The sequence below is a fragment of the Panulirus ornatus genome, chromosome 30 (genome assembly GCF_036320965.1).
Source record: "Panulirus ornatus isolate Po-2019 chromosome 30, ASM3632096v1, whole genome shotgun sequence".
NCBI lineage: Eukaryota > Metazoa > Arthropoda > Malacostraca > Decapoda > Palinuridae > Panulirus > Panulirus ornatus.
The window spans coordinates 11,746,303-11,812,500 of NC_092253.1; the positions used below are offsets into that span (position 1 = coordinate 11,746,303).

General features: G+C 40.0%; 2 protein-coding genes across 2 annotated transcripts; one reads left to right on the top strand and one right to left on the bottom strand.

Annotated features, from left to right (window-relative positions):
* Positions 1-15,712: 15,712 nt before the first annotated feature.
* LOC139758273 (glutamate receptor ionotropic, delta-1-like) lies at positions 15,713-35,284 on the top strand. The gene is made up of 10 exons (XM_071679483.1): positions 15,713-15,743; positions 15,911-15,994; positions 17,025-17,140; positions 17,470-17,702; positions 22,826-23,012; positions 26,806-27,042; positions 27,194-27,510; positions 27,603-27,740; positions 28,430-28,616; positions 35,012-35,284. The coding sequence occupies exons 1-10, from the start codon at positions 15,713-15,715 to the stop codon at positions 35,282-35,284; spliced, it is 1,803 nt and encodes a 600-aa protein (XP_071535584.1).
* A 4,883-nt stretch (positions 35,285-40,167) lies between these two features.
* LOC139758415 (ionotropic receptor 21a-like) lies at positions 40,168-53,408 on the bottom strand. Its single transcript, XM_071679797.1, has 5 exons — positions 53,145-53,408; positions 49,368-49,684; positions 49,125-49,262; positions 40,833-41,019; positions 40,168-40,495 (listed from the first exon to the last, which is right to left on the bottom strand). The coding sequence occupies exons 1-5, from the start codon at positions 53,346-53,348 to the stop codon at positions 40,238-40,240; spliced, it is 1,104 nt and encodes a 367-aa protein (XP_071535898.1). The 5' UTR covers positions 53,349-53,408; the 3' UTR covers positions 40,168-40,237.
* Between the last annotated feature and the right edge of the window lie 12,790 nt (positions 53,409-66,198).

The following is a 66,198-nucleotide window of genomic DNA, read 5'->3' on the forward strand; positions in this document are numbered from 1 at the left end:
TGGTTTACCCCAGACGCTTAACATGCCCTGGTTCAATCTATTGACCACGTCGAACCTGGTATACCACATCGTTCCAATTCACTCTATTCCTTGCATGAGTTTCACCCTCCTGCATGTTAAGCCCCGATCACCAAAAATCTTTTTCACTCCATCTTTCCACCTCCAATTTGGTCTCCCACTTCTCGTTCCCTCCACCTCCGACATATATATCCTCTGGTCAAATTTCCTCGCTCATTCTCATCCATGTGAACAAACCGTTTCAAAAAAACCTCTTCTGCTCTCTCAACCACGCTCTTCTTATTTCCACACATCTCTCTTACCCTATTATTACTTACTCAATCAAACAACCTTACACCACATATTGTCCTCAAACATCTCATTTCCAGGACATCCACCCTCCTACGCACAACTCTATCCATAGCCCACGCCTCGCAACCATACAACATTGTTGGAACCACTATTCCTTCAAACATACCCATTTTTGCTTTCCGAGGTAATGTCTCGAATATTCCACACATTCTTCAAGGCTCCCAGGATTTTCGCCCCCTCCCCCACCCTATAATCCACTTCCGCTTCCATGGTTTCCATCCGCTGCCAGATCCACTCCCAGATATCTAAAACACTTTACTTCCTCCAGTTTTTCTCCATTCAAACTTACCTCCCAATTGCTTTGACCCTCAACCCTACCTGTACCTAATACCCATGCTCTATTCATATATACTCTTAACTTTCTTCTTTCACACACTTTACCAAACTCAGTCACCAGCTTCTGCAGTTTCTCACATGAATCATCCACCAGCGCTGTATCATCAGCGAACAACAACTGACTCACTTCCCAAGCTCTCTCATCCCCAACAGACTTCATACTTGCCCCTTTTTCCAAAACTCTTGCATTCACCTCCCTAACAACCCCATCCATAAACAAATTAAACAACCATGGAGACATCACACACCCCTGCCGCAAACCTACATTCACTGAGAACCAATCACTTTCCTCTCTTCCTACACGTACACATGCCTTACATCCTCGATAAAAACTTTTCACTGCTTCTAACAACTTGCCTCCCACACCATATATTCTTAATACCTTCCACAGAGCATCTCTATCAACTCCTGTGCATGTGCCTTCACCAGATCCATAAATGCTACATACAGATCCATTTGCTTTTCTAAGTATTTCTCACATACATTCTTCAAAGCAAAAACCTGATCCACACATCCTCTACCACTTCTGAAACCACACTGCTCTTACCCAATCTGATGCTCTATACACACCTTCACCTTCTCAATCAATACCCTCCCATATAACTTACCAGGAATACTCAACAAACTTATACCTCTGTAATTTGAGCACTCACTCTTATCCCCTTTGCCTTTGTACAATGGCACTATGCACGCATTCCGCCAATCCTCAGGCACCTCACCATGAGTCATACATACATTTAAATAACCTTACCAACCAGTCAATAAAACAGTCACCCCCCTATTCTAATAAATTCCACTGCAATACCATCCAAACCTGCTGCCTTGCCGGCTTTCATCATCCGCAAAGCTTTTACTACCTCTTCTCTGTTTAAAAAATTAAATATTTAAAACAAAAAAATATTAAAAACCAGAATCCATTTTTCCTAACCCTCTCACTTTGCACACCACCTCGACCAAAACACCCTATATCTGCCATTCCTATAATCAAACACATTCAACAAACCTTCAAAATACTCACTACATCTCTTTCTCACATCACCACTACTTGTTATCACCTCCCCATTTGCGCCCTTCACTGAAGTTCCCATTTGCTCCCTTGTCTTACGCACTTTATTTACCTCCTTCCAGAGCATCTTTTTATTCTCCCTAAAATTTAATGATACTCTCTCACCCCAACTCTCATTTGCCCTCTTTTTCACCTCTTGCACCTTTCTCTTGACCTCCTGTCTCTTTCTTTTATACATCTCCCACTCAATTGCATTTTTTCCCTGCAAAAATCGTCCAAATGCTCTCTCTTCTCTTCACTAATAATTCTTACTTCTTCCTCCCACCAACACACTACCTTTCAAATCAACCCACCTCCCACTCTTCTCATGCCACAAGCATCTTTTGCGCAATCCATCACTGATTCCCTAAATACATCCCATTCCTCCCCCACTCCCCTTACTTCCATTGTTTCTCACGCATACTTCCTACGCATTTCCTCGCGTGTCGTAGAAGGCGACTAGAGGGGACGGGAGCGGGGGACAGAAATCCTCCCCTCCTTGTATTTTTTTTTTAACTTTCTAAAATGGGAAACAGAAGAAGGAGTCACGCGGGGAGTGCTCATCCTCCTCGAAGGCTCAGACTGGGGTGTCTAAATGTGTGTGGATGTAACCAAGATGTGAAAAAGGAGAGATGGGTAGTATGTTTGAGGAAAGGAACCTGGGTGCTTTGGCTCTGAGTGAAACGAAGCTCAAGGGTAAAGGGGAAGAGTGGTTTTTGGCAAGTTCTTTGGATTAAAGTCAGGGGTTAGTGAGAGGACAAGAGCAAGGGAAGGAGTAGCAGTACTCCTGAAACAGGAGTTGTGGGAGTATGTGATGGAATGTAAGAAAGTAAATTCTCGATTGATATGGTAAAACTGAAAGTTAATGGAGAGAGATGGGTGATTATTGGTGCATATGCACCTGGGCATGAGAAGAAAGATCATTAGAGGCAAGTGTTTTGGGAGCAGCTGAATGAGTGTGTTAGTGGTTTTGATGCACGAGACCGGTTATAGTGATGGGTGATTTGAATGCAAAGGTGAGTAATGTGGCAGTTGAGGGAATAATTGGTATACATGGGGTGTTCAGTGTTATAAATGGAAATGGTGAAGAGCTTGTAGATTTATGTGCTGAAAAAGGACTGGTGATTGGAATACCAGGTTTAAAAATCGAGATATACATAAGTATACGTCTGTAAGTAGGAGACATGGCCAGAGAGCGTTATTGAATTACGTGTTAATTGACAGGCGCGCGAAAGAGAGACTTTTTGGATGTTGTGTGCTGAGAGGTGCAACTGGAGGGATGTCTGATCATTATCTTGTGGAGGCTAGGTAAAGATTTGTATGGGTTTTCAGAAAAGAAGAGTGAATGTTGGGTGAAGATGGTGGTTGAGAGTAAGTGAGCAGGAAGGAGACTTGTGTGAGGAAGTACCAGGAGAGACTGATTACAGAATGTATATATATATATAATATATATAATATATATATAATATAAATATATATAATATATATATATATATATAATATATAAATATATATATATATATTTTTTTTTTTTTTTCTTTTTTTTTGCTTTGTCGCTGTCTCCCGCATTTGCGAGGTAGCGCAAAGGAAACAGACGAAAGAAATGGCACTACCCACCCCCATACACAATGTACACACACACAATGCCCACACACGCAAATATATATACCTATACATCTCAATGTACACATACATATACACACACAGACACATACATATATACCCATGCACACAATTCACACTGTCTGCCCCTATTCATTCCATCGCCACCTCGCCACACATGGAATACCATCCCCGCTCCCCCCTCATGTTTGCGAGGTAGTCACTAGGAAAAGACAACAAAGGCCCCAATCGTTAACACTCAGTCTCCAGCTGTCACGTAATAATGCCCGAAAGCACAGCTCCCTTTCCACATCCAGGCCACACAGAACATTCCATGGTTTACCCCAGACGCTTGACATGCCCTGGTTCAATCTATTGACCACGTCGAACCTGGTATACCACATCGTTCCAATTCACTCTATTCCTTGCCCCGCCTTTCACCCTCCTGCATGTTCTGTCTCCGATCACTCAAAATCTTTTTCACTCCATCTTTCCACTTCCAATTTGGTATCCCACTTCTCCTCGTTCCCTCCACCTCCGACATATATATCCTCTTGGTTCAAAATTTCCTCGCTCATATCTCCCAATGCGAACAAACCGTTTCAAAAAAACCTCTTCTGCTCTCTCAACCACGCTCTTTTATTTCCACACATCTCTGTTACCCTATTATTACTTACTCAATCAAACACCCTTAACCACATATTGTCCTCAAACATCTCATTTCTAGGACATCCACCCTCCTACGCACAACTCTATCCATAGCCCACGCCTCGCAACCATACAACATTGTTGGAACCACTATTCCTTCAAACATACCCATTTTTGCTTTCCGAGGTAATGTTCTCGACTTCCACACATTCTTCAAGGCTCCCAGGATTTTCGCCCCCTCCCCCACCCTATAATCCACTTCCGCTTCCATGGTTCCATCCGCTGCCAGATCCACTCCCAGATATCTAAAACACTTTACTTCCTCCAGTTTTTCTCCATTCAAACTTACCTCCCAATTGCTTTGACCCTCAACCCTACTGTACCTAATAACCTTGCTCTTATTCATATATACTCTTAACTTTCTTCTTTCACACACTTTACCAAACTCAGTCACCAGCTTCTGCAGTTTCTCACATGAATCATCCACCAGCGCTGTATCATCAGCGAACAACAACTGACTCACTTCCCAAGCTCTCTCATCCCCAACAGACTTCATACTTGCCCCTTTTTCCAAAACTCTTGCATTCACCTCCCTAACAACCCCATCCATAAACAAATTAAACAACCATGGAGACATCACACACCCCTGCCGCAAACCTACATTCACTGAGAACCAATCACTTTCCTCTCTTCCTACACGTACACATGCCTTACATCCTCGATAAAAACTTTTCACTGCTTCTAACAACTTGCCTCCCACACCATATATTCTTAATACCTTCCACAGAGCATCTCTATCAACTCTGTCATGTGCCTTCTCCAGATCCATAAATGCTACATACAGATCCATTTGCTTTTCTAAGTATTTCTCACATACATTCTTCAAAGCAAAAACCTGATCCACACATCCTCTACCACTTCTGAAACCACACTGCTCTTACCCAATCTGATGCTCTGTACACACCTTCACCTTCTCAATCAATACCCTCCCATATAACTTACCAGGAATACTCAACAAACTTATACCTCTGTAATCTGAGCACTCACTCTTATCCCCTTTGCCTTTGTACAATGGCACTATGCACGCATTCCGCCAATCCTCAGGCACCTCACCATGAGTCATACATACATTAAATAACCTTACCAACCAGTCAATAAAACAGTCACCCCCTTTTCTAATAAATTCCACTGCAATACCATCCAAACCTGCTGCCTTGCCGGCTTTCATCATCCGCAAAGCTTTTACTACCTCTTCTCTGTTTACCAAATCATTTTTCCTAACCCTCTCACTTTGCACACCACCTCGACCAAAACACCCTATATCTGCCATTCTATTATCAAACACATTCAACAAACCTTCAAAATACTCACTACATCTCTTTCTCACATCACCACTACTTGTTATCACCTCCCCATTTGCGCCCTTCACTGAAGTTCCCATTTGCTCCCTTGTCTTACGCACTTTATTTACCTCCTTCCAGAGCATCTTTTTATTCTCCCTAAAATTTAATGATACTCTCTCACCCCAACTCTCATTTGCCCTCTTTTTCACCTCTTGCACCTTTCTCTTGACCTCCTGTCTCTTTCTTTTATACATCTCCCACTCAATTGCATTTTTTCCCTGCAAAAATCGTCCAAATGCTTCTCTCTTCTCTTTCACTAATAATCTTACTTCTTCATCCCACCACTCACTACCCTTTCTAATCAACCCACCTCCCACTCTTCTCATGCCACAATCATCTTTTGCGCAATCCATCACTGATTCCCTAAATACATCCCATTCCTCCCCCACTCCCCTTACTTCCATTGTTCTCACGCATACTTCCTACGCATTCCTCGCGTGTCGTAGAAGGCGACTAGAGGGGACGGGAGCGGGGGGACAGAAATCCTCCCCTCCTTGTATTTTTTTTTTAACTTTCTAAAATGGGAAACATAAGAAGGAGTCACGCGGGGAGTGCTCATCCTCCTCGAAGGCTCAGACTGGGGTGTCTAAATGTGTGTGGATGTAACCAAGATGTGAAAAAGGAGAGATGGGTAGTATGTTTGAGGAAAGGAACCTGGGTGCTTTGGCTCTGAGTGAAACGAAGCTCAAGGGTAAAGGGGAAGAGTGGTTTGGGAATGTCTTGGGAGTAAAGTCAGGGGTTAGTGAGAGGACAAGAGCAAGGGAAGGAGTAGCAGTACTCCTGAAACAGGAGTTGTGGGAGTATGTGATGGAATGTAAGAAAGTAAATTCTCGATTGATATGGGTAAAACTGAAAGTTGATGGAGAGAGATGGGTGATTATTGGTGCATATGCACCTGGGCATGAGAAGAAAGATCATTAGAGGCAAGTGTTTTGGGAGCAGCTGAATGAGTGTGTTAGTGGTTTTGATGCACGAGACCGGGTTATAGTGATGGGTGATTTGAATGCAAAGGTGAGTAATGTGGCAGTTGAGGGAATAATTGGTATACATGGGGTGTTCAGTGTTATAAATGGAAATGGTGAAGAGCTTGTAGATTTATGTGCTGAAAAAGGACTGGTGATTGGGAATACCAGGTTTAAAAATCGAGATATACATAAGTATACGTATGTAAGTAGGAGAGATGGCCAGAGAGCGTTATTGGATTACGTGTTAATTGACAGGCGCGCGAAAGAGAGACTTTTGGATGTTAGTGTGCTGAGAGGTGCAACTGGAGGGATGTCTGATCATTATCTTGTGGAGGCTAAGGTGAAGATTTGTATGGGTTTTCAGAAAAGAAGAGTGAATGTTGGGTGAAGAGGGTGGTGAGAGTAAGTGAGCTTGGGAAGGAGACTTGTGTGAGGAAGTACCAGGAGAGACTGAGTACAGAATGGATACATATATATATATATATATATATATATATATATATATATATATATATATATATATATATATATATATATATATATATATATATACATTTTTTTTTTCTTCTTTTTTTTTTGCTTTGTCGCTGTCTCCCGCATTTGCGAGGTAGCGCAAGGAAACAGACGAAAGAAATGGCACTACCCACCCCCATACACAATGTACACACACACACGCCCACACACGCAAATATATATACCTATACATCTCAATGTACACATACATATACACACACAGACACATACATATATACCCATGCACACAATTCACACTGTCTGCCCCTATTCATTCCCATCGCCACCTCGCCACACATGGAATACCATCCCCCTCCCCCCTCATGTGTGCGAGGTAGCACTAGGAAAAGACAACAAAGGCCCCATTCGTTCACACTCAGTATCTAGCTGTCATGCAATAATGCCCGAAAGCACAGCTCCCTTTCCACATCCAGGCCACACAGAACTTTCCATGGTTTACCCCAGACGCTTCACATGCCCTGATTCAATCCAATGACAGCACGTCGACCCTGGTATACCACCTCGATCCAATTCACTCTATTCCTTGCCCGCCTTTCACCCTCCTGCATGTTCTGTCTCCGATCACTCAAAATCTTTTTCACTCCATCTTTCCACCTCCAATTTGGTCTCCCACTTCTCGTTCCCTCCACCTCCGACACATATATCCTATCGGTCAATCTTTCCTCACTCATTCTCTCCATGTGCCTAAACCATTTCAAAACACCCTCCTCTGCTCACTCAACCACGCTCTTCTTATTTCCACACATCTCTCTTACCCTTACATTACTAACTCGATATATCCACTACAAATCCACTACCAGATATCTAAAACACTTCACTTCCTCCAGTTTTTCTCCATTCAAACTTCCATCCCAGTAGTTTTTTCCCTTAACCATGCTCTTCCTAATAACCTTGCTCTTATTCACATTTACTTTCAGCTTTCTTCTTTTCCACACTTTACCAAACTCAGTCACGACCTTACCTAGTTTTTCAAACGAATCAGTCACCAGTTCCCTATCATCAACGAAAAATAACTGACTCACTTCACAAGCTCTCTCATCCACAACACACTGCATACTTGTCCCTCTCTTCAAAACTCTTGCATTCACCTCCCTAACAACCACATCCGTAGACAAATCAAACAACCAATGAAACATTAAGCACCCCTAGCGCAAACCAACATCCACTGAGAGCTAATCACTTTCCTCTCTTCCTACTCGTACATATCCCTTATATCCTTGATAAAAACCTTTCACTGCTTTTAACAACCTTTCTCTCATACCATATATCCTTAATACCTTCCACAGAGTATCTCTATCAATTCCATCACATGCCTTCTCTAGAACCATAAATGCTGTATACAAACTCATTTCCTTTTATAAGTATTTCTCACATACATTCTTCAAAGCAAACTCCTAAAGCAGACATTCTCTACCACTTCTGAAAACGCATTGCTCTTCCCCAATCTGATGCTCTGTACATGCCTTCAACCTCTCAATCAATAACCTCCCATATAATTTCCCAGGAATACTCAACAAACATATTTCTCTGTAATTTGAGCACCTACCTTTATCCCCTTTCTCCTTGTACAATGGAACTCTGCAAGCATTCCGCCAGTCCTCAGGCACCTCCCCATGAGTCAGACATACATCAAATATCCTTACCAATCAGTCAACAACACAGTCACCCACTCTTTTTTAATGAATTCCACTACAACACCATACAAACCCGCTGTCTTGCCAGCTTTCATCTTCCGCAAAGCTTTTACTACCTCTTCTCTGTTTACTAAATCATACTCCCTAACCGTCTCACTTTGCACACCACCTCGACCAAAATACCCTATATCTGCCACTCTATCATCTAACACATTCACAAAACTTCAAAATAGTCACTTTATCTCCTCATATCACTACTACTTGTTATCACCTCCTCATTAGCCCACTTCACCGATGTTCCCATTTCTTCTATTGTCTTACGCACTTTATTTGCCTTCTTCCAAAACATGTTTTCATTTTCCCTAAAATTTAATGATACTGGTGAAGCGATTGTAGATCTATGTGCTGAAAAAGGACTGGTGATTGGGAATGCCTGGTTAAAAAAGAGAGATATAAATAAGCATACGTTTGTAAGTAGGAGAGATGGCCAGAAAGGGCCATTGGATTACGTGTTGATTGATATGCGAGCGAAAGAGAGACTTTTGGATTACAATGTGCTGAGAGGTGCAACTGTAGGGATGTCTGAACATTATCTTGTGAAGGCGAGGGTGTAGATTTGTAGAGGTTTTCAGGAAAGAAGAGAGAATGTCGGGGTGAAGAGAGTGGTCAGAGTAAGTGAGCCTGGGAAGGAGACTTGTGTGAGGAAGTACCAGGAAAGACTGAGTAGAGAATGGAAAAATGTGAGAACAAAGGATACTAGGGGAGTAGAGGAGGAGTGGGATGTACTTCGGGAAGCAGTGATGGCTTTGGCAAAATATGTTTGTGGCATGAGAAGCGTGGGAGGTGGGCAGATTAGAAAGGGTTGTGAGTGGTGGGATGAAGAAGTAAGATTACTAATGAAAGAGAAGAGAGAGGCATTTGGAAGACATTTGCGGGGAAATAATGCAAATGGGTGGGAGAAGTATAAAAGAAAGGGGCAGGAGGTCAAGAGAAAGGTGCAAGAGGCGAAAAAGAGGGCAAACGAGAGTTGGGGTGAGAGGGTATCATTAGATTTTAGGGAGAATAAAAAGGTCTTTTGGAAGGAGGTAAATAAAGTGTGTAAGACAAGTGAACAAATGGGAAAATCAGTGAAGGTGGTTAGTGGAGAGGTGAGAACAAGTAGTGGTGATGTGAGAAGATGGAGTGAGTATTTTGAGGGTTTGTTGAATGTGTTTGATGATAGAGTGGTAAATATAGGATGTTTTGGTCGTGGTGGTGTGCAAAGTGAGAGGGTTAGGGAGAATGATTTGGTAAATAGAGAAGAGGTAGTAAAAGCTTTGCGGAAGATGAAAGCCGGCAAGGCAGCTGTTTTGGATGGTATTGCAGCGGGATTTATTAAAAAAGGGGGTTACTGTGTTAGTGACTGGTTGGTAAGGTTATTTCATTTATGTATGACTCATGGTGAGGTGCCACAGGACTGGCGGAATGCATGCATTGTGTCATTGTACACAGTGAAAGGGGATAAGAGTGAGTGCTCAAATTAAAGAGATATAAGTTTGTTGAGCATTCCTGGGAAATCATATGGGAGGGTTTTCATTGTAAGGTGAAGGCATGTACAGAGCATCAGATTGGGAAAGATCATTGTGGTTTCAGAAGTGGTAGAGGATGTGTGGATCAGGTGTTTGCTTTAAAAAATATATGTGAGAAATACTTAGAAAAACAAAAGGATTTGTATGTAGCATTTATGGATCTGGAGAAGGTAGATGATAGAGCTGATAGAGATGCTCTGTCGAAGATATTAAGAATATATGGTGTGGGAGGTTAGTTGTTAGAAGCAATGAAAAGTTTTTATCGAGGATGTAAGGCATGTGTACGTGTAGGAAGAGAAGAAAGTGATTAATTCTCAGTGAATGTTGATTTGCGGCAGGGGTGCGTGATGTTTCCATGGTTGTTTAATTTGTTAATGGATGGTGTTGTTAGGGTGGTGAATGCAAGAGTTTTGGAAAGAGAGGCAAGTATGTAGTCTGTTGTGGATGAGAGAGCTTGGGAAGTGAGTCAGTTGTTGTTCGCTGATGATACAGCGCTGGTGGCTGATTCGGGTGGGAAACTGCAGAATCTGGTGACTGAGTTTGGTAAAGTGTGTGAAAGAAGAAAGCTGAGAGTAAATGTGAATAACAGCAAGGTTATTAGGCACAGTAGGGTTGAGGAACATGTCAACTGGGAGGTAAGTTTGAATGGAGAAAAACTGGAGGAAGTGAAGTCTTTTAGATATCTGGTAGCGGATTTGGCAGTATATGGAACCATGGAAACGGAAGTGAATCATAGGGTGGGGGAGAGGGCGAGAATTCTGGGAGCATTGAAAAATGTGTGGGAGCCGAGAGCATTATCTTGGAAAGCGAAAATGGGTATGTTTGAATGAATGGCGGTTCCAACAATGTTGTATGGTTGCGAGGCGTGGGCTAGGGATAGAGTTGTGCGCAGGACAATCACATGTTTACCAAATGGCGTCCTAGCTTCGTCTCTTCGATGAATATCAACTGACTGTTGTATTTCTCTCTTGTGTCTCCCCTGATGATGTGATTATTACACGAAAGTGCACTGGGGAACTTTTCGTGTTTCATTTTCCTCGTGGACTCATAGGAATATCTAGATCACGCGGAAAATTGTGATCCTTTCCAATATATATATATATATATATATATATATATATATATATATATATATATATATATATATATATATATATATATATATATATATACTTTTTTCTTTCTTTCCTTCTTTCTTTTTTCATAAATATTCACCATTTCCCGCGTTATCGAGGTAGGTTCATCGCTCCAATCATTCTTGTTTGAAAACTCTACGTCCACACCACATTTCGCCAAGTACCAATCAAAAAATTCAACTCTTCGCTCTGGTTCATCTTTATTGAGGGCTTAGCACAATGTTGGCATGCAACTTTCAATGGCTGTGCTTCAGAAAGCGATGGAAGCTATTTCTTTGAAATGCCTATCTCATGAACTACTTTCCAAACATATTTTCTTGGAGATCGATTGTAAGTTATCATTAAGTTTTCTTCTTTTGTTAGGCTTGTGGACGTCCGAGGTCCTCTGGAAGAATGCTTTTGGACGTTTCGTGTTGTTCCTTCAGCTTCAGACTTATCTCTAATGTCTGAAAGGTTAAGCTGCGTTGATGGATCTTTTTTAAGCTCCATTCCAAAATGTCTTTGCACTTCAGCTATGTTTCGTACTTCCAGTAGCATTCTAAGATGAATTTTCTTTTCTTGAAGCTCTGTCTAGTTTCAGCCATCACTTATGATCGGTTGCACCTAAAAAAGAAGACTGTGTTGTAAAAGTGTGTATATATTTCTTTTAACATATGCGATATCTCAAAATGATTACACATCTGTCGTCTTTAATTTGCATTGTAAACATTGGATATAATTTAATTGACATTGTATTGACAAAAATTCAAAGTATCTATAAAATATTTTGTACGATAACTCTCAAGGTAATTACATATCTGTCTTTCATAATTTGAATTGTAAATCATGAATGTATCTTAAATGACACTATATTAATGAGAATTCAAAGTGTGTGTACATTTTCTGAATGCAAGCAATAGCTCAAAATAACTACACATGTGTCCTTATAAATTATGATTATAGATTTTGAATGTGGTTAAAATGGCATTGTACTAATAAAGATTCAAAATGTGTATGAATTTTTTTTTGAGACATCCTGTAAACATATGTACATATTCATACATCCTCGTCTTCATCCATTCCCGACTCCATCCCACCCAGGAAAAAGTAAAAAGGCATGAAGGAAAAGAAGAAAGGTAGCCTGTACATTTCCCCCCCCCCGTCACACACACACACACACACACACACACACACACACAACCGATCGCCAATCTCCTTGTCAGCGAGGTAGTGACAAAAATAGACGATGAAAGGCCACATTCGTTCACACTTATTCTCTAGCTGTCATATGTGATGCGCCGACACAGCAGTTCCCTATCCAAGATGTGAAGGTAATTTTCATGTTTAGAAATTTGATCTAGCCATGAAAAAGCTCCTTAGTCTCACCCACAGTAACTTCATGATAAGCTTTGAGACTGGAATTGTAAATTCAATCAAAAATCATAAAAAGATTTAGCTTAGATCCGATGATGATATGCGGTTTTTAGGGCCATCTTCTCAAGATTGTGATGTTTTGTGTTGGTAAAACGAATAACATTCATCCAATCATCAAATTGATGTTTTCATGCGTAAGAAATCTGATCATTTACCAATTAAAGACAATGTTGTCCAAACGTTCTGTCTATTTTATCCCTTGTCACCTTCTCTCATCATTGAGATTAAACTCAATATTTGGAAGGACAATGCAAATTATACCAAAAAGCTCGCATAATTTGAGTGCTGGACAATAGATTATCATTTAGTATACTTAAGGAAAGAGGCTAATGAAATAACATAAAAATATTTGAAAATTACTTACATCTCGATGTGATATGAAGGGTTGATGTTCATCGATGATTGCCATTCTGGACAGTAGAGAGGCTACTGCAGTGATCAGACTTTATTCCCGATTTGCATTTAGTTTGTCTTACTATTTTGACTTGATAACGCTCATCGCAGAGAAAGATACCTCACAAAGGTTGGTAGACGCAAAAGGCAGAAGGTTTTCCAAAGCCTTCTTTCTTAGGTCATGGTGCTCCTTCCTTACTCAGCTCCAAAACCATGTGAGGGTTGAAGTTTCAAATATCAGTTTGAGACCACGACCTGAATACACTTCTAACGATGCCTTCTGAAGGCAAATAGGAAGCTTCTTCATATCATTTTCAAATAGGACGAATGGATTTCTAACCCAGTCCAACTGTACAGAGCTCTCATATATGTCAGGAAAGTAAGATTTAAGAGCACAGGTAAGACTGGTCAAATATTCCACAATAACTGGTTTCAATCTTTCTCTCATCATTGTTACTGGAAAATTAGGCATCTGACAGAGAAAAAACACGTAAATTCTCCCCTGAGCATAACTCCTTCCACAATTCTATTTTCTTTTGAAAACCATCAACTTTATCACATAAGTTTAGAATGATTGTATCATTATCCTACAGAGACAAGTTTAACTCATTCATTTTGCTAAATATGTCTGGAAGATATGCCAGTTGTGCAAGCAAAGTAGTGTTTTATAAAAATGTGGCAAAAGGGGGTCCATGTTCTGGTAAAAAGGAGTCTACCTAATCTCGCAACTCGAGCAACCTGACGAGTACCCAACGCACCTCTGTGTGCAGTAATACATCTGTGAGCTCATACACTATGCTTTCGGACACTCTATGAAACAGGCGAGCATTAATTGGCCTTGACTTTATAAAGTCGATTACTTCGACGCCATCATTCAATATCCCATGCAACTCTCAACTCATTTTTTGGGTGCTAATGATTCTCTGTGAATGATGCAATGAGTCCGCTCCACATCAGGATTTTTCTCTTCAACCCATGCAACGAGTCCATTCACTTTCCCCGTCATGAATGCAGCAGCGTCTGTACACAAGATAATTCAAGATTTCTAATTTATCCCTTGTTCAGAGAAGAACTCATTAATGACATTGAAAAAGGTTTCCTTTGTTGTGTGTTCTGATATTTTGCAAAAATACTGACAATGAAAATGGCTGCCCCAGTTGGGTGTCCTAATTTCTTTGCAAAAAAGTACCATGTTCATTTATATCATTTCCATCAGTATATCTTAAAAATGAGACAGGCTGAGCCTGTCCACTGACGTCAGTCGATTTGTCAAGCTGAAGTGAAAAAGACTGGCTTATTTTCAGCCTATTCACAACTTGATCATTTCATTTACCCTTCGAGAAACAGTTTGGTGTGAAAAAGGAGCTGCCTTTTTTTTTTCTATTTGGTCAGCAGCCTTATGTACCTAGTATTTTTTTCAGCATCACACATGCAGCTAGCAATATCAGTTCTTTTGATGCATTAGTTGGCTTTTTAGCTTTAACAACTAATAAAAGTACAACTAAAGATACTCCCAAAACCTTGCTTGATGTTGTAGGGGCTTTCTTAATTGTTGTCTAGAAAAACTTAAATAAAAAGTTTTCTTAAAAAAAAAACTCCAGTTTGCCAAAATGACACTGATGTTTTATGTCAAGGTGACACTGGATGTAAGCTGGTTTCATACTACTGTTGACCAACCTCTCCCCACTATAGAAGCACAAAGCTTTCGAAGGATCAGAATTCGTAGACGTCAATCCCAAAAGCACATAATCTTTCTTACATTGCTGATATTTTGGTAGGTCTGTTTTCTTATTCTTCAAAGCTGCTTGATTTCCTTCACTTGCGTTGCTTCTGAGGCTGCTACAGCCATCACATTTTGACCATCTTTCCAAATTTCTTACTATTAAAGAAATAAGCTTTTCTGTAAGCTCCCATGAGATTTTGGAAATGAGATGTTCACACTTTCACTCCTAAGACGAAACTGAGCAGAAACTGAAACAGAAAATGCTGTAGTAGAGAAAGGATTAGCGAGATGAGTACATGAATCAAAGAAAACTTAAAATGTATTCAAATTATTTTCACAAGTAAAGAATTTGTGGAAAGTGTGACACAACACTGATAAAGTTAGAAATATGTTGTATTCGAGTGTCAATGTAATAAGTACCTTTTAGAGATGAAACATTATCATCAGAGAAAATTTTGAGATATACCAGTGTTGACTGTAGTAAAGAGGATATATCTTTTATCTGTGAATGTCGTAAACGTTATATTACACAGAAAGATACTTAATATATAATTTGATTTTCATAGACCGGTAGTTTCGATCACTTTATTATAACAAATGAGTTCTACTTCGACACTTCTAATATGAAACATCTATCGATCTGTTAATTGATATTAGTATGGCATTAACAAGCCACAGGAGCAACAGGATAATCAGTGATGATTGATATGGTTTCCAGCTAGAAATGCTTCCATCGCTATAAACAACATGGATACATTCTTTTTTCAGGATAACACACTGGGGAAGATGGTGATATTGATGATCCTGCCGGTACTGCTTATTGCTGAATCTTCTATCGCCTCGAAACTCCTTCCGGATGGTCAGTGGTAGTATCTTGTCCAGGGCAAGCACATCACGAGAACTCTAGAATGAGCATCTACTCTTGGTGTTCATTACACTCCCCATGACCTGCGAGGAGCTTTTTTCCTCCAAAGGTAGGTAATTTACCTCTGGGAAGGTCTTCTCCGAATCTACCGCCAGGGCTGTGGGAGGATGTTTCTATCTGGAAGTCTGAAGAAACATCAAGGGTCTGATTCAACCTATGTTATAGTCAATACACCAATGGAACTCTGATAGAAAACGTAATTTTCTTTTTCAATAGTCGATGCAACACCATGGCTTTATGAAAAGCATCTAAGATTATCACAGCAGGATAAGGGCTTTCTGAGAAGCTCACTTCCTACTGGTCAGTATACTCCCACGCTCGATGTCAAAGCTTTCTGACGTTTAATGGACCTCAAGTAGTCTGAAATGCGAGTGTAAGTCGACGGTATTGACAGTGTTGTTAGATATAAGGCATCTATATGCCAGCATCTATATGCCACCCTCAAGAACTCTATATCAACAAGAATAAACACATAAAAGTAACAATCATGAAAGGTAGTCTGTAATCATAATGTTATATGATATCATCCAGTTTGATTCATGAGATATTTCTGTAGAGATTGTTTTAACATTTCATTTTCGCTAAAGTACTCTTTCTCTCTCTTTGCACATTAAGCTATGATTACGCTTCCTCAGGTTGGCGTAACGTCGAGGTGTTTCCGAGCGAGGCGGTGGGCGACGTGTTGAGGGCGATGTCACAGCTTCGCTGCTCTATAATCCTCATCACAGACGGTACCACTCCACCTTACATCGTCTTCAAGGTGAGTTATATACATCACTCATATCATGTTAACGTAGGACATTTACCAATGCGTTGTTACGATATAGTATACATCATTTTCATATCTCCTGAAAGAGTCATGCACTTCACTTTTTACGTCAAGATACACAATGACGTTGTGGTCATATGTTATTAGATACATCTCTATCATAGGGACTCATATCGCTGTAGGCTTTATTTGATCGCAGCTGCTTCGCCGACCGGAACATCATACACAAATCATAATCTCATCCTTTTCTTATATATGCATAAAGTTATGTCTATTGTTAAACAAATTTTTTCAAATATGGTTTTCATATTTATATCAAATGTATTATTTCATTTGTGTCAACTTTGTGTGAACATGAATGTTTTTGCCATTTTGTACAAGAAAAGTTCATTGGAAATATAGTAACTGTAGAACAAAACAGACTATCTTTTTTTTTTCTTACTGAACCATGAAGTGAAAGACAAATGGACACAGCATCGACTCATCCAAGAAAAAATTGCCGAGTGATATGCATGCTGCTGGTTAATTAATATGATTTATTTTCTGTCATTTTCTCCTCAGATAATGGATCAAGTACCGTCACCCTGGGGGCTGGGATGTTTGAGGTAGCAGTGGATGGACTGGACGCTAATGCGACACAGGGACAACCCTCCCAAATGATCAGCCAGGCTCGACGCGTAAGTAAATCGCATGATTTCTAAGGTAGGTAAGTTCCGTGCTTGCTACTACCAAGTCAGGTAAGCCAGCCTCATATTATTACTTAGGACAAGAATATGCTGATGGCCGCAAGGAAATGAAACACGAAGATCTGAGTTCTCTCGTAGTAATTTACATCTTTACGAATGAAGAGATGATAGGAGAAAATTTGGGTAGGTATGTTATAGTTAGATTACGACTAAGGCAGTTACGTCATTCTCAAATTCATCTCTGGGAGGAAAAAGCCATATATGTTACTACTACTGGATGTATTGCCTTTACATTAAATCAAGTATTTTGACATCAACAGCTGCGGCAGGTGTCATGGTGCGTGACGGTGGTGGTGGTGAGCGACGACCCGGCCTTCCTCGCCGCCTTCGCCGAATGGTCCCTCAAGGGTCGCCTCCTGGTGTGGTCGACGAGGCTCCTCGTCGTCACCCGCCTCTCTCTCATGGATATGCAAGAAGCCTTCAGCACACTCTGGACCTTTTCTATGATGAACGCTATGCTTCTAACTTTCGATAATGCTCAAGAAACTACAAGGTATATGCTTGACTTATCCTTCACATAGGCAAATTATATTTTCTTTATCAGAGAATTGGGCCAGGTGAGGGTATTCCCTCAAAGGCCCAGTCCTCTGTTCTTAACGCTACCTCGCTAATGCGGGAAATGGCGAACAGTTTGAAAAAAAAGAAAGAAATATATATATATATATATATATATATATATATATATATATATATATATGTATATATATATATATATATATATATATATATATATATATATATATATATATATATATATATGTATATATATATGTATATATAGAAAACCCTGGAGATAGGGGAGAAAGAATACTTCCCACGGATTCCTCTCGTGTCGTAGAAGGCGACTAGAGGGGACAGGAGTGGGGGCTAGAAACCCTCCCTTCCTTGTATTCTAACTTTCTAAAAGGGGAAACAGAAGGGACCCACGCGGGGTAGTGCTCATCCTCCTCGAAGGCTCAGATTGGGGTGTCTAAATGTGTGTGGATGTAACCAAGATGAGAAAAAAGGAGAGATAGGTAGTATGTTTGACGAAGGGAACCTGAATGTTTTGGCTCTGAGTGAAACGAAGCTCAAGGGAAAAGGGGAAGAGTGGTTTGGGAATGTCTTGGGAGTAAAGTCGGGGATAGTGAGAGGACAAGAGCAAGGGAAGGAGTAGCACTACTCCTAAAACAAGAGTGGCGGGAGTATGTGATAGAGTGTAAGAAAGTAAACTCTAGATTGATATGGGTAAAACTGAAAGGTGATGGAGAGAGATGGGTGATCATTGGTGCATATGCACCTGGGCATGAGAAGAAAGATCATGAGAGGCAAGTGTTTTGGGAGCAGCTGAATGAGTGTGTTAGTGGTTTTGATGCACGAGACCGGGTTATAGTGATGGGTGATTTGAATGCAAAGGAGAGTAATGTGGCAGTTGAGGGAATAATTGGTATACATGGAGTGTTCAGTGTTGTAAATGGAAATGGTGAAGAGCTTGTGGATTTATGTGCTGAAAAATGACTGGTGATTGGGAATACCTGGTTTAAAAAGCGAGATATACATAAGTATGCGTATGTAAGTAGGAGAGGTGGCCAGAGAGCGTTATTGGATTCCGTGTAAATTGATAGGCGCGCGAAAGAGAGACTTTTGGATCTTAATGTTTTGAGAGGTGCAACTGGAGGGATGTCTGATCATTATCTTGTGGAGACGAAGGTGAAGATTTGAAGGGGTTTTCAGAAAAGAAGAGAGAATGTTGGGGTGAAGAGAGTGGTGAGAGTAAGTGAGCTTGGGAAGGAGACTTGTGTGAGGAAGTACCAGGAAAGACTGAGTACAGAATGAAAAAAGGTGAGAATAAAGGAGGTAAGGGGAGTGGGGAGGAATGGGATGTATTTAGGGAAGAAGTGATAGCTTGCGCAAAAGATGCTTGTGGCATGAGAAGAGTGGGAGGTGGGTTGATTAGAAAGGGTAGTGAGTGGTGGGATGAAGAAGTAAGACTATTAGTGAAAGAGAAGACGATTGGACGATTTTTGCTGGGAAAAAATGCAAATGAGTGGGAGATGTATAAAAGAAAGAGAAAGGAGGTCAAGAGAAAGGTGCAAGAGCTGAAAAAGAGGGCAAATGAGAGTTAGAGTCAGAGAGTATCATTAAATTTTAGGGAGAATAAAAAGATGTTTTGGAAGGACGTAAATAAAGTGCGTAAGACAAGGGAGCAAATGGGAACTTCAGTGAAGGGAGCTAATGGGGAGGTGATAACAAGTAGTGGTGATGTGAGAAGGAGATGGAGTGAGTATTTTGAGGGTTTGTTGAATGTGTTTGATGGCAGAGTGGCAGATATAGGGTGTTTTGGTCGAGGTGGTGTGCAAAGTGAGAGGGTTAGGGTAAATGCTTTGGTAAACAGAGAAGAGGCAGTAAAAGCTTTGCGGAAGATGAAAGCCGGCAAGGCAGCGGGTTTGGATGGTATTGCAGTGGAATTTATTGAAAAAGTTGATGACTATATTGTTGACTGGTTGGTAATGTTATTCAATGTATGTATGACGCATGGTGACGTGCGTGAGGATTGGAGGAATGCTTGCATAGTGCCATTGCACAGAGGCAAAGGGGAAAAAAGTGAGTGCATATTCCAGAGGTATAAGTTTGTTGAGTAATCCTGGGAAATTATATAGGTGGGTATTGATTGAGAGGGTGAAGGCATGTACAGAGCATCAGATTGGGGAAGAGCAGTGTGGTTTCAGAAGTGGTAGAGGATGTGTGGATCTGGTGTTTGCTTTGAAGAATGTATGTGAGAAATACTTAGAAAAGCAAATGGATTTGTATGTACCATTTATGGATTTGGAGATGTCATATTATAGATTTGATAGAGATGCTCTGTGGAAGGTATTAAGAATTTATGGTTTGGGGGCAAGCTGTTGGAAGCAGTGAAAATTTTTTGTCGAGGATGTAAGGCATGTGCACGTGTAGGAAGAGAGGAAAACGATTGGTTCTCAGTGAATGTTGGTTTGTGGCAGGAGTGTGTGATGACTCCATGGTTATCTAATTTGTTTATGGATGAGGTTTTTATGGAGGTAAATGCAAGAGTTTTGGAAAGAGGGGCAAGTATGCAGTCTGTTGTGGATGAGTGGGCTTGGGAAGTGAGTCAGTTGTTGTTCGCTGATGATACAGCACTGGTGGCTGATTCTTTTGAGAAACTGCAGAAGCTGGTGACTGAGTTTGGTAAAGTGTGTGAAAGAAGAAAGCTGAGAGTACATGTGAATAAGAACAAGGTTATTAGGTTCAGTAGGTTTGAGGGACAAGTCAATTGAGAGGTGAGTTTGAATGGAGAAAACTGGAGGAAGTGAAGTGTTTTAGATATCTGGGATATTTGACATCGGATAGAACCATGGAAACGGAAGTGAATCATATGGTGGGGGAGGCTACGAAAGTTCTGTGAGCATTGTAGAATGTGTGGAAGTCGAGAACATTATCTCGGAAAGCAAAAATGGGTATGTTTGAAGGAATAGTGGTTCCAACAATGTTGTATGGTTGCGAGGCGTGGGCTATGGATAGAGTTGTGCGTAGGAGGGTGGATATGCTGAAAATGAGATGTTTGAGGACAATATGTGGTGTGAGGTGGTTTGATCGAGTAAGTAATATAAGGGTAAGAGAGATGTGTGGAAATAAAAAGAATGTGGTTGAGAGAGCAGAAGAAGGTGTTTGTAAATGGTTTGGGCACATGGAGAGAATGAGTGAGGAAAGATTGACCAAGAGGATATATGCGTCAGAGGTGGAGGGAACGAGGAGAAGTGGGAGACCAAATTGGAGGTGGAAAGATGGAGTGAAAAAGATTTTGTGTGATCGGGGCCTGAACAGTCAGGAGGGTGAAAGGCATGCAAGGAATAGAGTGAATTGGAACGATGTGGTATACCGGGGTCGACGTGCTGTTAATGGATTGAACCAGGGCGTGTGAAGCGTCTGGGTTAAACCATGGAAAGTTCTGTGGGTCCTGAATGTGGAAATGAGACTGAATATGAACGAATGTGGCCTTTGTTGTCGTTTCCTAGCGCTACCTCGCGCACTTGCCGGGGAGGGGGCTGGTATTTCATGAGTGGTGGGGTGGCGATGGGAATGAATAAAGGTAGACAGTATGAATTATGTACATTTGTATGTATGTATATGTGTGTGTGGGTATATATATGAATACGTTGAGATGTATAGGTATGTATATTTGCGTGTGTGGACGTGTATATATATACATGTGTAAATGGGTGGGTTGGGCCATTTTTTTCATCTGTTTCCTCTCGCTACCTCGCTAACGCGGGAGAGTGACAAAGCAAAATAAATAAATAGTAAATAACAAAGGAGTACAATGAGATTCAAAGAAGAACAGACCAATTGGTACTTTCGAGGCTGTTTTTGTTAGAGGAAGAGGTGAGCCACACGCATATTATTGTAGTAAGAATATAAAGGCATACAAACAACCGCAAACAAATGTTTATGGAGATATCAAGTTATGAAAGTTTTTTAAGCTTTTTCTTAATACAGTGAATTATGAAATCCAGTGAAGTGTATGGAAGGGTAAGTGCAAAACACAGAAGTGGTATGAATAGAAGCGCTGGTCTCGCTTGACGAATCTCCTTAATGTGATAAACGACAAAAGATGTGCTCCTGCATGCGTGGAAGTTTATCTTCATTTGTCAAACTGAGCATGGAGTGAGAATGGATATGCATGATTAGGGGAGTTGTACGTATCTGATACAGTCAATGATACTTTGAATGAATTTAATGATGGCAAACAGAAAATGAGAGACCAGTGGGTTTAATGATTTTGATGTTACTTGATGCTTTTCATTTAGCGTATTCATCACTCATCTATTATCTTACTCCACAGATGCTTGGTGTACTCCCACTTGCCGTATAGTCCTAGTGGAGCCGAAATAGTACGTGTTGCCTTCTGGAGCCAAGACAGAGGTCTCAAGTTCTTTCCTCGTCAGAAGCTTTTCCCAGACAAATTTTCAAAGTATAGCTTACAGTTCATATAATGTTTCTTTAAACCTTCAGATCCTAGTTTTCTCTCATGGAAGAGTGTCCCTGTGTCGGTTCACCAGGGAGTTTAACATATATTTTTCCATATATATCAGAGAGAACAAATAGATGTTACATCTTATATAGAACTATTTGAAATCCATTTTGTCTTTGTACATTGTTTGAAGATAAGAGTAAGTTAACTCTTAGAATCCTGTTAGACTTTTGTTATATAAAATGATAAAGGAATGCATATCTATTGACAACATTATGAAAATCTTCAGTTTGATATTGAGTGGTCGGGGTCGGTAAGGAAGAATCACTATTACATATGGTCTCAAGCATTTCATGAGACTTTAAACTTAGATATTCTAGAAGGAAATTAGGAAAAGTAATCTCTAGGAATATCAATTCATATCTAGGAATCTTGCATGAACTCATCACATTTAACAGAAGTGAGTCCTAACCTTAGTTAAAGGCTGAGCACGAACGTAGTTTTGAATCTAGAAAAAAAGATAAATATTTCTCTTTTCTTCTGATTCCATGTTAAAGGAAATCATACAAAATGTATATCTGTACCAACATGTCCGTCGAGGGCATCAAAAAACAATATAATATTAAGGCTGTGCTTTATTTGCGCAGCTTTTATGGGGCGACGGTGAATGTCACTGGCCTACACTGGCCTCCCTACTTCATGGTAGACCAGGGGAGGACACCTGATAGCGCTAGAGTCAAGGAGTATAAGGGACCTGATGGACTACTGTTGGGAACTATAGCAAACACCCTCAACTTTACGTCTAATTTGCTCCTGGTCAGTAACTGGAAAGAGGTGAGTGATCATAGCAATTGTTCATTGTGCTGGGTATAGTATGGTTTGGAAGACAAAAGATTTTACAACAATAAGGTTATTGTTGGCTAGATAAGCTAGATTATCTAGATAAGATTTATCTATTATTAAGGTGAGCTTAGGACGCTCAGGCTCATCGAAAATCATGAAAACAGGCACACAAACCAAATAATTGAAAAATAAGATACACACACACACACACACACACACACACACAAAGACATCCAGTCACGAGTGTAAAATTATTTCTTCTAATGTATAAAAAGTAGTGAAATGAAATTTGTGTATATACTCTTGTTCATGTTGACTCTGAATCCGAGAAAATGGAGTGAAGGACAATCGAAAGCTTGGAGCTTCTGCGTTTATTTTCCATCGAGTTTATGCATATCAGTGGTTAACTTATATGCGCGATACACGACAATATATATATATATATATATATATATATATATATATATATATATATATATATATATATATATATATATATATATATATATATATATATATATTCCTATGAGTCCACGAGGAAAATAAAACACGAAAAGTTCTCAAGTGCACTTTCGTGTAATAATCACATCATCAGGGAAGACACAAGAGAGAAATATAACAGTCAGTTGATATACATCGAAGAGACGAAGCTAGGACGCCATTCGGTAAACATGTGATTGTCAAAAACATACAACGAGCGTTCATAAACTTAGCATTTTACAAATCTTATCAACAAGAAAGTTATCAAATTTGTACAGAGCATCACTAATATTAAGATTATAATTCTCTTTGTATTTAATAATAGAAGATTCAATGATATTCATCTTGGTAATAGAATTAGAGTTAACAACTGAGATGGCGTTACTCCAGTCAATACAATGATCATAGTTTTTAACATGATTAAACAAGGCATTTGATTCTTGTCCCGTTCTTATACTATATTTATGTTGCTTGAGTCTAACAGAAAGATCCTTACCAGTCTGATCAACATAAAATTTATCACAGTTTCCACAAGGAACTTTATAGATGCAACCAAGAGAATTCCTGCTTAAGATATTCTTTATAGTATTATTGTTGCTAAAGGCAACATTTACATTAAAGGATTTAAGCAACATGGGAAGCAAAGTGAAATTATTATTAAAAGGGAGAACTAAAAGATTCTTGGTGTCAATGGGAGGTTTGGGCTGAATTCTTTAAAATGATTTCTTTGCTAACTTAAGGGATTTATCAATGAAAGATCTAGGGTACTTTAACTTAGATCCAATAGAATATATCTTCTCAAACTCATCATCAATAAACTCTGGAATGCAAATACGTAATGCCCTTAGGAACATAGATTGAAATGATAATTTAACTCTGTCATGTTGAGATGAGTAATAATGGATATATGAGCATACATTGGTGGGTTTTCTGTATATGCTAAACTTAAACTTGTTTCTTTGTCTATGGATCATGCAATCTAAAAATGGTAACATACCATTATTTTCATTTTCTACAGTAAAATGATGGAAGGTACTAAATTGTTAAGTAAGGGGAGAAATATTTGTAAATTTTCATTTGTTAGCCAAACACAAAGAACATCATCTACATACCTAAACCAAATCGCATTAGAAGGTAAGATATCTTTTAATAATTTTGTTTCAAAAAATTTCATATAAAGATTACTTAGTACAGGTGGAAAGAGTGTTACCCATTGCCATACCAAATTTTTGAGCATAATAATCTCCATTAAATTGAAATACACAGTCTTTTATACACAATTTTATCAGTTAAATGAAATTAGACTTTGAAACAGGTAAATGAATATCATCCAAGACATCAGGTAAATACTCTAAAAGGTCATCAACTGGAACTTTAGTGAAAAGTGAAGAAACATCAAAGCTAAGTAGTTTGAAATCAAAATTAACATTGATATTGTTTAGCTTGTTGACTAAATCTACATTATTCATGATATTAGAATTTGATACCTTACCCACTAAAGGGCTTAATAAGGAAACTAACCATTTTGATAATTTATATGTGATGGAGCCTACTGAACTCACTATAGGTCTTGCTGGAAAATTTTGTTTATGTGATTTGATAAGTCCATACACATATGGCAATGAAGGGGACAAAGATGACAAATATTTGATAAGAGAAATGTTACCTTTCAACAACAACTTCATTTCTTTATTGAAGTTAGAATTAACTGATATATATATATTTTGATATATCTATATCAAAATTCATTTCATTCCTTTCGTTGTACATTGTCTCACTAATATCTTTTCAACTCTATTTTTGGAAGATGAGTTAAGACAACTGCATAGCTTTACCTAATACACTGTGCATCTAACTGAATGTTTCCTGTATGATTTTGTCATCTTTAAGTTAAAGCTAGATACAAATTACACCATTTTGGTCATGATATACACAATTCCTCTTTGTCGGGAGGCGAGGCTTGAGTTGTTACATCAGTCACCGGGAGTAGCTTATATGGGAGATCAGATGGGTGAAGAAAGGAATTGGTAAATGGTAAGGTAAGTGATATGGTGTATTCTCCATGCCATTAGTGTTATCCATCTTAGTAGCGTTAACTCTTTCTCTCATGAAATCATTCGAATGACCTAAACGGCGTGGGGTCAGTGCTCTACGTGACATTACAAAGTGTTGGTATACTTTCCTTCTAACAGACTGGCCTTATAGAATGGCAACTTCGCTACAGCTTCTACCACCCTAAGTGCCGCTTCCCCCTACCTGATTCGATGACGGAAGTGCTAATGGTGCTTCTTAGGTTAAAGTAGTTGATGGTTCATTGCCAAAGGATACATCTAGTTTCTATAGAATGAATGTGTCTTCCAGTAGAGAAGCCAGGAAGTAACAGTTGAAGTTCTGGGATCCAAAATATCATACTTTGTTGAAGACCAAACTTTGAGAAAGAATTGCAAGTCCCACATTCAATCATATGCGGTTTTCTTACACCAAGTTCCGACGAGAATACCTCAAAGAAAAGTAGTGAATAGTATACAATAACGGACAGCGAGGAACAATCGAAAATCGGCTCACTTCCAAAAAAAAACCCTAGAAAGTGAAGTCAGCCACGATCTTCTTTGTCTTACATGTCCTCAGGTGAGGCTCCTCGAAGTGACCTTGAAAAGTGATTCGTCGCCAGTCGGACTTTAAGGAGACTGATCGAAACTAACTGGCTTCAAGCTGCCCCAAGTCCATTATCACGATATCAGCGACCTCCCCTCAGTCGGCTACCTCACGTCTGCACGCTGATCTTAAAAGAAGAAAGAGTAGCTTCCGTTTGTTAGGTCTCTGGTTTCAGGTAATCTTTCTGTGTGCTGGCTACAGGTTTTCTCATTACTCATACCCACCTGTCCTTGACATCATCTCTGGTTGGAAAAGCTCCACATAAGCAACTGGAAATAGACCAGTCAGATTATAGCTCGGCAGAAAAGTAGCCCCTGTTCCTCCCTCGAGATAAATCCCTAAACTACCACTTGCCCTGTTACTGCTCAAGTTAACCCTTGACCTGCTCTCTTTGCTCATAATGAGACTATTCAACTGCCTACCGGTGGGGCAGACACCATGCATTACAATTTAACCTGAAAAACTTTAATACAGTTTTCCAGTATTATAGTGACTCCTCATAGTCTGAAATACTATATTTTCCATAAAAATGTGCAAAGTGCTTTTGAAATTACGGTCAAGAATAAGTCTTTGCCAAAAAGAATCGAAATCATACTCTGAATTCAGTTACGCTATAGCCATTAATGTTGAAACAATGTTATTTCTACAGGCAGCAGATCGAGTAGAGGAGAGAAAGTCTTATATGTTGGTTGTATTTCACGTTTTGCTCCACACCCGACTAGAACGATACGACTACTCCTATACCTATACCTTTACATCCTTCGGCTTTGGGTTGGCTAAGCCTGTGCTCAAGCCTCAGTGGCAGAGCCTGTACTACCCTCTGGCTGACGAGGTGTGGGCCTCCACTCTGGCGGCGCTCCTGCTGATGCCTGGCCTCATGTACATGGTAATGATTTTCTAGATGTACATGGTAATGGTTTTCCGTATGTTAGTCTGATTATATTGTACATCATTAACAGATATGTGATTTTGCTTAGTTTTCCTATGTAACATATTTTTGATATATATCTGTAATTAGATTATCTTTCTTTCCTTAGCTGAGTAGAAGTTCTAAATGGAGGCCTCAAGATGCACAAATAGGTAGAGACATTCTAGGGTCGGATACCATTGGTTACAGCCGTGGCAGACGAGGTATCTGGGCGATAATGCAGGATGTCTTTGGTACATTCCTGGGTCAGAATCTCTCCAAATGGCTGCCAAGCAGCAGCTCAAATCGGGTGTTAATGGTGACCTGGATGGTGTTCTCTTTTATCGTGGGGACGGTCTACCGCGGCAACCTCACTGCCGCTCTTACACTGCCCAAGTACCCGCCTCGTCCTGAGACTGTGGAGGAACTCATCAATTACGTCGACAGGTGAGGATCTGTGTGCAAGGAAATGTCGTAATCGTGGCCTATTGTACTGTATATACATCATCATTATGCTACAAGATCCTAACAATTTACAGGGTCACAATGCCACCAGTTGGAAAAGATCTGCAGAAACAGTTTAGAGAGTCAGAATCACTTATACTGGAGAAGTTGGCTAATCTTATGCACAATGGTCCTTCAATCTTGGAAGGCCTCCGGCAAGCGACTAAAACCAAGTGAGTTGTAATATCTAGTCTTGTAGTGTTGGGAGTATTGCATTTGCACAGCAGAAATTCTCTCCAAAAAAAGTCCAAAGAGAAAGATTCAAACAACATTTTAAGATTCTTTTCCTTTAAGTTTTTGCCTCTTTTAAAGTAAAGTTGAAGGGAAAACCAAAATAAAAAGATCATACTACATAGAGATTTTAACTACTAATAATCTTACTTCTTCATCCCAACACTCACTACCCTTTCTAATCTGCCCACCTCTCACGCATCTAATGCCACAAGCATCTTTTGCGCAAGCCAATCACTGCTTCCCTAAAATCATCCCATTCCTCCCCCAGCTCCCCTTACGTCATTTGCTCTAACATTTTTCGATTCTGCACTCAGTCTCTCATGGTACTTCCTCACACAACTCTCCTTCCTAAGCTCGCTTATTATCACCACTCTCTTCACGCCAACATTCTCTCTTCTTTTCTGAAAACCTCTACAAACTTTCACCTTCTCCTCCACAGGATAATGATCAGACATCCCTCCAGCTGCAACTCTTAATAATATAACTTTGCTATATCCTTCCTCAGGTGATTCACTAGGAATACAAAAGCTTATTAAGAATTCTTGTATGATATTATATATTCTCATTCTGCACTGAAATTATCATCATCTTCTGAAGAAATGTATATTTTACCTACAAAATATCTCAGACAGGCTCATTTGGCTGTTCGTCATGTGATCAGTCATTGGATGGCTGACGAATTTACACAAGCAGACGGCAGCAACCCGTTGTATTTCGGACGAGAGACTATCATGCCTGGTGCATCAGCCTGGCCCATACCTCATGATGCTCCCTATAAACCTCAGCTGGACAGCATTATGATGGCTGTGAATGAAGTGAGTTGAAGTCATTTCATAATCTTACATTTTAAGATAATTTCCAATTCTTACAACACATGTAAAGTGAAGCATTTTCCAAGAAACAGCACAACCCTATCAGAATAATGACATGAATATAGGGATAAGTTTCATGATATATTTATAGAGGATAGTATAAAACCTCTGGAGGTGAACCTTTGGAATAGCAAAGTAAATGTACATTAACATAGACCTTTGGTTTTGCAGACAGAGATTCTCATACACACACACACACACACACACACACACACACACACACACACACACACACATACACACACACACACGAATACACACACACTAAATATACATTAACATAGACTTTTGGTTTTGCAGACAGAGATTCTCATACAAACACACACACACACACACACACACACACACACACACACACACACACACACACACACACACATACATACACACATCATAAGACAGCAAATCCAGCCTGGGGTCTGACCTGCATGGCTTCGAATTCCAGGCGCAACAGTGAGCCTGTACTCAACCTAAGTGTACATCCTCTCTTCATGACTGGTCATGACATGATACCTATTAAGTAGGGCTAATAGACAGGACAACACGAGTGTAAAACTCTGGTAAATACTCATGAAACGAATATCTACATAAATGCAAATAAATGAACATTTCTTCTTTCACTTTCTTTACAGAATATTGAAAACATAATAACCCGTCATTATATCACAAGCCTGCACATAGGCCTATTTCCTCACCATGACACAAAAGAACATATTCAAAATTTAAGCAAATGACAACTTTAGATAAGATCTATTATGATCGAGATATACTTAAGAAGTTATTCCTTTTCTAAAACAGTCGTTGGTCTATCAAAAAAAGCGATGAAGCGTACAGCGATACTACACAAATATATATATATATATATATATATATATATATGTATATATATATATATATATATATATATATATATATATATATATATATATATAAATATATATTTTTTTTTTTTTGCTTTGTCGCTGTCTCCCGCGTTTGCGAGGTAGCGCAAGGAAACAGACGAAAGAAATGGCCCAGCCCACCCCCATACACAATGTATACACACACACGTCCACACACGCAAATGTACATACCTACACAGCTTTCCATGGTTCACCCCAGACGCTTCACATGCCCTGATTCAATCCACTGACAGCACGTCAACCCCGGTATACCACATAGATCCAATTCACTCTCTTCCTTGCCCTCCTTTCACCCTCCTGCATGTTCAGGCCCCGATCACACAAAATCTTTTTCACTCCATCTTTCCACCTCCAATTTGGTCTCCCACTTCTCCTCGTTCCCTCCACCTCCGACACATACATCCTCTTGGTCAATCTTTCCTCACTCATTCTCTCCATGTGCCCAAACCATTTCAAAACACCCTCTTCTGCTCTCTCAACCACGCTCTTTTTATTTCCACACAACTCTCTTACCCTTACGTTACTTACTCCATCAAACCACCTCACACCACACATTGTCCTCAAACATCTCATTTCCAGCACATCCACCCTCCTGCGCACAACTCTGTCCATAGCCCACGCCTCGCAACCATACAACATTGTTGGAACCACTATTCCTTCAAACATACCCATTTTTGCTTTCCGAGATAAATTTCTCGACTTCCACAAATTCTTCAAGGCTCCCAGGATTTTCGCCCCCTCCCCCACCCTATGATCTACTTCCGCTTCCATGGTTCCATCCGCTGCCAGATCCACTCCCAGATATCTAAAACACTTTACTTCCTCCAGTTTTTCTCCATTCTAACTTACCTCCCAATTGACTTGACCCTCAACCCTACTGTACCTAATTACCTTGCTCTTATTCACATTTACTCTTAACTTTCTTCTTTCACACACTTTACCAAACTCAGTCACCAGCTTCTGCAGTTTTCCCATGAATCAGCCACCAGCGCTGTATCATCAGCGAACAACAACTGACTCACTTCCCAAGCTCTTTCATCCCCAACAGACTTCATACTTGCCCCTCTTTCCAAAACTCTTGCATCTACCTCCCTAACAACTCCATCCCTAAATAAATTAAACAACCATGGAGACATCACACACCCCTGCCGAAAACCTACATTCACTGAGAACCAATCACTTTCCTCTCTTCCTACACGTACACATGCCTTACATCCTCGATAAAAACTTTTCACTGCTCCTAACAACTTGCCTCCCACACCATATATTCTTGATACCTTCCACAGAGCATCTCTATCAACTCTATCATATGCCTTCTCCAGATCCATAAATGCTACATACTAATCCATTTGCTTTTCTAAGTATTTCTCACATACATTCTTCAAAGCAAACACCTGATCCACACATCCTCTACCACTTCTGAAACCACACTGCTCTTCCCAAATCTGATGCTCTGTACATGCCTTCACCCTCTCAGTCAATACCCTCCCATATAATTTTCCAGGAATACTCAACAAACTTATACCTCTGTAATCTGAGCACTCACTCTTATCCCCCTTGCCTTTGTACAATGGCACTATGCACGCATTCCGCCAATCCTCAGGCACCTCACCATGAGTCATACATACATTAAATAACCTTACCAACCAGTCAATAATACAGTCACCCCCTTTATTAATAAATTCCACTGCAATAAAATCCAAACCTGCTGCCTTGCCGGCTTTCATCTTCCGCAAAGCTTTTACTACCTCTTCTCTGTTTACTAAATCATTTTCCCTAATCCTCTCACTTTGCACACCACCTCGACCAAAACACCCTATATACACCCTATATACCCTACGTATACACACGTACACACATAAAAACATGTATATATATATATATATATATATATATATATATATATATATATATATATATATATATATATATATATATATATATATATATATATATATATATATATATATATATATATATATATATATATATATATATATATATATATATATATATATATATATATATATATATATATATATATATATATATATATATATATATATATATATATATATATATATATATATATATATATATATATATATATATATATATATATATATATATATATATATATATATATATATATATATATATATATATATATATATATATATATATATATATATATATATATATATATATATATATATATATATATATATATATATATATATATATATATATATATATATATATACACACACGTACAGACTTATAAATGTACATACATGTACATAATTCATACTGTCTGTCCTTATCTATTCCCGTCGCCACCCCGCTAGACATGAAATAGGAACTAGTTCCCACCATATATGCGTGAGGTAGCGCTAGGAAAAGACTACAAAGGCAACTTTGGTTCACATTCAGCCTCTAGCTGTCGTGTATAATGCACCGAAACGACAACTCCCTTTCCACATCCAGGTCCCACAGAACTTTCCATGGTTTATCCCAGACACTTCACATGCCCTGGTTGAATCCATTTACAGCACGTCGACCCCGGTATACCATATCGTTCCAATTCACTCTATTCCTTGCACGCCTTTCACCCTCCTGCATGTTCAGGCCCCGATCACTCAAAATCTTTTTCACTCGATCATTCTACCTCCAATTTGGTCTCCCACTTCTCCTTTTTCCCTCCACCCCTGACACATATATCCTCTTTGTCAATCTTTCCTCACTAATTTTCTCCATGTGACCAAACCATTTCAAAACACCCTCTTCTGCTCTCTCAGCCATACTCCTTTTATCATCACACATCTCTCTTACCCTTTCATTACTTACTCGATCAAACCACCTTACACCACATATTGTCCTCAAACATCTCATTTTCCTAGCACATCTACCCTCCTCCGCACAACACTATCTAACGCATCGCAACCATATATCATTGTTGGAACCACTGTTCCTTCAAACATACCCGTTTTTGCTTTTTACGATACATATCCACTTCCATGGTTCCATCCCCTGCGAAGTCCACTCCCAGATATCTATTACACTTCACTTCCTCCAGTTTCTCTCCACTCAAGCTTACCTCCCAATTCACTTGTCCCTGAACCCTACTATACCTAATATCCTTGCTCTTATTCATATTCACTGTCAGCTATCTTCTTTCACACACTTTACCAAACTCAGTCACCATCTTCTGTATTTTCTCACCCGAATCAGCCACCAGCGCTGTATCATCAGCGAACAACAACTGACTCACTTCCCAAGCTCTCTCATCCACGACAGACTTCATACTTGCCCCTCTTGCCAAAACTCTTGCATTCACCTCCCCAACAACCCCATGCAGAAACAAATTAAACAACCATGGTGACACCACGTACTCCTGCCGGAAACTAAAATTCACTGAGAACCAATCACTTTCCTCTCTTCCTACACGTACACATGCCTTACATTCTCGATAAAATCTTTTCACTGTTTCTAATAACTTGCCTCCCACACCATATATTCTTATTAACTCTATCATATGCCTTCTCCAGATCCATAAATGCTACATACAAATCCATTTCCTTTTTTAGTATTTCTCATATATATTTCTCAAAGCAAACACCTGATCCACACATCCTCTACTACTTCTGAAAACACACTGCTCTTCCCCAATCTGGTGCTCTGTACATGCCTTCACCCTCTCAATCAGTACCCTCTCATATAATTTCCCAGGAATACTCAACAAACTCATACCTCTGTAATTTGAGCACTCACTCTTATCCCCTTTGTACAATGGCACTATCCAAGCATTTCGCCAGTCCTCAGGCACCTCACCATGAGTCATACGTACATTAAATACTTTTACCAATCAGTCAACAATACACTCATCTCCTTTTTTAATAAAATCTACTGCAATACCATCCAAACCCGCTGCTTTGCCGGCTTTCATCCCCGCAAAGCTTTTACTTCCTCTTCTCTGTTTACCAAATCATTCTCCCTAACCCTCTCACGTTGCACACCACCTCGACCAAAAAACCCTACATCTGCCACTCTGTCATCAAACACATTCAACAAACCCTCAAAATACTCACTCCATCTCCTTCCCTCATCATCACTGCTTCTTATCTCCTCCCAATTAGCCCCCTTCACTGATATGCCTATTTGTTCCCTTGTCTTACGCACTCTATTTACCTCCTTCTAAACTATCTTTTTATTCTCCCTAAAATTTAATGATACTCTCTTAACCCAACTCTCATTTGCCCTCTTTTTCGCCTCTTGCACCTTTCTCTTGACCTCCTGCCTCTTTCTTTTATACAACTCCCAGTCATTTGCATTATTTCCCTGAAAAAATCGTCCAAATGCCTCTCTCTTCTCTTTCACTAATAATCTTACCTCTTCATCCCACCATTCACTACCCTTTCCAATCTGCCCACCTCCCACGCTTCTCATGCCACAAGCATCTTTGTACAAGCCATCACTGCTTCCCTAAATGCATGCCATTCCTTCCCAACTCATCTTATGCCTTTTCTTCTCACCTTTTTCCTTTTTGTACTCAGTAGCTCCTGGTACTTTCTCACACAAGTCTCCTTCCGAAGCTCACTTACCCTCACCACTCTCTTCATCCCAACATTCTCTCCTCTTTTCTAAAAACCTCTTCAAATATTCACTTTCCCTTCCACAAGGTAATGATGAGACATCCCTCCAGTTGCACCTCTCAGCACATTAACATCCAAAAGTCTTTCTTTCGCGCGCCGATCAATTAAGACGTAATCCAACAACGCTCTCTGGCCATCTCTCCTACTTACATACGTATAATTATGAGTATATCTCTTTTTTTTAAACTAGGTATTCCCAATCACCAGTCCTTTTTCAGCATATAAATCTGCAAGCTCTTCACCATTTCCATTTACAACACTGAACATCCCATGTACACCAATTATTCCCTCAAGTGCCACATTACTCACCTTTGCATTGAAATCTCCCATCACTATAGCCCGGTCTCGTGCATCAAAACTACTAATACACTCACTCAGCTGCTCCCTAAACGCTATATGTATATACATATATATATATATATATATATATATATATATATATATATATATATATATATATATATATATATATATATATATATTTTTTTTTTTTTTTTTATACTTTGTCGCTGTCTCCCGCGTTTGCGAGGTAGCGCAAGGAAACAGACGAAAGAAATGGCCCAACCCCCCCCCCCCACACACATGTACATACACACGTCCACACACGCAAATATACATACCTACACAGCTTTCCATGGTTTACCCCAGACGCTTCACATGCCTTGATTCAATCCACTGACAGCACGTCAACCCCTGTATACCACATCGCTCCAATTCACTCTATTCCTTGCCCTCCTTTCACCCTCCTGCATGTTCATATATAAATGTATTTTGTTAATGTTAGGGTGGGTTATACGACAAGTGGACTGAGGACATTTTGGATCAAACGCGACGAGACAGTCGAATGAAACAAAGGAGACAACATCGTGCCACAATTAAGGCCAACGACGGAGGACAACAGTTTACCACCACCATCAAGGCCCTAACTATCGTCCATATGCAGGGGCTGCTCATGCTTTTCCTCCTGTGCCTAATCATCGCTGGACTAACCTTCACCATAGAGATACTCATACCACAAGGAAGCAGCACAGAGCTGGCCACAATGAACAGGATATAATGTGAAAAATTGGAACTGGAACGACATATGTGAATGATATGTGAAAAAATGTGACAAACATGGTTGAAACTAAGAAGATAATCTCTATGCAAAGGTATTCATATGTAATTCATACTAAGTATTTCTCAAGTGTAGGTTGCACATTGAAGCTCACTGAAATATTTTTCTGGCTGTGTTTATATATAAAACTCATCAAAAAACGGCAAAGATAAAGAAAAATAGTAAGAAGTATAGACCAATTCTATATGTGATTCAGTTTCTGTAATAATATCCTTACCATTATATAAAACAATTTTGTTATCTCTCTTATTTTCCATTTAGGTTTCACTGCCTTGACATTATTGTCTTATACAGACCACTAAGGATAATTCCATGTTTGTGTGTGTGTGTGTGTGTGTGTGTGTAATGTTTGGTGAGCATACCACTTGACTCTCTTTAAAATCCACCCAACAGACTATATATCAGTCTGATACATACACATCATAATGGTAAACGACTTATTTAAAGTGATTGATTCCCCTTGGTTTGTGGTGTGTATCTCTCTTCGTGCATACAAGTACGCTCTCTACGTATGCAGATGTCTTTAACACTTTATTTCATTTATGATGTTCAGGAAGATCACCTGTACTGTATAAATTACAAGAAAAAGAAGAATCAGCTCCAGTCATTTGCAATATGGACCAGTCAGGGAATGTAATATGAGCAAATTCATAAGTGGAGGAAAGTTCTGTTTACTTGATCGCCTCCTCCAAATCTCTCCTAAACCTCGAATCGTCGTATACTGACTGAGAGTCAAACATATCCCGTAGATCATACACTTGTTATGCCTTCTCGAATGCCGACACTCCTCCATCTCCTTAGAGACACTGTAACAGCAAGTTCCTTTAACATTATGCACATAACAGCGCTAAGGATAGACATACTCAGCACCATATCTATTCCTCCTGCCCTGCAAAATAGAATTACATTTCGTTGATTGTTATCAACTCTCATGAAGGTTTCATTGCATCTTTCTCCACTCTTACATTTTCTTCTAAACTCCTTTCTTTTCACACTTGTTTTATCTTGAATGCTTCGGACATAAGTAATTGTGGTGTTAGTCAAATGTGACTTTGTGAAAAGTATAACTAACAAGCAATTTAAAAATATAAGATAACAGATGTAATAGAATGAGAACAGAAGTAGCTGTTGATTATGGTATGCCATCAAAGTGTAGGTTAGTTTTAACAGAACTACGTGAACACTTCTGAATAAAGGCTTTGATATTTCAAGTGAGACCTGCTTTACTAATCCTACTGGGTGCTATACACTCGGGCTAAAGAGAAGAGACATTTCGTGTATCTGTCTAATATTTGTGATGACCTCCGATTTTTATGTCTCTTTCAAAACAAACAAGAATATAAATGGAGCACTTATGAAAAACACATCGTAGTAAGAACCCGAGTCCTTCATCACATTTCACTGGTATAAAACGAGAATGCAAATAATCAGATAACCATCTATAATAAACTTGACCCTGTTAATGCAAAGATATTTATACAGTTTCCTTGTGTGCCTTACATTACCTTATCTCCTCTTGTAACATTGTAATATTGTAACAGGCAGCTCCGTAGAGCCGAGTCACCTTAGTGACAGTTAATCAACGTTCAAATATGGGGAAAAATGTTCTTAGAAAAGACATGAACGGTGGAGGACTGAGCCAATGTTAATGCTTCCCCATATTTTGTGGGTGTATGTGTTAACATATGTATTACAAATAAGAAAAAAGTTCATGAGGATATAATGTAGAAACCAGGGAAGCAAGACAGTGGTCATTGATTCTAATGTGAATAATCAAGGCACTGGAAATCTGGCCTGTCATTATACAATGTTTATGTTGGTTAAGTCTAACAGAAAGATTCTGACCAGTGTGCCCTTTATATGATATATTACAGCTCTTGCAAGGTATTTCACAAACGCGGCTCGCAGTATTTTCTGGCGTGTTTTTGATCAAAATATTCTCAACAGTATTAGATTACGGACGATAAAGGAAGAGGAGGATTAGCTCTCTTAAAACAAAATAACATTAAATTCCAGGAAGTTTTGATACATGGTACCTTCAATTAATAGATAGAATTACTGTTAGAATAAAGTGTATAGTGGCGCTGTTAATCTACAACTCACGAAGGAGATATATCGATCCAGATTGTAGATGTACACTGAAATGAATGAAGGGACGATCTGGATAGAGAGTGAGGTGGTGAGAAACTTTTTCAAAAATGGAAAATCACTGATGATGGTGGACTTCAGTGACAGGAAAACATACTGGGTGAAATTAGGTCTTCATTGGGACAATGCGACCTGGAGATACAAGTCCCTCGAATAAATACAGGTGAAATTCCTGGATCAGCACATCATGGATCATACTAGATCTAGGGGAGCGCATCATGTTAAATGTAGGGGAGTGTATCATGGAGCATATTAGACCTGCAGAAAACCACACCATCACTGCCTGACCTCGTTTTTACACAACACAGACGACGCAGGAGTGGTATCAGAGGACCCCAGCTCGGAGCCCTTTAAGGACAGACAATCAAAGCAGCTCTAGATCACTGATCTAGTTCTTTGAGAGAGTAGATTGGTAGGGGAAATGCTACATCAGGCTACTTCTAAAGAAGGAGGGTCGTTGAAGTAGACAGCGGAATGGGTCAACAGGAAATGCCAAAAAGCGAAAGAACTCAGGATTGTACTATGGAAGAGGTACAAACGTCCCTTTGGTCGAAGAGCATTAGAAAGACACAGGAAAGCAAGAAGTGCGTATTGCAATGCAAAGAGGAAGGAGCAGAAACCTTTTGAAAAGAGTACTGTAGACCAAGGGTAAGACAACCTGAAGGTTTGCCATAAGTTCATTTGGAGTAAGCTATCACTTAACCAACAACTTATAAGGCTAAGGGAATCGAAGGATAGAACTTTTGAAGACGAAGGATATATGTAAGGAGCTGAAATATAGATTGCCTCCACAATGGACGATAAGATTACACCAGTGTTAGAAAAGCGGGGGAAGGGAAAATTTTTGGAAAGTATAGATTTCAACAGAAATTTTACAGTCAACCTTTTAAAATAACTTGGCCCACATACCTGATGAAGTCTCCCACAGGTGCTGATGGTATGCGTGGAGACACTCTCAAGGCCTCTCAAAAAATTGCTCAATAGGACACTAGGGGAAGAGGGAGTTGCAAAGATGTATATATATATATATATATATGTATATATATATATATATATATATATATATATATATATATATATATATATATATATATATATATATATATATATATATATATATATATATATATATATATATATATATATATAAATGTAGAAGAGAAGACGAACTGAAGTACAGGCCTGCCGTTTAATGTATTCAAAGGAGAAACATCTTAACTGGAAGAAGGAACAATTTCACTGGAAAGAGGTCTTGCGTCACGAACCTTTCAGACTTTTATGACTGGCTGGGCTTACTCATGGTCCAAAGAGATCGTTGAGTAGACTGAGTCTTCCTAGACTACCAGAAACCCTTTAACACTACTTCTCTTCAGAGGATGATGAAAAAAGCTAGAGCTGAAGGCAGGAGTCAGAAGCAGTTTCCTTCGCTGGACTGAGAATTACCACTGTAGAAGAAAGCAAAGGACGCAAGTAAAGGGTTCATTCTCAAAATCAGTTAAGGCTTCGAGCGGAGTGCATTACGGCTTGGTCTTAGGGCTCGCTGTCATTCTTGGTTTTTGTAATTGATTTGTCTTAAGGATTAGACTCGTAGCTAAACAAGTTTCTGGTGATTGCTAGGTCATGAGGGAAATACGCAATGAAAACGATTGCATCAGCTCATAGGGATACCTGTACGAGTTCCAAAGTAGGTTTGATAATTCTGACAAGCGGAAGGAAACTTCAGGGATGATTACTCCCCAGCGAGATATCAGTTACAGGATTCGATGTGTCAAAAGACCAAGGGGGCAAGACTTCACCTAATTTGGCACCAGGAAATTATGAAAAGAGTAAACAGACTGCTGGTAGATATCAAGATCGCATACAAGGATATGGGTAAGGAAATGTTTTTGAGCTCTACATAACGCACATTAGACTGAAGCTGGATAATGTCTCTTAGGTCTCGTCACCGAACCTAAAGTATTTCAAAGATTTGACTGAGAAGGCCCAAATAACTGCAACGAAGATGGTACCGGATGAAAGAGACCTGACCAACAATGAAAAGTTAAGGGCTACTCAGCTGTTCACCGTGTGTGAGGAAAGAGATATGGGTGACCTGAGAACAACATTTGAATTCATAAATCAACTGGATGATGTTGACTGTCAAAAGTTCTTCACAAGATGCAATACCAGAGTTACCAGAGGCTGTGGAAGCGGCTGGTCAAGAACAAAGTACAGAAGTACTGGATAATGCAAGGATTGTGGATGTTTATAATGGCCTCAGCAGACAGGCGGTAAATGACGGCGGTTTACAAGGAGTTAACAATCTTTTTAATGGTATAAAGAGTAAGAGAGATGAAGACCTCTGAGTATACAGCTCTGTCCCCGTGATATACAAGCAGGTAGATACACACAGTCACACATCCATATATATAGGAAACTAACATTTACTCACGCTTGTGCACGCACGCGCGCACACACACGCACACAGACACACACAGACACACACGAACACATACACGCACTCCTGGCATAGTTTTTTTGTGTGTGTTTGTACACATATAAGAGTATAGACATGCTACATATAATCAAGATTAAAAGATGAGTACAACACGAGTGCAAAATTTTCTTCTTGTATCACAAATAGAATACATAGATAAGTGAAAAGAACCGGTGTTGGTAAAAGAGCGTTATCAGAGTTATACATTTTATCATCTGGATGGACAGTGTACAAACTGACATTCAGGCAAAAGAAGACTGAGTTAGTTCTCATGGTCTACATTGTTGTATAAATATTTCTGTGGCGAAGGTGAGAGCAGCGAGGACGAGTCCCAGGAGGAGGAGTATGAGTGGTCCCTGCATGTGGACGATGGTGAGGGCCTTGATGCTGCTGGTGCTGGTGCCAGGCTGCGTCCCCTCACTGGCCTGCTCTGACTCCTGTTGTCTCCGCCTCTCTTGCTGCTTCACCCGACCATCTCGTCGAGCTTCATCCACAGTGTCGTCGGTCCACTTGTCGTACAAGCCAGCCTACAGTCAGACATAAATGTCTTGTATACCAAAGATTGCCCAATTTGTATTTGTTCTATCGCCTACCATTATTGGCCAAGATCAGTAAACTTATCAAAAGAACATTGAATGGATAAGCTGATTAAGAATGGGTAGAATCTAAATGGAATCGATGTCACACTTGAAACAACTACTGGAGAAGGAAGACCTGCATTGTCAAAAGGTTCCCTCACAACCACAAAATCAACTGACAGGAACCCTGCGGCACTTGAAAATAAGCCGACACGTACCAACAAAAAAGCTAACGTACATAAAGGCTTAGATTATAGTATTCTCAAGTAGAAGTTCTGGAACTCACCTCATTCACGATCATCATAACTTTGTCAATTTGAAGCTTATACGGAGCATCATGAGGGATGGGCCATGCAGAGAGTCCAGGATCGATACTTTCCCGTCCAAAGTAAAGAGGGTTACTTCCGTCTGCTCGAGTGAAGTGCTCACCAATCCAGTGATTGATCACGTGACGAGCAGCCAAGTGGGCTTGTCTGAAAGGTTAAACGAATTCTTATTTCTTGTTAGCTGAGATGGCGTGGGCAACTGGATGCCCTGATAAAAGACATCTCATTATGGCCCAACCCACCCCCATACACATGTATATACATACGTCCACACACGCAAATATACATACCTACACAGCTTTCCATGGTTTACCCCAGACGCTTCACATGCCTTGATTCAATCCACTGACAGCACGTCAACCCCGGTATACCACATCGATCCAATTCACTCTATTCCTTGCCCGCCTTTCACCCTCCTGCATGTTCAGGCCCCGATCACTCAAAATCTTTTTCACTCCATCTTTCCACCTCCAATTTGCTCTTCCACTTCTCCTCGTTCCCTCAACCTCCGACACATATATCCTCTTGGTCAATCTTTCCTCACTCATTCTCTCCATGTGGCCAAACCATTTCAAAACACCCTCTTCTGCTCTCTCAACCACGCTCCTTTTATTTCCACACACCTCTCTTAACCTTACTCGATCAAACCACCTCACACCACACATTGTCCTCAAACATCTCATTTCCAGCACATCCATCCTCCTGCGCACAACTCTATCCATAGCCCACGCCTCGCAACCATACAACATTGTTGGAACCACTATTCCTTCAAACATACCCATTTTTGCTTTCCGAGATAACGTTCTCGACTTCCACACATTCTTCAAGGCTCCCAGGATTTTCGCCCCCTCCCCCACCCTATGATCCATTCCGCTTCCATGGTTCCATCCGCTGCCAGATCCACTCCCAGACATCTAAAACACTTTACTTCCTCCAGTTTTTCTCCATTCAAACTTACCTCCCAATTGACTTGACCCTCAACCCTACTGTACCTAATAACCTTGCTCTTATTCACATTTACTCTTAACTTTCTTCTTTCACACACTTTACCAAACTCAGTCACCAGCTTCTGCAGTTTCTCACATGAATCAGCCACCAGCGCTGTATCATCAGCGAACAACAACTGACTCACTTCCCAAGCTCTCTCATCCCCATATATATATATATACATATATATATCTTTCTTTCATACTATTCACCATTTCCCGCGTTAGCGAGGCAGCGTTAAGAATAAAGGACTGAACCTTTGAGGGAATATCCTCACCTGGCCCCTTATCTGTTCCTTCTTTTGGAAAATTGTAAAAACCCATAGGGGAGGATTTCCAGCTCCCTTCTTTTTTAGTCGCCTTCTACGACACGCAGGGAATACGTGGGAAGCATTCTTTCTCCCCTATCCCCAGGGATATATATATATATATATATATATATATATATATATATATATATATATATATATATATATATATATATCACACACCCCTGCCGCAAACCTACATTCACTGAGAACCAATCACTTTCCTCTCTTCCTACACGTACACATGCCTTACATCCTCGATAAAAACTTTTCACTGCTTCTAACAACTTTCCTCCCACACCATATATTCTTAATACCTTCCACAGAGCATCTCTATCAATTCTATCATATGCCTTCTCCAGATCCATAAATGCTACATACAAATCCATTTGCTTTTCTAATTATTTCTCACATACATTCTTCAAAGCAAACACCTGATCCACACATCCTCTACCACTTCTGAAACCACACTGCTCTTCCCCAATCTGATGCTCTGTACATGCCTTCATGTCTCTATGGTTGTTTAATTTGTTTATGGATGGGGTTGTTAGGGAGGTAAATGCAAGAGTTTTGGAAAGAGGGACAAGTATGAAGTCTGTTGGGGATGAGAGAGCTTGGGAAGTGAGTCAGTTGTTGTTCGCTGATGATACAGCGCTGGTGGCTGATTCATGTGAGAAACTGCAGAAACTGGTGACTGAGTTTGGAAAGGTGTGTGGAAGAAGAAAGTTAAGAGTAAATGTGAATAAGAGCAAGGTCATTAGGTACAGTAGGGTTGAGGGTCAAGTCAATTGGGAGGTGAGTTTGAATGGAGAAAAACTGGAGGAAGTGAAGTGTTTTAGATATCTGGGAGTGGATCTGGCAGCGGATGGAACCATGGAAGCGGAAGTGGATCATAGGGTGGGGGAGGGGGCGAAAATCCTGGGGGCCTTGAAGAATATGTGGAAGTCGAGAACATTATCTCGGAAAGCAAAAATGGGTATGTTTGAAGGAATAGTGGTTCCAACAATGTTGTATGGTTGCGAGGCGTGGGCTATGGATAGAGTTGTGCGCAGGAGGATGGATGTGCTGGAAATGAGATGTTTGAGGACAATGTGTGGTGTGAGGTGGTTTGATCGAGTGAGTAACGTAAGGGTAAGAGAGATGTGTGGAAATAAAAAGAGCGTGGTTGAGAGAGCAGAAGAGGGTGTTTTGAAGTGGTTTGGGCACATGGAGAGGATGAGGGAGGAAAGATTGACCAAGAGGATATATGTGTCGGAGGTGGAGGGAACAAGGAGAAGAGGGAGACTAAATTGGAGGTGGAAAGATGGAGTGAAAAAGATTTTGTGTGATCGGGGCCTGAGCATGCAGGAGGGTGAAAGGAGGGCAAGGAATAGAGTGAATTGGAGCGATGTGGTATACCGGGGTTGACGTGCTGTCAGTGGATTGAATCAGGGCATGTGAAGCGTCTGGGGTAAACCATGGAAAGCTGTGTAGGTATGTATATTTGCGTGTGTGGACGTATGTATATACATGTGTATGGGGGGGGTTGGGCCATTTCTTTCGTCTGTGTCCTTGCGCTACCTCGCAAACGCGGGAGACAGGGACAAAGGATAATAAAAAAATAATAATAATATATATATATATATATATATATATATATATATATATATATATATATATATATATATACATATTCCTAGAGGTTTTCAGAAAAGAAGAGAGAATGTTGGGTGAAGAGAGTGGTGAGAGTAAGTGAACTTGGAAAGGAGACCTGTGTGAAGTACCAGGAGAGATTGAGTGCAGAATAGAAAAAGATGAGAGAAAATTATTTGAGGGGAGTGGGAGAGAAATGGGATGTACCTAGGGAAGCAGTGATGGCTTGCGCATAAGATGCTTGTGACATGAGAAAGGTGGGAGGTGGGCAGATTAGAAAGGGTAATGAGTGAGGAGATGAAGAAGTAAAATTGTTAGTGACAGAGAAGAGAGAGGTGTTTGGTCGATATTTGCAGGGAAGTAGTGTGAATGACTAGGACACGCATAAAAGAAAGAGGCAGGAGATCAAGAGAAAGGTGGAAGAGGTGGAAAAGAGGGCAAATAAGAGTTGAGGGGACCGAGTCTCATTAAATCTTAGGGAGAGTGAAAAGATGTTTTGGAAGGAGGTAAATAGAATGCATAAGACAAGAGAACAAATGGTGACATCCGCGAAGGGGGTCGATGGGTAGGTAATAATAAGCAGTGGTGAAGTGAGAGGATGGAGAGAGTATTTTGTGGGTTTGTTGAATGTGTCTGATGATAGAGTGGCAGATATAGGGTGTTTTGGACGAGGTGGCGTGCGAAGTGAATGATCTGGCGAACAGAGAAGTGGTAGTGAAAGCATTGCGGATGATGAAAGACAGCAAGGTATGGTACTGCACTGAAATTTGTTAAAAAAGGGGGTTGAAAATATATATATATATATATATATATATATATATATATATATATATATATATATATATATATATATATATATATATATATATATATATATATATTTGGTTATTTATTTATTCTGCTTTGTCGCTGTCTTCCGCGTTAGGGAGGTAGCGCAAGGAAACAGACGAAAGAATGGCCCAACCCAATCACATACACATGTAAATACATACACCTCTACACACGCAAATATACATACCTATACATCTCAATGTATACACAACCAGACATATACATATATACACATGTACATAATTCATACTGTCTGCCTTTACTTATTCCCATCGCCACCCCGCCACATGTGGAATAACAAACCCCTTCCCCCTCATGTGTGCGAGGTAGCGCTAGGAAAAGACAACAAAGGCCCCATTCGTTCACACTCAGTCTCTAACTGTCATGTAATAATGCACCGAAACCACAGCTCCCTTTCCACATCCAATCCCCACAGAACTTTCCATGGCTTACCCCAGACGCTTCACATACCCTGGTTCAATCCATTGACAGCACGTCGACCCCGGTATACCACATCGTTCCAGTTCACTCTATTCCTTGCACGCCTTTCACCCTCCTGCATGTTCAGGCCCCGATCACTCAAAATCATTTTCACTCCATCTTTCCACCTCCAATTTGCTCTCCCACTTCTCCTCGTTCCTTCCACCTCTGACACATATATCCTCTTGGTCAATCTTTCCTCACTCATTCTCTCCATATGGCCAAACCATTTTAAAACACCCTCTTCTGCTCTTTCAACCACACTCTTTTTATTTCCACACATCTCTCTTACCCTTACATTACTTATTCGATCAAACCACCTCACACCACATATTGTCCTCAAACATCTCATTTCCAGCACATCCACCCTCCTGCGCACAACTCTATCCATAGCCAACGCCTCGCAACTATTCAACATTGCTGGAATCACTATTCCTTCAAACATATCCATTTTTGCTTTCGGAGATAATGTTCTCGACTTCCAAACATTCTTCAAGGCTCCCAGAATTTTTGCCCCCTTCCCTTCCCTATGATTCACTTCCGCTTCCATGGTTCCATCCACTCCCAGATATCTAAAACACTTTACTTCTTACAGCCTTTCTCCTCTCAAACTTACCTTCCAATTGACTTGACACTCAACCCTACTGTACCTAATAACCTTGCTCTTATTCACATTTACTCTTAACTTTCTTCTTTCACACACTTTACCAAACTCAGTCACCAGCTTCTGCAGTTTCTCACATGAATCAGCCACCAGCGCTGTATCATCAGCGAACAACAACTGACTCACTTCACAGGCTCTCTCATCCACAACAGACTGCATACTTCCCCTCTTTCGAAAACTCTTGCATTCACCTCCCTAACAACCCCATCCAGGAACAAATTAAACAACCAAGGAGATCTCACACACCGCTGCCGCAAACCTACATTCACTGAGAACCAATCACTTTCCTCTCTTCCTACACGTACACATGCCTTACATCCTCGATAAAAACTTTTCACTGCTTCTAACAACTTGCCTCCCACACCATATACTCTTAACACCTTCCACAGAACATATCTATCAACTCTCTCATATGCCTTCTCCAGATCCATAAATGCTACATACAAATCCATTTGCTTTTCTAAGTATTTCTCACATACATTCTTCAAAGCAAACACCAGATCCACACATCCTCTACCACTTCTGAAACCACACTGCTCTTCCCCAGGTTATTAGGTATAATAGGGTTTAGAGAAAAAGTAGAGGAAGTGAAGTGTTTTAGATATCTGGGATTGGATTTGGCCGCAGATGGAACCATGGAAGCGGAAGTGACTCATAGGATGGGGCAGGGGGCGAACGTTCTGGGAGGGTTGAAAAATGTGTGGAAGTCGAGAACGTTATATTGGAAAGCAAAAATGGGTAAGTTTTATTGAATAGTGTTGTATGTTACATGGCTGCGAGGTGTTGGCTATAGATAGAGTTGTGCGAGGAGGGTGGTTGCGCTGGAAATGAAATGTTTGAGGACAAAATACGGTTAGATGTGGTTTGATCAAGTAAGTAATGAAAGTGTAAGAGAGATGTGTGGTAATTAAAAGAGTGTGGTTGAGGGAGAAGAAGAGAGTGTTTTGAAATGGTTTTGTCATATGGAGAGAATGAGTGAGGAAAGATTGAGAAGGAGGATATATGTGTCAGTGATGGAGGGAACGAGGAGAAGTGAGAGACCAAATTAGAGGTGGAAAGATGAAGTGAGAACTTTTTGAGTGATCGGGACCTGACCATGCATGAGGGTGAAAGGCGTGCAAGAAATAGAATGAATTGGAACGATGTGGTATACCGGGGTATACCCATGAAAAAAACTTCTCATTGCTTTTAGCAGCTTTCCTCCCATACCGTATACTCTTAAACCTTCCACAAACCATCTCTATCAACCCAGTCTTATGCTTTCGCCAGATCCATAAATGCCACATACAAATTCGTCTGTTTTTCTAAATATTTCTGTCACACCTTTCTCTAAAACAGACACACTATCGGCACATCTACCGCTTCTGAAACCACATTGTTCCTAAGCACTCTGTTTGCTATGTTCATGCTCTCATCCTCTTAATTAATACTTTCTCATACAACTTACTAGGTATACTCAACAGACTTTTCACTTTGTAGTTTGAACAATCATCTATGTCTCTATTAAACAATGGCATTATAAATGCATCGCACCAGCCATCAGACACTTCACCATAATCCATACATACACTAAAGATTTTAACCAACCAATTGATATCACATTTACCCATTTTCTGATTGATTCATTGTATTGTTATTCACTACATATGTTCTGCCACCGCACATCTTACATAAGGCTTTTACCACCTTTTTTTTTTCTTCATCAGATCATCCTCCGTGACTCTTTCACTTTGCATACCGCCCCGACCCAAATACCTTACATCTGCCATTTCCTATCATCAAACACATTCAATAGCCCTTCATAGTACTTACTCTATCTTCTCCTCACTGTATCACTACCTGCTGTCACTTTCCCTTTTGCCCTTCTCAGTGATGTTCATACTTGTTCCTTTGATTTTTCCATATTACTAACGACCTCCCCAAAATCTTATTCTCCTTAAAATTTAATGATATACTCTTTCAACCCAACTCTCATTTGCCCCACTTTTCAATCCCTATACTTTTCTCTTCATATCCTGCCATTTTCCTTTATACATTACCCCTTCCCAAATCATTTGCACTCCTTCCTTGTAATTACCCCCCAAACGCCTATTTTCTTTCATCAGCAGCTTTAGTTCTTCATCCTACCACTTACTACTTTTTCCAATGTGCTCACCTCCCACCATTCGTATGCAACATGCACTTTTCGCACATACCAGTACTGTTTCCCGAAATATCTCCCATTCGTCATCAATTCCCCTTCCTTCATTTACTCCCACTTTTTGCCATTTCAATCTCTCCAATTCTGTCTTCGCACAAGTCTCTTTTCTACGCTCACTTACTTTCACCGCTCTCTTGTCACCGGTAGTGATTTTTTTTTCCGAAAACTTCGACAAGAGACACATCCTCACCTCCACAAAAAAGATAGCGATCAGACTTCCCACCAGCTGTTACTTTCATAGTCTTTACATCCAAAAGTCTCTCTTTTACAGGCACAGCAATTGAAATGTAGTCCAGTAAAGACCACTAACCATCTTTCCTACTTCTATCCATATACTTGTGTATTTCCCTCTTTTTATACCAATTTTTTCCATCACTGTTCCTTTTTTGATACCCAACACCACAAGTTATTCACCATTTCCATTCATATACTGAATACCCTATAAGTTACACTTATACCTTGACTGTCACATTACTCACCTGTGCATTCAGATCAACCATCAATGATAACCCGTCTCTTGAATCAAACCTGCTGAAATACTCACTCAAATCATCCCGAAACACTTCCCTACCCTGATCTTTCTCCTCATGGCTTGATGTATACGCACTGATAACCACCAATCTCTCACTATCAACTTTCATTTACACCCACATCAGTTTAGAGTTTACTTCGTTACACTATTTCACACACTTCCACAACCCATGTTTCAGGAATAGTGCAACTCCGTCCTTACCTCTTGTTGTCTCTTCATCCCCTGACTTTATTCCTATGATATTTTCAAACCATTTGTCCCCTTTACCCTTGAGCTTTGTGTCACTCATAGCCAGAACATCCAGGCTTCTTTCACAAAACACACGCCCTATCTCTGTCCTCTTTTCATCTTGATTAAATTCAAACATATTTAGCCACCTCAGCCTGAGCTGTCCAAGAGGATGAATACTCCCTGCTTGGCTTTTTCTGTTCATTCTTTTAGAAATTGAAGTACAAAGTAGGGATATGTGTCCGGCCCCCCCTCTCCCGCCTCATTTAGTTGCCTCTGTAAAACGCACGAAATGGAGATGCAGAATTATTTCTCTCATATTTGGTATTAATCTAAACAGCCAGAGTAAATTTGTGTCTATCACGTTTCAAAATGAGTTACAAAAACTCACTTCCTCTGAGTAGCCTGCTGCAGCCCTTCTAAGATTGAAGGACCAACGTACATAATGTCAGCCAACCTCTCTAGCGTACTTAAACCAGAGGCACGAAGCTGTTTCTGCCAGTCTTTCCCAAAGGGAGGCATTGTGACCCTGAAAGGAATTAAGGGGTTTTATTACTAAGATGCACTAATATTGTATGTTCTGTTTCTGTTCTTTGACACAACGATGTACCAAAACGATTCAAATCATAAATACCTGTCGACATGATTGACGAGTTCCTCTACAGTTTCTGGTCTTGGCGGATACCTGGGCAGTGTAAGGGAGGCGGTGAGGTTGCCGCGGTAGACCGTCCCCAAGATGAAGGCAAACACCAACCAGGCTGCCGCAAGCATCCGGCTAGAGCTAGTTCTAAACAGTCCCTTTGATATATTCTGACCAAGAAGTGTCCCAAAAATGACTTGAATTATCGCCCCGATACCTCGGCTACCACCACTGTAACTAGAACATTGGGAGACCAGTCCTTCCATTCCTTGTCGTGTAGCAAATGACCTCAACTTGTTGGGTATGTTTATCTGCAATATCCATAGTTCTTATAGTTTCATCATTCATATATCTCTTAGGATATATACAGAAATGAACACAAGACCACGATGGCCTGTCCCTTCCCTTAGTAAAAATGGTTAGCAGACATCTGAAGTTGGAAGATTTATCTCTCTGTTTCATGTCATTGACATTAAAGTAATTATAGAGACATTATGTATATCAAATTGAAGTTCTATTATACTGAATCCTTTCTAAGGGTTTCCTGCATTTTTACGGGTGAACAAAAATCAGTGGTAGAGTTAGGGTGAACAAAAGTACATTGAGACATTCTATGACGAGATTGTACTCCTCTTTGAAAAATGAGGATACGTCCTCACTGAAGGTGAGTTTCGACTGAGTTATAAGAAAGTACCCTAAAAGTGTTGACTGGTGCCATTTTTGGATAACAAAAAATGATTTAATATCCTCTGTAGTTATTTACGCCACTCCACAAAAAACACGCCTCAAAAACGAAGAAATACTGGACATATATATATATATATATATATATATATATATATATATATATATATATATATATATATATATATATATATATATATATATATATATATATATATATCTTTCTTTCAAACTATTCGCCATTTCCCGCGTTAGCGAGGTAGCGTTAAGAACAGAGAACTGGGACTTTGAGGGAATATCTTCACCTGGCCCCCTTCTCTGTTCCTTCTTTGGGAAAACTAAAAAAAATAATGAGAGGGGAGGATTTCCAGCTCCCAGGTCCCTCCCCTTTTAGTCGCCTTCTACGTCACGTAGGTAATACGTGGGAAGTATTCTTTCTCCCCTATCCCCAGGGATGATCTATATATATATTTATATATATATATATATATATATATATATATATATATATATATATATATATATATATATATATATATATATATATATATATATATATATATATATATATATATATATATATATATATATATATATGTATATATCCCAGACGCTTCACATGCCCTGGTTCAATCCACTGACGGCACGTCAACCCCGGTATACCACATTATTCCAATTCACTTTATTCCTTGCACGGCTTACACCCTTCTCTATGTTCAAGCCCTGATCGCTCAAAATCTTTTTCTCTCCATCCTTCCACCTCCAATTTGGTCTCCCACTTCTCCTCGTTCCCTCCACCTTTGACACATATATCCTCTTTGTCAATCTTTCCTCACTCATTCTCTCCATGTGACCAAACCATTTGAATACACCCTCTTCTGCTCTCTCAACAACACTCGTTTTAATACCACACATCTCTCTTACCCTTTTATTCCTTACTCGATCAAACCACCTCACACAACATTTCATTTCCAACACATCCACCCTCCTCCGCACAACCCTATCTATAGCTCATGCCTTACACCTACATAACACTGTTGGAACCACTATTCCTTCAAACATACCCATTCTTGCTCCGAGATAACATTCTCGTCTTCCACACATTCTTCAACACTCCCAGAACCTTTGCCCCCTCCCCTACCCTGTGACTGACTTCTGCTGCTAAATCCACTCCCAGATATCTAGAACACTTCACTTCCTCCAGTTTTTCTCCATATATATATTTTAATACATACTCGCCATTTCTTGCATTAGTGAGATAGCATTCAAGAACAGATGGCAGAGCCTTAGATGGTATGTATATTCATTACTATTTATTGTACTTAATCGCCATTTCCTGTGTCAGTGAGGTAGCACCAAGAAAGAGACGAAGAATGGCCCATCCTCTCATATACACATATATATATACATAAATGCCCATACATGCACATAAGCATACATATACATATAAATATACATATATACATACATATATACACATGCACATATTCATACTTGCATGCCTTCTTCCATTCCTGGTGCTACCCTGCCTCACAGGAAACAGCATTGCTACTCCCTGCTTCAGTGAGGTAGCGCCAGGAAAACTGACAAAAAAGGCCACATTCATTCACACTCAGCCTATAGCTGTCATGTGTAATGCACCGAAAACTCAGCTCCCTATCCACATTCAGACGCCACACACCTTTCCATGGTTTACCCCAGACATTTCACATGCCCTGGTTCATTTCACTGACAGCACGTCGACCCTGGTATACCACATCATTCCAGTTCACTCTATTCCTTGCACACCTCTCACTCTCCTGTATGTTCAGGCCCCAATCACTCAAAATCTTTTTCACTCCATCCTTCCACCTACAATATGGTCTCCCACTTCTCCTTGAGTCCACCTCTGACACATTTATCCTCTTTGTCAATCTTTCCTCACTCATTCTCTCCATATGTCTAAACCATTTCAACACACCCTCTTCTGCTCTTTCAACCACACTCTTTTCATTGCCACACATCTCTCTTATCCTTTCATTACTTACTCACACCACATTGTTCTCAAACATTTCATTTCTAACACATCCACCCTCCTCTGTACAACCCTATCTACAGCCCATGCCTCGCACCCACATAATATTGTTGGAACTATATTCTCTCAAACATACCCATTTTTGCTCTCTGAGATAACATTCTCTCCTTCCACACATTCTTCATCGCTCCCAGAACCTTCATCCCCTCCTAACCCCGTGACTCACTCCCGCTTCCATACGTACATGCATATACATACACACACATACACGTACACACACTCACACATTCACACTTGCTCGCCTTCATCTATTTTATACTTATCACCATCTCCTGCATTAGCCAGGTAGTGCCAAGAACAGATGAAGAAAAGCTGCATTCACTCACATACATTCCCCAGCTGTCACGTGCACTGCACCAAAACCGCAGCTCCCCATATATATATATATATATATATATATATATATATATATATATATTATCCCTGGGGATAGGGGAGAAAGAATACTTCCCACGTATTCCCTGCGTGTCGTAGAAGGCGACTAAAAGGGGAGGGAGCGGGTGGCTGGAAATCCTCCCGTCTCGTTTTTTTTTTAATTTTCCAAAAGAGGGAACAGAGAAGGGGGCCAGGTGAGGATATTCCCTCTAAGGCCCAGTCCTCTGTTGATAACGCTACCTCGCTAATGCGGGAAATGGCGAATAGTACGAAAGAAAAAGAAAAGAATATATATATATATATATATATATATATATATATATATATATATATATATATATATATATATATATATATATATGTATATTTTTTTTTTTTTTTTTTTTTTCATACTATTCGCTATTTCCCGCGATAGCGAGGTAGCGTTAAGAACAGAGGACTGGGCCTTTGAGGGAATATCCTCACCTGGACCTCTTCTCTGTTCCCTCTTTTGTCGCTGTCTCCCGCGTTTGCGATATCTATGGTAGAATTATGCATAAATACCCTAAATACACTCCGTAGAAATTGGAAGAGCTTTAAAGATAATGGAACGATAGATATATGTAATGACTCTATGTTATAAGCAGCAAAACCATTACCATGTACATGAGGGCAGGCATCAGCAGGAGCGCCGCCAGAGTGGAGGCCCACACCTCGTCAGCCAGAGGGTAGTACAGGCTCTGCCACTGAGGCTTGAGCACAGGCTTAGCCAACCCGAAGCCGAAGGATACGAAAGTATATGCATAAGAATGGTCGAACCGTACCAGTCGACTATACATTACGACGTGAAAGACAACCAACATGAAGGATTTTCGCTCTTCCACACAGTCTGCAGCCTGTGGATATTAAAGTATTTCTTAAAATATAACTGAACATATGTATACTGCACAAATGTCGATGATACATATATATGTGTCATGACATTATGAGCAATATTCTCAAATTATATGTCCAATGAATTCTTCAGCTGAATGAATTGCTGACTATGAATTGCTCTTTCATAAAGTTTTGTCTTGCCAACTTCAAGAACAAAAGAAAAAAATAGTTAACAATGAACACGATTTTTTTCATAATTTGGATTTACCTATATTACTAGAAGAAAAAAGATTTTCTTGTGGTAATAAAGTGCGTCGATTGTGCAGTTTAGGTATCTCTCTTATTTTCGTCATTTATTTAGTTGGCTTAAGAAATTAAAGATGACACTAGTCAAGGAGATTCGATAAAGTAAATCGGACAAAAATGCATTGTATCATTGAATTATCACTGTGGCACTCAAGGAGTACGTCGAAAGTTGGTGTGAACCAAGTACCAACTCCTACAGTGCCCATTTAAAGATAAGAATGATATATAAGTGTGAGGGTATCACTACTCATGTATGCTGACGAATATTCCTTGACACGTTATAAGCATAGATGAGATCAGATATTAGGTGCACGCAATTTCTAATTATAATTGAATCCAACTTTTCAAGACAGATGCATGAAATATTTAAGCATAACTAAAAGTCGGTTCTAAGTGCAGTTGTATCTAAGAGATACCTAAACTGCATATATATATATATATATATATATATATATATATATATATATATATATATATATATATATATATATATATATATATATATATATATATATATATATATATATATATATATATATATATATATATATATATATATATATATATATATATATATATATGTATATATATATATATATATATATTTTTTTTTTTTTTTTTTTTTTTTTTTTTATACTTTGTCGCTGTCTCCCGCGTTTGCGAGGTAGCGCAAGGAAACAGACGAAAGAAATGGCCCAACCCCCCCCATACACATGTACATACACACGTCCACACACGCAAATATACATACCCACACAGCCCTCCACGGCCCACCCCGGACGCTCCACATGCCCTGATTCAATCCACTGACAGCACGTCAACCCCTGTATACCACATCGCTCCAATTCACTCTATTCCTTGCCCTCCTTTCACCCTCCTGCATGTTCAGGCCCCGATCACACAAAATCCTTTTCACTCCATCTTTCCACCTCCAATTTGGTCTCCCTCTTCTCCTCGTTCCCTTCACCTCCGACACATATATCCTCTTGGTCAATCTTTCCTCACTCATTCTCTCCATGTGCCCAAACCATTTCAAAACACCCTCTTCTGCTCTCTCAACCACGCTCTTTTTATTTGCACACATCTCTCTTACCCTTACGTTACTTACTCGATAAATCCACCTCACACCACACATTGTCCTCAAACATCTCATTTCCAGCACATCCATCCTCCTGCGCACAACTCTATCCATAGCCCACGCCTCGCAACCATACAACATTGTTGGAACCACTATTCCTTCAAACATACCCATTTTTGCTTTCCGAGATAATGTTCTCGACTTCCACACATTCTTCAAGGCTCCCAGAATTTTCGCCCCCTCCCTCACCCTATGATCCACTTCCGCTTCCATGGTTCCATCCGCTGCCAGATCCACTCCCAGATATCTAAAACACTTTACTTCCTCCAGTTTTTCTCTATTCAAACTTACCTCCCAATTGACTTGACCCTCAACCCTACTGTACCTAATAACCTTGCTCTTATTCACATTTACTCTTAACTTTCTTCTTTCACACACTTTACCAAACTCAGTCACCAGCTTCTGCAGTTTCTCACATGAATCAGCCACCAGCGCTTTATCATCAGCGAACAACAACTGACTCACTTCCCAAGCTCTCTCATCCACAACAGACTTCATACTTGCCCCTCTTTCCAAAACTCTTGCATTCACCTCCCTAACAAACCCATCCATAACACAAATTAAACAACCATGGAGACATCACACACCCCTGCCGCAAACCTACATTCACTGAGAACCAATCACTTTCCTCTCTTCCTACACGTACACATGCCTTACATCCTCGATAAAAACTTTTCACTGCTTCTAACAACTTGCCTCCCACACCATATATTCTTAATACCTTCCACAGAGCATCTCTATCAACTCTATCATATGCCTTCTCCAGATCCATAAATGCTACATACAAATCCATTTGCTTTTCTAAGTATTTCTCACATACATTCTTCAAAGCAAACACCTGATCCACACATCCTCTACCACTTCTGAAACCACACTGCTCTTCCCCAATCTGATGCTCTGTACATGCCTTCACCTTCTCAATCAATACCCTCTCATATAATTTACCAGGAATACTCAACAAACTTATACCCCTGTATTTTGAGCACTCATTCTTATCCCCTTTGCCTTTGTACAATGGCACTATGCACGCATTCCGCCAATCCTCAGTCACCTCACCATGAGTCATACATACATTAAATAACCTTACCAACCAGTCAATAATACTGTCACCCCCTTTTCTAATAAATTCCACTGCAATACCCTCCAAACCTGCTGCCTTGCCGGCTTTCATCTTCCGCAAAGCTTTTACTACTCATTTTCCCTAACCCTCTCACTTTGCACACCACCTCGACCAAAACACCCTATATCTGCCACTCTATCATCAAACACATTCAACAAACCTTCAAAATACTCACTCCATCTCCTCACATCACCACTACTTGTTATCACCTCCCCATTTGCGCCCTTCACTGAAGTTCCCATTTGCTCCCTTGTCTTACGCACTTTATTTACCTCCTTCCAGAATATCTTTTTATTCTCCCTAAAATTTAATGATACTCTCTCACCCCAACTCTCATTTGCCCTCTTTTTCATCTGTTGCACCTTTCTCTTGACCTCCTGTCTCTTTCTTTTATACATCTCCCACTCAATTGCATTTTTTCCATGCAAAAATCGTCCAAATGCCTCTCTCTTCTCTTTCACTAATAATCTTACTTCTTCATCCCACCACTCACTACCCTTTCTAATTAACCCACCTCCCACTCTTCTCATGCCACAAGCATCTTTTGCGCAATCCATCACTGATTCCCTAAATACATATATGTATATGTCTGTATATATATATATATATATATATATATATATATATATATATATATATATATATATATATATATATATATATATATATATATATATATATATATATATATATATATATATATATATATATATATCCTAATCTCTGTGCTACTAGCATAAACCATACTTATCCTTCACCTCTTTCCAGTTCCTGACTGGAAGAAAATTGAACTTAAAGTTGAGAGCATTTGCTACAGTTCTGAAGAGCAGACCATCAGGCCCCTTACAATTCTTAACGTTTGTACCATCAGATGCTCTTTCCAGATACTCGATGAAAGACGGTGGCCAGTGTAACCCAGTGACGTTCACAGTCGCCCCGTAAAAGCTAAAAATTCGTTACATATTTATTTGTAAAGACAAGCACAACATGCTAGATTTATAATTCTAATTCAAATAATTTGTTTCATCAAGCCAAATGGTAATTAACTTTTAAGACTCAAAAACTTTAAGGAAATGCAATGATTATATAATGCATTTCTCAGGTGCGTTCTGAAAGTACAGGAGGGCATGATGGTTGAAGCTTAGAATAAGCTGGTTTTCATTCTTGATAGTTATGAATATAGTACAGTCATCCAAAGATCGATTGCCTTTACTAAATTAACTTACTTTTATAAATGATTATTTTGAAATTTGAAGAGTGGCTGATGTGAGAAAACGATTAAGAAAATATCTTTATAACACCCATGTAACATAGCCAAAAATATTTGTTGTGAGAGGAAATATATCATAAAAGTAATACCTATTAAAACTTCTAATATTTTCAGTGAACATAAATGTGATAAGTTCATATGCCCCCATACAGAGGGCTATAGGAAAGAGAGCTATTTATGAGAAAATACAGAATTAATATTTCTACTTGTCGTATTTGCTTGGGAAGAGCTTCTGATGCGGAGAGATGGTGAGGCCTCGGTCGGGGCTCCAGGAGGCAACAGGCACTGTCTCTTCTCCTCTCGGACTGTATGGCATGTGGCAGTACACCACGCACCTGTGGAGGGAGCCTTCATGAGGTCGAATGTCATCACGTTAAGTTCGATAACTTGCTCTATTGGGTTAGAAAAGCAGTAGCTTAGTTTAAAGGCACCATCTCACAAAACTTTCCATGGTTTACCCCAGACTCTTCACATGCCCTGGTTCAATCCATTGACAGCACGTCGACCCCGGTATAACACATCGTTCCAATTCACTCTATTCTTTGCATGAGATTCACCCTCCTGTTTGTTCAGGGCTCGATCACTCAAAATCTTTTTCACTCTATCCTTCCATCTCCAATGTGGTCTCCCACTCCTCGTTCCCTCCACCTTTAACACACATATCCTCTTTGTCAATTTGTCCTCACTCACTCTCTCCATGTGATAAAACCATTTCAAAACACCCTCTTCTGCTCCCTCAACCACACTCTCTTTATGCCCACAGATCTCTCACACCCTTCCAATACTTATTCGATGAAACCACATGACACCACATATTGTCCTCAAACATCTCATTTCCAGCATATCCTCCCTTCTCCGCACAACTCTATCTATAGCCCACGCCTAACAGCCATATAACATTGTCTTAACCACTATTCTTTAGGACATACCCATTTTTGCTTTCCGAGATAACGTTCCACACATTCTTCAACGCTCCCGGAACTTTTGCCACCTCCCCTACTCTAAGACTCAATTCCGCTTCCATGGTTCCATCCGCTATCAAATCCACAATCAGATATCTAAAACAATTCACCTCCTACAGTTTTTCTCCATTCAAACTCACTTCCCCATTGACTTGTCCCTCAACCCTACTGTACCTAATAGCCTAGCTCTTATTCACATTTACACTCAGCTTTCTTCTTTCACACGCTTTACCAAACTCAGTCACCAGCCTCAGCAGTTTCTCACCCGAATCAGCCACCAGCACTCTATCATCAGCGAACAACAATTGACTCACTTCCCAAGCCCTCTCATCCACAACAGACTGCATACTTGACCCTCTCTCCAAAACTCTTACATTCACCTCGCTTCACACACCACCTCGACTAAGACACCCAATATCTGCCACTCTATCATTTAACACATTCAACAAACCTTCAAAGTACTCACTCAATCTCCTTCTCATATCACCCCTACTTGTTATTAACTCCCCATTAGTCCCCTCCACCGATGTTCCCATTTCCTCGCTTGACTTGCGCACTCTATTTACCTCCTTCCAAAACATCTTTTAATTCTTCCTGAGATTTAATGATACTCTCTCACGCAAACTCTCATTTGCCCGCATTTTCACCTCTTGCACCTTTCCCTTGACCTGCCTCTTTCTTTTATACATCTCCCGGTCTTTTGCATTATTTCCCTGTAAAAATCGTCCGAATGTCTGTCTTCTCTTTCACTAATAATCTTACTTGTTCATCCCACCACTCACTACCCTTTCTAATCTGCCCACCTCCCACACTTCTCATGCCATAAGCATCTTCTGCGCAAGCCATCATTGCTTCCATAAATACATCCCATCCCACCTCCCACTCCCCTTACGTTCTTTGTTCTCACATTTTTCCATTCTGCACTCACTCTTTCCTGGTACTTCCTCACACAAGTCTCCTTCCCAAGCTCACTTACTCTCACCACTCTCTTCACCCCAACATTCTCTCTTCTTTTCTGAAACCTCTACAAATCTTCACCTTTGCCTTCATAAGATAATGATCAGACATCCTTCGAGTCGCATCTCTTAGCACGTTAACATCCAACAGTTTCTCTTTCGCGCGCCTATTAATTAAACACGTACTCCAATAACGCTCTCTGGCCATCTCTTCTACTTACATACGTATACTTATATATATATATATATATCTTTCTTTTTAATCCAAGTATTCCCAATCGCCAGTTCTTTTTCAGCACACAAATCTACACGCTCTTCACCATCTCCATTTACAACACTGAAAACTTCATGTACACCAATTATTCCCTCAACTGCCACATTACTCACCTTTCCATTCAAATCACCCATCGCTATAACCCAGTCTCGTGCATCTAAACTAGTAACACACTCACTCATCCGATCCCAAAACACTTGCCTCTCATGATCTTTCTTCTCATGCGCAGGTGCATATCCACCCATAATCACCTATCTCTCTCCCCATCCACTTTCAGTTTTACCCACGTCAATCTAGAGTTTAATTTTTTACACTATATCACGTACTCCCACCACTCCCGTTTCAAGAGTAGTGCTACTGCTTCCCTTGCTCTTCTCCTCTCACCATCACCTGACCTTACTCCCAAGACATTCCCAAACCTCTCTTCCTCTTTACCCTTGAGCTTCGTTTCAATCAGAGCTTAAATATCCTAGTTCCTTTCCTCAAACATACTACCTATCTCTCATTTTTTTTTCTCATCTTGGTTACATCCACACATATTTAGCCACCCCAATCTGAGCCTTCGAGTTGAATGACAACTCCCCCTTGGCTCCTTCTGTCTAGCCCCCAGCTCCCGTCCCCTTTAGTCGCTTTCTACGACACGTGAGGAATGCTAGGGAATTATGTATACATATATATATATATATATATATATATATATATATATATATATATATATATATATATATATATATATATATATATATATATATATATGTTGGGGTGAAGAGGGTGGTGAGAGTAAGTGAGCTTGGGAAGGAGACCTGTGTGAGGAAGTACCAGGAGAGACTGAGTACAGAATGGAAAAGGTGAGAACAATGGAAGTAAGGGGAGTGGGGGAGGAATGGGATGTATTTAGGGAAGCAGTGATGGATTGCGCAAAAGATGCTTGTGGCATGAGAAGAGTGGGAGGTGGGTTGATTAGAAAGGGTAGTGAGTGGTGGGATGAAGAAGTAAGAGTATTAGTGAAAGAGAAGAGAGAGGCATTTGGACGATTTTTGCATGGAAAAAATGCAATTGAGTGGGAGATGTATAAAAGAAAGAGACAGGAGGTCAAGAGAAAGGTGCAAGAGGTGAAAAAAAGGGCAAATGAGAGTTGGGGTGAGAGAGTATCATTAAATTTTAGGGAGAATAAAAAGATGTTCTGGAAAGAGGTAAATAAAGTGCGTAAGACAAGGGAGCAAATGGGAACTTCAGTGAAGGGCGCAAATGGGGAGGTGATAACAAGTAGTGGTGATGTGAGAAGGAGATGGAGTGAGTATTTTGAAGGTTTGTTGAATGTGTTTGATGATAGAGAGGCAGATATAGGGTGTTTTGGTCGAGGTGGTGTGCAAAGTGAGAGGGTTAGGGAAAATGATTTGGTAAACAGAGAAGAGGTAGTGAAAGCTTTGCGGAAGATGAAAGCCGGCAAGGCAGCAGGTTTGGATGGTATTGCAGTGGAATTTATTAAAAAAGGGGGTGACTGTATTGTTGACTGGTTGGTAAGGTTATTTAATGTATGTATGACTCATGGTGAGGTGCCTGAGGATTGGCGGAATGCGTGCATAGTGCCATTGTACAAAGGCAAAGGGGATAAGAGTGAGTGCTCAAATTACAGAGGTATAAGTTTGTTGAGTATTCCTGGTAAATTATATGGGAGGGTATTGATTGAGAGGGTGAAGGCATGTACAGAGCATCAGATTGGGGAAGAGCAGTGTGGTTTCAGAAGTGGTAGAGGATGTGTGGATCAGGTGTTTGCTTTGAAGAATGTATGTGAGAAATACTTAGAAAAGCAAATGGATTTGTATGTAGCATTTATGGATCTGGAGAAGGCATATGATAGAGTTGATAGAGATGCTCTGTGGAAGGTATTAAGAATATATGGTGTGGGAGGAGAGTTGTTAGAAGCAGTGAAAAGTTTTTATCGAGGATGTAAGGCATGTGTACGTGTAGGAAGAGAGGAAAGTGATTGGTTCTCAGTGAATGTAGGTTTGCGGCAGGGGTGTGTGATGTCTCCATGGTTGTTTAATTTGTTTATGGATGGGGTTGTTAGGGAGGTAAATGCAAGAGTTTTGGAAAGAGGGGCAAGTATGAAGTCTGTTGGGGATGAGAGAGCTTGGGAAATGAGTCAGTTGTTGTTCGCTGATGATACAGCGCTGGTGGCTGATTCCTGTGAGAAACTGCAGAAGCTGGTGACTGAGTTTGGTAAGGTGTGTGGAAGAAGAAAGTTAAGAGTAAATGTGAATAAGAGCAAGGTTATTAGGTACAGTAGGGTTGAGGGTCAAGTCAATTGGGAGGTGAGTTTGAATGGAGAAAAACTGGAGGAAGTGAAGTGTTTTAGATATCTGGGAGTGGATCTGGCAGCGGATGGAACCATGGAAGCGGAAGTGGATCATAGGTTGGGGGAGGGGGCGAAAATTCTGGGGGCCTTGAAGAATGTGTGGAAGTCGAGAACATTATCTCGGAAAGCAAAAATGGGTATGTTTGAAGGAATAGTGGTTCCAACAATGTTGTATGGTTGCGAGGCGTGGGCTATGGATAGAGTTGTGCGCAGGAGGATGGTGGTGCTGGAAATGAGATGTTTGAGGATAATGTGTGGTGTGAGGTGGTTTGATCGAGTGAGTAACGTAAGGGTAAGAGAGATGTGTGGATAATAATAAGAGCGTGGTTGAGAGAGCAGAAGAGGGTGTTTTGAAGTGGTTTGGACACATGGAGAGAATGAGTGAGGAAAGATTGACCAAGAGGATATATGTGTCGGAGGTGGAGGGAACGAGGAGAAGAGGGAGACCAAATTGGAGGTGGAAAGATGGAGTGAAAAAGATTTTGTGTGATCGGGGCCTGAACATGCAGGAGGGTGAAAGGAGGGCAAGGAATAGAGTGAATTGGAGCGATGTGGTATACCGGGGTTGACGTGCTGTCAGTGGATTGAAGCAAGGCATGTGAAGCGTCTGGGGTAAACCATGGGAAGCTGTGTAGGTATGTATATTTGCGTGTGTGGACGTATGTATATACATGTGTATGGGGCGGGGTTGGGCCATTTCTTTCGTCTGTTTCCTTGCGCTACCTCGCAAACGCGGGAGACAGCGACAAAGTATAATAAAAAAATAATAATATATTATTTCATCATTATTTTGCTTTGTCGCTGTCTCCCACGTTTGCGAGGTAGCGCAAGGAAACAGACGAAAGAAATGGCCAAACCCACCCCCATACACATGTATATACATACACGACCACACACGCAAATATACATACCCATACATCTCAATGTACACATATATATACACACACAGACACATATATATATATATACACTTGCACACAAATCACACTGTCTGCCTTTATTCATTCCCATCGCCACCTCGCCACACATGGAATAACATCCCCCTCCCGCCTCATGTGTGCGAGGTAGCGCTAGGTAAAGAAAACAAAGGCCCCATTCGTTCACACTCAGTCTCCAGCTGTCACGCAATAATGCCCGAAACCACCACTCCCTTTCTACATCCAGGTCCCACACAACTTTCCATGGTTTAACCCAGACGCTTCACACGCCCTGATTCAATCTATTGACAACACGTCGACCCCGGTACACCACATCGATCCAATTCACTCTATTCCTTGCTCGCCTTTCACCCTCCTGCAAGTTCAGGCCCCGATCACTCAAAATCTTTTTCATTCCATCTTTGCACCTCCAATTTGGTCTCCCACTTCTCCTCGTTCCCTCCACCTCCGACACATATATCCTCTTGGTCAATCTTTCCTCACTCATTCTCTCCATGTGACCAAACCATTTCAAAACACCCTCTTCTGCTCTCTCAACCACGCTCTTGATATTTATTACGAAGAAGAATATATTGTGCTATGACGTTACCTTTTGTCATCAATTATATTGCCTTTAATGAGTAACATGGCGTTCATCATGGAAAACGTCCAATGGCTGCTCAGTAAGTTCCGGAGCTCGGGAAGGGGCTGTCCGGTGACGGCAAGGAGCCTCGTCGACCACACTAGGAGACGGCCCTTGAGTGACCACTTGGCGAAGACAGCGAGGAAGGCTGGGTCGTCGCTGAACACCACCACCGTCACGCACCATGAAACCTGCCGCAGCTGTTACCGTCATAAAAGTAGATGTAAATAAGACTGACATACACACATCCTCAATAACGTATCAATAAAGTAACGCAACAATGATAAGAAATTGAGTGACCTTCCTAAGTAGTGCAAAATGTGTTCCCTACCCGACGAGCATCTCCAACGACCCGGGAAAACTGCCTCTGTGTCACGTTAGCGTCCTGAACGTCACCTGCCACCTCGAAAACTCCCACACCCCAGGGAGCCCACACCTTACCCAACACCTAAAGAAAATAAGTTAGATCTGCATAATCATGTTAAGTAGCTCACGACCAGTACATATAGTTCTGTTCGGAGGCAAAATACATACACTCAGCGCACATATATGTATATGTATATATATATATATATATATATATATATATATATATATATATATATATATATATATATATATATATATATATATATATACTGTTTTTTTTAATACTATTCGCCATTTCCCGCATTAGCGAGGTAGCGTTGAGAACAGAGGACTGGGCCTTTGAGGGAATATTCTCACCTGGCCCCCTTCTCTGTTCCCTCTTTTGGAAAAAAAAGAAAAAGCGAGAGGGGAGGATTTCCAGCCCTCCGCTCCCTCCCCTTTTAGTCGCCTTCTACGACACGCAGGGAATACCTGGGAAGTATTCTTTCTCCCCTATCCCCAGGGATAATATATATATATATATATATATATATATATATATATATATATATATATATATATATATATATATATATATATATATATATATATATATATATATATATATATATATATATATATATATATATATATATATATATATATATATATATATATATATATATATATATATATATATATATATATATATATATATATATATATATATATATATATATATATATATATATATATATATATATATATATATATATATATATATATATATATATATATATATATATATATATATATATATATATATATATATATATATATATATATATATATATTCTTCTGTTTCCCATTTTAGAAAGTTAAAAAAATACAAAGGCAAAAGGGATAAGAGTGAGTGCTCAAATTACAGAGGTATAAGTTTGTTGAGTATTCTTGGCAAATTATATGGGAGGGTATTGATTGAGAGGGTGAAGGCATGTACAGAGCATCAGATTGGGGAAGAGCAGTGTGGTTTCAGAAGTGGTAGAGGATGTGTGGATCAGGTGTTTGCTTTGAAGAATGTATGTGAGAAATACTTAGAAAAGCAAATGGATTTGTATGTAGCATTTATGGATCTGGAGAAGGCATATGATAGAGTTGATAGAGATGCTCTGTGGAAGGTATTAAGAATATATGGTGAGGGAGGCAAGTTGTTAGAAGCAGTGAAAAGTTTTTATCGAGGATGTAAGGCATGTGTACGTGTAGGAAGAGAGGAAAGTGATTGGTTCTCAGTGAATGTAGGTTTGCGGCAGGGGTGTGTGATGTCTCCATGGTTGTTTAATTTGTTTATGGATGGGTTTGTTAGGGAGGTGAATGCAAGAGTTTTGGAAAGAGGGGCAAGTATGAAGTCTGTTGGGGATGAGAGAGCTTGGGAACTGAGTCAGTTGTTGTTCGCTGATGATACAGCGCTGGTGGCTGATTCATGTGAGAAACTGCAGAAGCTGGTGACTGAGTTTGGTAAAGTGTGTGAAAGAAGAAAGTTAAGAGTAAATGTGAATAAGAGCAAGGTTATTAGGTACAGTAGGGTTGAGGGTCAAGTCAATTGGGAGGTGAGTTTGAATGGAGAAAAACTGGAGGAAGTGAAGTGTTTTAGATATCTGGGAGTGGATCTGGCAGCGGATGGAAACATGGAAGCGGAAGTTGATCATAGGGTGGGGGAGGGGGCGAAAATTCTGGCTGCCTTGAAGAATGTGTGGAAGTCGAGAACATTATCTCGGAAAGCAAAAATGGGTATGTTTGAAGGAATAGTGGTTCCAACAATGTTGTATGGTTGCGAGGCGTGGACTATGGATAGAGTTGTGCGCAGGAGGATGGATGTGCTGGAAATGAGATGTTTGAGGACAATGTGTGGTGTGAGGTGGTTTGATCGAGTAAGTAACGTAAGGGTAAGAGAGATGTGTGGAAATAAAAAGAGCGTGGTTGAGAGAGCAGAAGAGGGTGTTCTGAAATGGTTTGGTCACATGGAGAGAATGAGTGAGGAAAGATTGACCAAGAGGATATATGTGTCGGAGGTGGAGGGAACGAGGAGAAGAGGGAGACCAAATTGGAGGTGGAAAGATGGAGTGAAAAAGATTTTGTGTGATCGGGGCCTGAACATGCAGGAGGGTGAAAGGAGGGCAAGGAATAGAGTGAATTGGAGCGATGTGGTATACCGGGGTTGACGTGCTGTCAGTGGATTGAATCAAGGCATGTGAAGCGTCTGGGGTAAACCATGGAAAGCTGTGTAGGTATGTATATTTGCGTGTGTGGACGTATGTATATACATGTGTATGGGGGGGGGGTTGGGCCATTTCTTTCGTCTGTTTCCTTGCGCTACCTCGCAAACGCGGGAGACAGCGACAAAGTATAAAAAAAGAAAAAAAAAAAAAAAAATATATATATATATATATATATATATATATATATATATATATATATATACTGGGTATACCGGGGTTGACGTGCTGTCAATGGATTGAACCAGGGCATGTGAAGTGTCTGGGGTAA

Coding starts and splice junctions, on each gene's coding strand:
- LOC139758273 (XM_071679483.1), top strand. CDS start 15,713: ATGACCTGCGAGGAGCTTTTTTCCTCCAAAG. Junction 15,744..15,910: donor GGAGCTTTTTTCCTCCAAAG/GTAGGTAATTTA, acceptor CTTTTTCAATAG/TCGATGCAACACCATGGCTT. Junction 17,703..22,825: donor AATGCTCAAGAAACTACAAG/GTATATGCTTGA, acceptor TTATTTGCGCAG/CTTTTATGGGGCGACGGTGA.
- LOC139758415 (XM_071679797.1), bottom strand. CDS start 53,348: ATGTTGGTTGTCTTTCACGTCGTAATGTATAGTCGACTGGTACGGTTC. Junction 49,685..53,144: donor TGCCTGCCCTCATGTACATG/GTAATGGTTTTG, acceptor TGGATATTGCAG/ATAAACATACCCAACAAGTT. Junction 41,020..49,124: donor CAGCAGGCTACTCAGAGGAA/GTGAGTTTTTGT, acceptor TTAACCTTTCAG/ACAAGCCCACTTGGCTGCTC.